This window comes from Oncorhynchus mykiss, chromosome 8, assembly GCF_057628025.1.
Source record: "Oncorhynchus mykiss isolate SJ-2025 chromosome 8, ASM5762802v1, whole genome shotgun sequence".
Lineage (NCBI taxonomy): Eukaryota > Metazoa > Chordata > Actinopteri > Salmoniformes > Salmonidae > Oncorhynchus > Oncorhynchus mykiss.
The window spans coordinates 29507174-29579262 of NC_143029.1; the positions used below are offsets into that span (position 1 = coordinate 29507174).

Sequence of the window (72089 nt, forward strand, 5' to 3'; positions counted from 1 at the left end):
GTAGAAAGTAAATAAGTGTTTAGAAGATTCCTGACATCCTGTCCCTGGGTCGTATTTATTAGTGATCACCGTAGCAAACATTTTGCAATGAAAATGAGCTTATTTTTGGACATGTTTAGGCAGGACAATGGCAGCTGTGAGGAGGAGGGTTTATTCTCCAGGTCTTTAACCGTTTTCCAGAACTTCTTGGGATTAGACCCACAAAGAGAGAACTGCTCCTTAAAGTAACTAACTTTGGCCTTCCGGATAGCCTGAGTGCACTTATTTCTCATTTGCCTGAACGATAGCCAGTCAGCCTGAGTATGCGTGTGCCCGGTTCATGAAGGAAGGCTTGCTCATTCAAGTTTTTTATCAAGCGTCTATGACAAATCAGGACAGGTCGTTTCACTGAACAGCCATTACAAACACAGGCTGTAAAACAGTGATCATTAAGGTCATTACAGAAAATACCAGACTGATACCTATCAGGATTATTTGTGGGGATAACATCAAGGAGAGTAACCTTTTCTGGGTGTTTGAAGTCATGCCTTGTGGAATTGGTAATAATCTGAGAAAGATTTAGGGAGTGCCATTGCTTTAGGACTTGGTCAGGTGGTTTAAGCATGTCCCAGTTTAGGTCACCTAGCAGGACAAATTCAGACTTAGTGTAAGGGGCCAGGAGAGTGGTTAAGGCAGGTAGGGTACAGGCCGGTGCTGATGGAGGACGATAGCATCGAGCAACAGTCAACAAAGACCTATTTGAAAGTTTAACGCTTACCAGAAAATCTAATTGTTTGGGGATAGACTTGGTGGAGACAACCGAGCACTGAAGGTGATCCTTGGTAAAGATTGCCTCCCCCAACTTTGGAAGGTCTGTCTTGCCGAAAAAGGTTATGACCAGGAAGGTTAACGTCAGTATTCAAAACACTCTTCCTTAACCACATCTCAGTAATGACCAACACAGAAGTCTTTCTTTCGCCTTTTATTCTTTCAGTTTCTCTAGAGTTTAGGTTTTGAAAACATGGCTCAGGGTGGTCTTGTTTTTGGCCACGTTTTGTGCCATTTTAGGTGGCTTTTGGCTCGGGAGTGGAGTAAATTCAGAACATCCCTAGCAGCTTTCCCACTAATCATTGCTATAGCATAAAGGCTATGGAATTACTCAATGTCATGGCCTTGGCTAAATGTTAGCATTGTTGCCAATTATGACTGTGCTGGCTTACTCATTGTATTCCCTTCTGTTTTTACACAGAAGACTTAGTAAATGAATCATCAACAGATAAAACATGTTTTAAGTATTTTTGTACATATATATATATATATATATATATATATATATATATATATATATATGTATATATGTATGTGTGTGTGTGTGTGTATAAAAACAATATCGTGCTCATGTGTGTCTTTTTCAAGAAGTCAGTGCAATATATTTTTTAAGGTGGTAAGAGTACACTGGAGCAATACATCAATGATTTGTCACTTGTGGTATTACTATATTCAAACCACGTGACATTTCAGAGCGGGATCTTCCCCTGCGCACGTACTACTATCGTAGCGGATGTTTAAACAGCACTTTAACAGTATGCTTATTAATGTAGAATGAATGACAAAGGTGGAAGAAGCATGCTCTCTTTCAGGCAGTAATGAATGAAGACTGTTTACGGATTTCGAGAGATGTTACAGCAAAACGGTGAGTTTCTCTGACAAATGTTGAAATGTGTGATTGAGATAATTGTAACTTTGAAGAAATGATTGATTTAGCTAGCATTTAGCTCTGGTCCAGGTCCTCAGTGCGCCTTCCTCCGTAGTGAAAGGATACGCACTAACCGCCCTGATCCAGAGCTATCATGCAGCGTGCACTTCTGGATATTACGTTCTGACTGATATTATTATTTGCAACTTAGTTATCAGTTCAGTTTTATGGTATATTGTGTCGTGATTAGAAGTGTCGTTTTATATTTTGGTGATCGACTAATGAGAAAAACTCTAAAAATGTTGTGATTTATTTTTTTTGTCTTCGAGGATCATGCGGGGAAATGTACCTACATTTATAGGTCACTTCAGTTACTGGTAGTTTGCTGTTATTGTAGCCTACATTTGCGTAAGGACATTAAATAAAATTGTGAGTTTATTGTTGGTTATTTGTTATTTATATTTTATTATAATAATATTTCAAAGCAACTGTGATTAATCATTCCAGACGGCTACGCATTATTAAGTGTTCAATAAGCAAAGCATAGCTGTTCGACTCGGTGGCTAGTTAAATGTTGTAAATAAATGTTTTTGTAAACAACGAGATGATCAATATTTAATGAATAGTTTAAATGGTGAAAATTGTAAAATATTTTAAATCCGTCAGGTTGTTGTAGGAACCATGCAGTGCATGTTGTTCATGTCAATTCATGTGATTAAATCTGTCGCATGAGCGCTCACGCACACTCAGCCGGTTATATCTCAACCTTATTCTCAGAATATTGTGTGTGCCATCAAGTAGGCTACGCTAGCCTAGACATAATAATAAGATAGTGTAGCACAACACGACCCACTTAGGTCTTCCATACAAACTGTCAAGTGAGTTGAAAGAGGCGCCTCCTCAAAAATCCCCTGAGCGCCGAGATTAACCGGGGTGAAATGAATGTGCGCTACCGTCACTAATGGCAGGCGACACATAGGGCAAATGTTTCATTTTCTCGTAAAGTCATCGTGTTCATCCTTAACATAAATGTGTGTCAGGAAAGAGGGCATGTGACACAATGAAGACAAAGCCTTACAGCAGGCGGAGGAGCCAGCCCCTCTTCCAATATCGATCAAAAGTGTCTAGTCGGGTGGTAGATTCCCTTTCAGCACACAAACTCAGTTTCAGAGAAAATGGTCCTATATATATATATATATATATATATATATATGTGTGTGTGTGTTTAGTCTATGCACTTACTGAACCAGTGTGCTGGTCCATGGTTCTGTAGAAGCTACAGCTTCTGGGCTATGATTTATACATTCTGAATTGTAAATGCCATGCTAAATGCGTATGTTACTTGCATTATGATTCAAATTTGCATTTGTTTTATATAGCCTATCTCCTAGTCTCGTTTGTTAGGCAGCAGTTCCCTGATGCCTATTTTCCCAACCTGGTTTCATAGACTAGACGAACATAGTAGACGTAACATGGTAAATGTAAATCTGAGATACTCAAATTAGGGAGTTTCGAGTTCCAATCTCATGACTGACAATTTTAGCATTTTAGCTAATAAGCAACTTTTCAACTGCTTACTGTTTTTGGGCTACTTTGCAACTACTTAGCATGTTAGCTAACCCTTCTCCTAACCCTAATTTGTTACACTATGATACAGCATTTAATTTGTAACATATCATACCAAATGGATGATGGACATCCAAAAGTAATACATACCATACGAAACATAACATATCATATTAAATGGAGTGTCTTGGATTTACGTACAGAATAATACGGAATGCTCTGAGACCAGGTTGATTTTACCAGTGCTCTAGTGATCCATTCATTCACCCCTCTCATCATAAATGTGACCGACCAGCTTGATTCGGTCTTATGTAGCAAAATGTGAAATTTTGTTTTTACAATGGATAAAAGTAGAGACTCTGAGCTAGAAAATTGTATATCATACACTACAGTTAAGGAACAATGGGAAAGTAATTATGCTTTGAAAGTTGATTAATTTGTAACCCCACTTTTGAGAAAATGGTCCTTAAATATTTTGGTGCACCTACTGGAGTGCTCTTCTTTGTCTACACACATTCAAATCAAAATCAAATCGAACTGTATTGGTCACATGCACCGAATACAACAGGTGACCTTACAGTGAAATGCTTACTTACGAGCCCCTAACCAACAATGCAGTTTAAAAAAGTATGGATAAGAATAAGAAATAAAAGTAGCAAGTAATTAAAGAGCAGTAGTAAAATAACAATAGTGAGACTATATACATGGGGGGGGGGGGGGTAGAGTTATTAAAGTGACTATGCATAGATAATAACAACAGAGTAGCAGCGGTGTAAAAGAGGGGGAGAGTGTGGGGGCCCAATGCAAATAGTCTGGGTAGCCATTTGATTAGGTGTTCAGGAGTCTTATGGCTTGGGGGTAGAAGCTGTTTACAAGCCTCTTGGACCTAGACTTGGCACTCCGGTACTGCTTGCCGTGCGGTGACAGAGAGAACTTTGACAATTTTTAGGGCCTTCCTCTGACACCACCTGGTATAGAGGTCCTGGATGGCAGGAAGCTTGGCCCCAGTGGTGTACTGGGCCGTTCACACTACCCTCTGTAGTGCCTTGTGGTCGGAGGCCGAGCAGTTGCCATACCAGGCAGTGATGTAACCAGTCAGGATGCTCTCGATGGTGCAGCTGTAGAACCTTTTGAGGATCTGAGAACCAATGCCAAATATTTTCAGTCTCCTGAGGGGGAATAGATTTTGTTGTGCCCTCTTCACAACTGTCTTGATGTGCTTGGACCATGTTAGTTTGTTGGTGATGTGGACACCAAGGTACTTGAAGCTCTCAACCTGCTCCACTACAGCCCCGTCGATGAGAATGGGGGCGTGCTCAGTCCTCTTTTTCCTGTAGTCTACAATCATCTCCTTTGTTTTGATCACGTTGAGGGAGAGGTTGTTGTCCTGGCACCACACGACCAGGTCTCTGACATCCTCCCTATAGGCTGCCTCGTCGTTGTCAATGATCAGGCCTACCACTGTTGTGTCATCTGCAAACTTAATGATGGTGTTGCAGTCATGAGTGAACAGTACAAGAGGGGACTGAACACGCACACCTGAGGGGCCCCAGTGTTGAGGATCAGCGCGGCGGATGTGTTGTTACCGACACTTACTACCTGGGGGCGGCCCGTCAGGAAGTCCAGGATCCAGTCGCAGAGGGAGGTGTTTAGTCCCAGGGTCCTTAGCTTATTGATGAGCTTTGAGGGCACTATGGTGTTGAACGCTGAGCTGTAGTCAATCAACAGCATTCTCACATAGGTGTTCCTTTTGTCCAGGTGGGAAAGGGCAGTGTGGAGTGCAATTGCATCATCTGTGGATCTGTTGGGGCGGTATGCAAATTGAGGTGGGTCTAGGTTTTCTGGGATAATGGTTTTGAGGTGAGCCATGACCAGCCTTTCAAAGCACTTCATGAGTACAGACATGAGTAGTCATTTAGGCAGGTTAACTTTGTGTTCTTGGGCACAGGCACTATGGTGGTCTGCTTGAAACATGTTGGTATTACAGACTCGGACAGGGAGAGGTTGAAAATGTCAGTGAAGACACCTGCCAGTTGTTCAGCGCATGCTCGCAGTACTCGTCCTGGTAATCCGTCTGGCCCTGCGGCCTTGTGAATGTTGACCTGTTTAAAGGTCTTACTCACATCGGTTGCGGAGAGCGTGATCACACAGTCTGCCAGAACAGCTGGTGCTCTCATGCATGTTTCAGTGTTATTTGCATCGAAGCGAGCATAGAAGTAGTTTAGCTCGTCTGGTAGGCTCGTGTCACTGGGCAGCTCTCGGCAATGCTTCCCTTTGTAGTCTGTAATGGTTTGCAAGCCCTGCCACATCCGACGAGCGTCAGAGCCGGTGTAGTACGATTCGATAATGCAAGAATGGCGCTGACAGAGATGGTTGCCTCGCTTCACGTTCTTAGGAAACTATGCAGTATTTTGTTTTTTTAATGTATTATTTCTTACATTGCTACCCCAGGAAATCTTATATCTTATTACATACAGCCGGGAAGAACTATTGGATATAAGAGCAACGTCAACTTACCAACATTACGACCAGGAATACGGCTTTCCCAAAATGGATCCTGTTTGGACCACCACCCAGGACAATGGATCGGATCCCAGTAGGCGACCCAAAACAACGACGCCGCAGAAGGGGCAGATGGAGCGGTCTTCTGGTCAAGCTCCATAGACGAGCTCATCACTCACCGCTCCCGAGTATACTACTTGCCAATATCCTGTCTCTTGACAACAAGGTAGACGAAATTCGAGCAAGGGTTGCCTTCCAGAGAGACATCAGAGATTGTAACATTCTCTGTTTCACAGAAATATGGCTCACTCCGGATATGTTATCAGAGTCGGTACAGCCACCCGGTTTCTTCATGCATCGCGCCGACAGAAACAAACATCTCTATGCTAAGAAGAAAGGCGAGGGAGTATGCCTTATGATTAACAAGTCGTGGTGTGATCATGACAACATACAGGAACTCAAGTCCTTTTGTTCACCTGACATATAATTATTTACAATCAAATGCTGACTGCATTATCTACCAAGAGAATTATCTTCGATTATAATCATAGCCGTATATATCCCCCCCAAGCAGACACCTTGACCGCCCTGAAATAACTTCATTGCACTCTATGTAAACTGGAAACCATATATCCTGAGGCTGCATATATTGTAGCTGGGGATTTTAACAAAGCTAATCTGAAAAAAAGGCTCCCTAAATTTTATCAGCATATCGAATGTGCGACACGGGCTGGCAATATTCTGGATCGTTGCTACTCTAACTTCAGCGACGCATACAAAGCCCTCCCTCACCCCCCTTTCGGCAAATCTGACCACGAATCCAATTTGTTGCTCCCAGCCTATAGACAGAAACTGTTCCGGATAGCCTCAGACAACAACATTGATGTATATGCTGATTCGATGAGCGAGTTTATTAGCGAGTGCATCGGTGATGTTGTACCCACAGTGACTATTAAAATGTTCCCCAACCAGAAACCGTGGATTGACGGCAGCATTCGAGCAAAACTGAAGCGCGAACCACTGCTTTTAATCATGGCAAGGCAACCGGAAACATGACCAAATACAAACAGTGTAGCTATTCCCTTCGCAAGGCAATCAAACAAGCTAAGCATCAGTATGGAGACAAAGTAGAGTTGCAATTCAATGGCGCAGACATGAGACGTATGTGGCAGGGTCTACAGACAATCACGGATTACAGAAAGAAAACCAGCCCCATCGCAGACACCGACGTCTTGCTCCCAGACAAATTAAACAACTTCTTTGCTCAATTTGAGGACAATACAGTGCCACTGACACGGCCCGCTACCAAAACCTGAGGGCTCTCCTTCACCGCTGCCAACATGAGTAAAATATTTAAACGTGTTAACCCTCGGAAGGCTGCCGGCCCAGACGGCATCCCTAGCCGCGTCCTCAGAGCATGCACAGACCAGCTGGCTGGTGTGTTTACGGACATATTCAGTCAATCCCTATCCCAGTCTGCTGTTCCCACATGCTTCAAGAGGGCCAACAACATCTCCACCCCACTGATCCTCAACACTGGGGCCCCACAAGGGTGCGTTCCTGTTCACCCATGACTGTGTGGCTATGCACACCTCCAACTCAGTCATCAAGTTTGCAGACGACACTACAGTGGTAGGCTTGATTACCAACAACGGCGAGACGGCCTACAGGGAGGAGGTGAGGGCCCTCGGAGTGTGGTATCAGGAAAATAACCTCACACTCAATGTCAACAAAACAAATGAAATGATCGTGGACTTCAGGAAACAGCAGAGGGAGCACCCCCGTATCCACATTGACGGGACAGTAGTGGAGAAGGTGGAAAGTTTTAAGTTCCTCGGTGTAAACATCACGGACAAACTGAAATGGTCCACCCACACAGACAGCGTGGTGAAGAAGGCGCAACAGTGCCCCTTCAACCTCAGGAGGCTGAGGAAATTTGGCTTGTCACCGAAAACACTCACAAACTTTTACAGATGAACAATCGAGAGCATCCTGTCGGGCTGTATCACCGCCTGGTACAGGAACTGCTCCGGCCACAACCGTAAGGCTCTCCAGAGGGTAGTCAGGTCTGCACATCGCATTACCGGGGGCAAACTACCTGCCCTCCAGGACACCTACACCACCGATGTCACAGAAAGGCCAAAACGATAATCAAGGACAACAACCACCCAAGCAACTACCTGTTCACCCCGCTATCATCCAGAAGGCGAGGTCAGTACAGGTGCATCAAAACTGGAACCGGGACTGAAAAACAGCTTCTATCTCAAGGACATCAGACTGTTAGACAGCCTTCACTAACATTGAGTGGCTGCTCCCAACATACTGACTCAAATCTCTAGCCACTTTAATAATTAAAATTATTAAAATTATACATAAATAAATGTATCACTAGTCACTTTTAACAATGTCACTTTATATAATGTTTACATACCCTACATTACTCATCTCATATGTGTATATACTGTACTCTATACCATCTACTGCATCTTGCCTATGCCGTTCAGCCATCGCTCATCCATATATTTATATATACATATTATTTTTCATTCCTTTACACTTGTGTGTATAAGGTAGTTATTGTGAAATTGTTAGATTACTTGTTAGATATTACTGCACGGTTGGAACTAGAAGCACAGGCATTTCGCTCCACTCGCATTAACATCTGCTAATCATGTGTATGTGATCAATAAAATTTGATTTGATTTAGTACTGTATTGACGCTTTGTCTGTTTGATGGTTCGTCAAAGGGCATAGTGGGATTTCTTATAAGCTTCCGGGTTAGAGTCCCGCTCCTTGAAAGCTGCAGCTCTCGCCTTTAGCTCAGTGCGAATGTTTCCTGTAATCCATGGCTTCTGTTTGGGGTATGTACGTATGGTCACTGTGGGGATGACATCATCGATGCACTTATTGATGAAGCCAAAGACTGATGTGGTGTACTCCTCAATGCCATCCAAGGAATCCCGGAACATATCCCAGTCTGTGCTAGCAAAACAGTCCTGTAGCTTAGTATCTCTTTCATCTGACCACGTTTTTATTGATCTAGTAACTGGTGCTTCCTGCTTTAATTTTGACTTGTAAGCAGGAATCAGGAGAATAGAATTATGATCAGATTTGCCAAATGGAGGGCGAGGGAGAGCTTTGTGTGCGTCTTTGTGTGTGGAGTAAAGGTGGTCCAGAGTTTTTTTTCCCCCTCTGGTTGTACATGTAACATGCTGATAGAAATTTGGTGGAACAGATTTAACTTTCCCTGCATTAAAGTCCCAAGCTACTAGGAGCGCCGCCTCTGGGTGAGTGTTTTCTTGTTTGCTTATGGCGGAATACAGCTCATTCAATGCTGTCTTAGTGCCAGCCTCTGACTGTGGTGGTATTTAAACAGCTACAAAAAATACAGATGAAAACTCTCTAGGTAGATAGTGTGGTCTACTGCTTATCATGAAATACTCAGGCGAGCAAAACCTTGAGACTTCCCTAGATATTGTGCACTAGCTGTTATTTACAAAAATACATAGTCTGCCACCCCTTGTCTTACCAGACACCGCTGTTCTATCCTGCCGGTGCAGCGTATAACCAGCCAGCTGTATGTTGATAGTGTCGTTGTTCAGCCACGGCTCTGTGAAGCATAAAATATTACAGTTTTGAATGTCCCGTTGGTAGTTTAATCTTCCGCGTAGATCGTCTATTTTATTGTCCAAAGATTGCACGTTTGCTAGCAGAATGGAAAGAAGTGGGGGTTTATTTGATCGCCTACAATTTCTCAGAAAGCAGCCCTCTAGCCCCTTTTTCTCCGCCTCCTCTTCACACAAATCACGGGGATCTGGGCCTGTTCCTAAGAAATCAGCATATTGTTTGCGTGCGTCAGGCTCGTCAAAGGAAAAAAAGGATTCTGACAGTCAGTGGTGAGTAATCGCGGTCCAGATATCCAGAAGTTATTTTCGGTCATTAGAGACGGTAGCGGCAACATTATGTACAAAATAAGTAAAAAATAAGTTACAAACAAAAAAACAATCAGTTGGGGGCACGTGAAACGTCTGCCTTCTTTTCTGGTGCCATTTTAGTGAAGGTAGCTATGATATGGTCATTCAGCATTGTTCACACCCTCTTAAACCTTAGCCCCAGCCATCTCTTTAAGGATTCACATGTGAGGCCATGTGCTAAACAGAGTGAGTACGGTAATGTACTAAACAACCAACGATGTCAAGACTAAAAGCTGGTTTATACTACGTCTATCGACATGTCTGTAGAGGGTTGTCGCAGTGACATCATGAACATTCTATTGTCATCTGACATCAAACTTGTTGTTATGAAAAAGTATTAACACAAAATGACAGGCAGTCTGTTGGTTCAAAACAGCATAATATAGTATAGTATAGAAAGTGAACACCCCCTTTTAAAAAGGTTTTGTTGCCTTACAACCTGAAATGGAAACACATAAAATCAGACTTTATTTACACACGGATAACCTACAATGTCCAAGTGAATTTTTTTTCTTCAAAAAAATAAACAGTAAAATACCCTATTTGGATAGGTGAACACCCCCCAGAGTTAATACTTGGTGGAACCACCTTTTGCTTGAATTATAGCCACGGGTCTCTTTGAATACGTCTCTACCAACTTTGCAGACCTAGACTGTGCAATATTTGCCCATTCTTCTTTGCAGAATTGTTTAAGCTCAGTCAAATTGCATGGTGACCGCTCATGGACTGCACCCTTCAAGTCCTTCCACAGATTCTCAATAGGATTTAGGTCGGGGCTCTGACTAGGCCACTCAAGGACTTTCGCCTTATTTTCCTTCAGCCACTGTACAATTGCTTTGGCAGTGTGCTTTGTTTCATTGTCATGTTGAAACGTGAACCATCTTCCCATTTTTAACTTCCTGGCAGAGGGCTGCAGGTTCTCCTCAAGAATCTGTCGGTATTTTGCACTGTCCATTTTCCTTTCTATCCTGACAAGTGCTCCAGTCCCTGCTGAAGAGAACCACCCCCACAACAGGATGCTGCCACTGCCGTGCTGTACTGTTGGCATGGTGTTATTTGAGTGGGAAGATTTATTGGGTTTTTACCAGACATATCATTTTGCTTTCTGACCACAGCACCTTTTGCCACTTAGCCTCGGAATCTACAATGTGCATTTTGGCAAAGCTCAAACAAGACTTGATGTGGCTTTTTTTGAGGACTGTTTTTTTTCTTGCCACCCTCCCATGGAGGCCAGATTTGTGGAGCGCTTGTGATATTGTGGTCACATACACACATTGACCAGTCGTTGCCATAAAGGCCTGAAGATCCTTCAAAGTCTCTATTGGGTTCTTGGTAGCCTCTGTGATCAGTCTCCTCCTTGCCGGTCATCCAGTTTGGAGGAACGGCCTGAACTATCCAGGGTCTGGGCGTCGCCATATGCCTTCCATTTCTTAATAATGGTCTTAACTGTGCTCCGAGGGATAGACAACGCCTTTTAAATCATTTTATTTCCATCCCCTGACTTGTGCCTTTCCACAACTTTATCTCGTAGATCTTTTGAAAGTACCTTTCCGCCCGTAGTGGATTCTTTGCTTTGAATTGCCCTACTAAGCAGTGGAGTCCTCTATGAACAACTGCTTTTATTCTGAACTAATCAAAGTCACTACAATTGATCACCGATGGAAGTAAATTAGCTTGATTTGTTATCTGGAAGGTTTTTGGTTATACCTCAGAAAATGTGAAATTGCAATTCTAATTCTTATTCAAGTAGGGTATTTTACTGTTTTACTTTTAATACATTTAAATATTTATTTTTCTCCGCTTGGATATTGTGGGTTACTGTGTGTAAATAAAGAAATGTCAAATGTTGTGTTTTCATTTCAGGCTCTAAGTTAACAAAACATTTTGAAAGGGGGTGGTGACTTTCTATACCCACTGTACATGGATGACCGCTTCTCCCTCTCTGTCACGGATGCCATGGTTGCCCTTCGTTTGAAGATGTAATCCGGAGACAGGTGTTTTATACAACAGCCTTCTGTGTGTTCTATTTTCAACTCCTTCCGCATATTTGCAATCAAACGGCAGAATTTTCTCCATCTCTTTAGCTGTCATGCTCTGCTTCCACTGGGCAGAGCTAGCAGGAAGGTTCTTGTCTTTTTCTGTGGTCAAACCAACAAGGCTCGTAATTTAACAATTTTATTCGTATTTACAGATGGCAATGAATGTTCACATGTTCCAGAAGGCATTTCTGCCAAAAAACACATTTTAATAAAAATAAAATTATGTTAAAGTGAAATGCCTGTCCTGTGAAGTAGTGACGTGCAACATACACCTAATTTCCTGAAACGAGTCACAAATGTAACTGGGAAATTAACCATTTTATAATTTAAGCATCCATCTTGAACAGCCATAGGGTAACAATTCTGCTCTGCCACACAGGAGAGTGTTGCTTTAGTGTTGCTCTTGTAATAATGTAATTGGTTTAACAAGGCTTCTTGACCCACACTCATTTCAGAATTATTTTTTGGTCAAGTAAAGACTGGGCTGTTCCAATTTGTTAATTTCTCCTCTGCACATCACAGGGACTGAGTCAACTCTGTAGCTGCAGGGTTAAATCTTTTTCAGTTAAAAAGACAAAGGCAAGATGTAACACACTCTTTGGCTGAGTCTTTGCCTTAAGAGTGCAGTTTAACTGCTTAGAGTGCAGTTTAATTATATAACTGCTTTGACACAATCACTCAACAATTCCACTGTATAGAATTACACAAGTCACTCTCTAATATTAAGGAAGTCTCGGTTCTGCTCACCTGAGTTAGAATATCTCATGATAAGCTGTAGGCCACACTATTTACCAAGATCATTTTTATGTATATGTTTTGTAGTATTTACCACCACAAACTGATGCTGGCACTAAGACCGCACTCAACGGGCTTTATAGGGCCATAAACAAAAAATAAAGAAATGCTCACCAAGAGGCAACGCTCCTAGTGGCCGGTGACTGATGAAGCGGATGCTAAACTACACGCCTGTTTCGCTAGACCAGACAGGAAAATGTTCTGAGATTCATCCGATGGCATTGAAGAGTTTAGCACATCAGTCACTGGTTTCATTAATAAGTGCATCAACGACGTTGTCCCCACATTGACCAAACATACATATCCCAACCAGTAGCCATGGATTACAGGCAACATCCGCACTGAGCTAAAGGCTAACGCTGCCGCTTTCAATGGGTGGGACACTAATCCAGACCCTTATAAGAAATCCTTCTACACCCTCCAACGAACCGTCAATACAGGACCAAGATCAAATCCTACTACACTGGCTCTGATGCTCGTCGGATGTGGCAGGGTTTGCAAACTATCACAGATTACAAAAGGAAAACTAGCCGCAAGCTATCCAATGGCACGAGCCTACCAGACAAGCAAAATATGTGTACCTTCTAAGCACGCTTCGAGGCTAGCAACACTGAACTATGCATGAGAGCACCGACTGTTCCGGATGACTGTGTGATCACGCTCTCCGTAGCCAATGTAAATAAGACCTTTAAACAGGTTAACATTCACAAGGCAGCAGGGCCAGACGGATTACCAGGACACATACTCAGAGCATACGCTGACCAGTTGGCAAGTGTCTTCACTGACATTTTCAACCTCTCCCTGACCCAGTCTGTAATACCTATATGTTTTAAGCAGACCACCATAATCCCTGTGCCCAAGAACGGCAAGGTAACTTATCTAAATGACTATCGCCCCGAAGCAATAATAGCCATGACATGTTTGAAAGTCTGGTCATGGCTCACATCAACACCATCATCCAAGACACCCTGGACCCACTCCAATTCGCATACCACCCCAACAGATCCACAGATAACACAATCTATATTGCACTCCACACTGCCCTTTCCCACCTGGACAATAGGATCACCTATGTGAGAATGCTGTTAATTGACTACAGCTCAGCGTTCAACACCATTGTGCGCCACAAGCTCATCATTGAGCTAAGGACCCTGGGATTAAACACCTCCCTCTACATCTGGATCTTGGACGTCCTGAAGGGCCGACACCAGGTGCTGAAGGTAGGCATCCACACATCCGCCACGCTGAACCTCAACACGGAGGCCCCTCAGGGGTGCATGCTTAGTCCCCTCCTGTACTACCTGTTCACCCACGCATGACTCCAACACATTAAGTTTGAAGACGACAAAACGGTGGTAGGCCTGATCACCAACAACGATGAGACAGTCTATAGGGAGGTGGTCAGAGACCTGGCAGTGTGGTGCCAGGACAACAACCTCTCCCTCAAATTCAGCAAGACATAGGAGCTGATTGTGGACTACAGGTTTTCGGTTCTGTTCCCTGTACTGGTTTTAACCCCTGATCTAATCAAATTTATTTGATGAGATTTTAGGCAACAACACAACAGGCACAATCTTACAGTTCACAGAATAGCCTACTTTAACCTACCTCACATGCATGTGTAGCCTAGTTTAAATACAACCAATGAAGACATAGGAATACAACCTAGCAGTCTTACAGCATTTATCTCTCAATATCAAAACAAAAATATAGAATGACACCCTGTGTTCATGGAGGGAGTCTGTACGAGGCCTGGCAGAGAATTATAAAAGTAGTTTGCGACGTCGTCACAGGAATCTTCTCCTTATTGTGGCTAATTAAATGTTCATTAACAGTATCAGTTCTTATCCTTGCCATATGTATTGTCAATCAACTAACTAGTTCACGACTTTAGATGTCCTCTTCTTTCAGGACATTAACAGAAGGTCCAATTACTTCCACAGGAAACTTTTGTAAGTCACTTCAACTCACAGCTCTCTTTTGATGTTGGTAACAACTGTTAGATCACTCCAGCGTGTAGCTAGCTAGCATCACTCTGGCTGGTAGCCAGCTTGTTCGATTGATCTTCACAGCAATCCAAATGGCGAAATGACAGTCAGTATGTGTGTGAGGTAGAACCTCCAGAATAAGAAAGCATGTGGTTTTACTGACGCCTATCTCCCATTAGAAAGACGAGACAACCTCTAGAGTATTCCAAACAGGACTTTATTGCCATATTATAGATGGGAATGGTCTAAAACAGAATGAAGGTATGAGAATACAATAAGTACAGTATAATGTAAGAAGACAATAGCAGTAGGCAGTAACAATAACAAGGAGAGCAAAGGGACTGAATAAATTCACTGCAACAGTGAATGGCAGGCTATTACATAGTAACAGGCAATAACAAAGGACAGTATGAAATGAATAACAAATAGATAATAGGAAATACTGGCTAATTGCTACTGACAATAATATAAGTAATAACACAATAGTAATCAGATGAAAAAACGAAGCAACACCGCTCTCTCACTTTTTCCTCCTGTTGCATTCACACCTGCGCACTCACTCGAGCCCTCTCTCTTTGGTCCTCGCACCAGAGCCGTGGCGTCACTGCTAATAGAATAAGTGAGTCACATCTCTCAACTCCACCACATTACCCTCTGCAAAACCCTGCCAAGTCTGAGTACCTAGGCAATGTACCCCTAGAGCTCCTCTGAGATCGCCAGGGACCCTCCCAATGCCGTCTCTTTATGCCTGCAGCCTTTCCCCTCTGGGCTAGTTGCCTTTTCCCCCCGACCTCAACAGATTTGTCTACTGCAGCTTGCAGCACTCTTGCTGGGCCATCCTGCTGACTGTCCGACTGCAAGACCCACACGGAATTGTGAGGGTCGACCAAATAAAAAAATTTGTGCACAATCTTCTCACTCTACAGAGGGACGGTGATTTTTGGTGTAGTGAGGCAAAAAAGTATTTAGTCAGCCACCAATTGTGCAAGTTCTCCCACTTAAAAAGATGACAGAGGCCTGTAATTTTCATCATAGGTACACTTCTACTATGACAGACAAAATTAGAAAAGAAATCCAGAAAATCACATTGTAGGATTTTTTATGAATTTATTTGCAAATTATGGTGGGAAATAAGTATTTGGTCAACTACAAACAAGCAAGATTTCTGGCTCTCACAGACCTGTAACTTCTTCTTTAAGAGGCTCCTCTGTCCTCCACTCGTTACCTGTATTAATGGCACCTGTTTGAACTTGTTATCAGTATAAAAGACACCTGTCCACAACCTCAAACAGTCACACTCTAAACTCCACTATGGCCAAGACCAAAGAGCTGTCAAAGGACACCAGAAACAAAATTGTAGACCTGCACCAGGCTGGGAAGACTGAATCTGCAATAGGTAAGCAGCTTGGTTTGAAGAAATCAACTGTGGGAGCAATTATTAGGAAATGGAAGACATACAAGACTACTGATAATCTCCCTTGATCTGGGGCTCCACGCAAGATCTCACTCCGTGGGGTCAAAATGATCACAAGAACGGTGAGCAAAAATCAGAGAACCACACGGGGGGACCTAGTGAATGACCTGCAGAGAGCTGGGACCAAAGTAACAAAGCCTACCATCAGTAACACACTACGCCGCCAGGGACTCAAATCCTGCAGTGCCAGACGTGTCCCCCTGCTTAAGCCAGTACATATCCAGGCCCGTCTGAAGTTTGCTAGAGAGCATTTGGATGATCCAGAAGAAGATTGGGAGAATGTCATATGGTCAGATGAAACCAAAATATTACTTTTTGGTAAAAACTCAACTCGTCGTGTTTGGAGGACAAAGAATGCTGAGTTGCATCCAAAGAACACCATACCTACTGTGAAGCATGGGGGTGGAAACATCATGCTTTGGGGCTGTTTTTCTGCAAAGGGACCAGGATGACTGATCCGTGTTAAGGAAAGAATGAATGGGGCCATGTATCGTGAGATTTTGAGTGAAAACCTCCTTCCATCAGCAAGGGCATTGAAGATGAAACATGGCTGGGTCTTTCAGCATGACAATGATCCCAAACACACTGCCCGGGCAACGAAGGAGTGGCTTCGTAAGAAGCATTTCAAGGTCCTGGAGTGGCCTAGCCAGTCTCCAGATCTCAACCCCATAGAAAATCTTTGGAGGGAGTTGAAGGTCCGTGTTGCCCAGCAACAGCCCCAAAACATCACTGCTCTAGAGGAGATCTGCATTTTGCAATAAACTTTTGTTATCTCAATACTTTGTTATATACCCTTTGTTGGCAATGACAGAGGTCAAACGTTTTCTGTAGGTCTTCACAAGGTTTTCGCACACTGTTGCTGGTATTTTGGCCCATTCCTCCATGCAGATCTCCTCTAGAGCAGTGATGTTTTGGGGCTGTTGCTGGGAAACACGGACAGAGCTTTTGAAAGAATTTCAGTGTAGTGGTTTTCTGATGAAATAGGTCTGAAAAGGTCCTGATTCCTAGAGTATGCCAAAGATTAAAGTTGGCATCCCTCAGGGCATTTGGCAAGTCTGGGTTGCCTACTATAGGCGAGTGTGAACATATTTGGGAGGAAATGCCCAGGTATTTCTTACAGTCCCTCCACGCTAGTAGGGTGCTGTAAATCCCAAAGGTTTTGGCTATGTTGCCCACTTCACTAAAGTTATTAATGAATATAATTGAGCTTAAGGGCAATGAACCACAGGATTGGGCTTCTATCTGAATCCACGTTGACTCTTGTCTGTTTGTGATCCATGTTAGCATGTTGCGGATTTGGGCAGACCAGTAGTACAATTGAAGAGAGGGAAGGGCAAGACCACCCTTAGATTCAGGTTTCGATAAAGTGGAAAACTTGATCCTAGGTTTTTTATTGCCCCATATACATTTGTTGATGCTTTGGTTAGTTGTTTTGAAAAAGGAAACTGGGAGATAGCATGGGAGCATCTGAAATGAGTAGTTCAGTCTAGGGAGGACGTTCATACGGATGAAATTCATTCTTCCTACTAAGCTAATTGGGAGGGAGATCCAGGTTTGGAGATCGTTCTTGATTCGATCCAGGAGTGGAAGATAATTTTCCTTGAAAAGGCTATTCAGATCTGGTGTTATGAAGATCCCGAGGTATTGAAACCCCTGTGTTTTCCATTGGAAAGGACATAGTGTCTTCATAGAGCTGGTGAGTGTAATATTGAGAGGGCAGACAGTGGATTTGTTAAAATTGATCTTATAACCTGAAAACTTGCCATACTGAGCAATTGTGTCTAAAATGAGAGGGAGGGATTTCTCAGGGTTGGATATGTAGAGCAAGACATCATCCGCGTAAAGCGAAATCTTGTGCTGCAGGCCGCCTGCAGAAACACCCATAATACTGCCAGAGGCTCCTCCCCCAACAAGTAGAGCAGGGGGGACAGCGAGCGCCCTTGTCTTGTGAAGGACGAGCAGGATAGGGGGTCCTTGTCCTTTTTGAGCAACACTGTAATGCGAGCTGTGTGCATTGAGTCTGGGAGAACTCCGTTTTTGCAAAAATCCTCCAGCATTGGCATGAAGATAGGGCTGAGCTGGGGCCAAAAAGCTTTGTAGAACTCTCTGGGGAATCCATCTGGGCCTGAGGACTTATTAGGTGGCATGGAGGTAATTGCCTCCAGGATCTCCTCAGGAGTGAAGGGGAGTTGAGATCTTCTTAGTCGGTCTCTGATAGTTTCGGTAGCGAGATTCCCTCTAGGAAAGAGTGGAGTTCTGCCTCTGTGTGTTTTCTCTCAGAGGTATATAGTTTGCAGTAAAAATCATGAAAAGTTAAATTGATATTTTTTCGGTCATATGCGACCTCGTCCTCTGCTGTTCGGATAGCCATGATTGTACGCTCTAACTGCTCCTTTTTTAATTGGTAAGCAAGCAATCTACTGGGCCTATTGCTATACTCGTGGTATTTCTGTTTAGTAAAGAAAACGTTTTTTTTTATCTCCCGAGTGTAGTCCAAATTCAGTTTGGCTTTGGCTGCTTTAAGATGACTCCAGTTGGTGCTGTCTGGGGATTGTTTATGTATTTTTTCACAGCATTCCAGCTCCCTCTCAAGATCTAGCCTGTGTGCTTCCATTGCTTTTTTCTTAGAGGAAGCATATGTAATTAGATGACCTCTTAGTGTGGCTTTAGCAGCGTCCCACATTGTGGCCGGAGAAACAGGATAATCTTTGTTGTCTTGTGTGTAGTTGTCTATCCATGTAGTTACCAATGTATGGAACGCTTCGTTTGATAGCATGGAGGTGTTGAATATCCAGCTCTATGACCTCGGGATGTTTTTGCAGAGATCAAAGCGGAGGTGGACAAAGGCGTGATCTGAAAGTGCTATGGGTCCGATTGTACACGTGGCTGAATTTATGAAACTCTTTGGGATACAAATGTAATCTATACGGGAGTAGGTGTTATGGACATTAGAGTAGTATGTATCGTCCATAGTTGAGCTATTAGTCTCTCTCCAGATATCTATCAGTACCATCTCTTTAGTAAGAGAGTTCAACATCTTCGCAGATCTAGGATTTGTGGTGGGGACTTGAGATGATTTGTCTAGGGTTGGGTTAAGGATACAATTAAAATCTCCAGCCACCACGCCAAAGGAAACACAATGCTCGTTGAACAGAGTTATCATTTTTGACATGAAAGCAGGAGTATCTGTGTTAGGAGCGTATATGTTTAAGATAGTAATTGGTTGACCATATAGTGACCCAGTTATCAAAATAAATCTCCCCTCCGGATCAGATATGTTTTTGTCAATTATGAATGGAACATTGTTATGGATAAGTATGGCTGTGCCTCTACTGTTTGATTTGAAAAATGAGAAATACACCTGTCCCACCCAAGCTCTGCGGAGTTTGGCATGTTCGGCATCACAGATGTGTGTCTCTTGTAATAGAGCGATCTCTGCTTTTTTCTTTTTTAGAGCACATAGTATATTTTTCGGTTTTATTGCATGCCCTAGACCATGGCAGTTCCATGTCAATAGATTTAAGGTACTAGTCATCGTCATCGAACAGTAATCCAAATTTTGTGCAAGCCATCGCTGGGTAAAAGTGGATAGTAGTTACAGCTGCGTTCACATAAAAGGAAAATAAATGGTGTACATAAAATAATAATCTCTGAACACCCCAGCCGAGTTCCCAAACAACTCGACACATCCCGTTGGATCTATTACCCCCCCGCTCAGTCTCAATTCTGTGTTCTGAAAAAAACTAAAAACCGGGAACAGTTAGCAACGCACAACGTCTCCCCCTCCTCACCAAAGAAATGCCTCCTTCTCTCCTCTCCACCCCGCATTGAGTAAATGACACAGTTGCCCTCGTCCAGACTACACTAAAAGAGGGAGAAAATAAAATCAATAGCCCAGCCTACATATACAGTACCTCCCCCAAGGGACATAGGGAACCCCAAGTAATAATAGCAACAAAAAAAACAGGGAAATAAAAGTAGGTTGAAACATTAGTAGGCCTAGGTTAGGCTGTAGAGCCTATCCCTCTCAGCTAAAGGAAAATAAATATAAATTGGACGGCTATAATGACATTTAGCAGGGCGGGTGGGTCTTTGGATATCAGCTATATGTTGTCTTACCTCCTTTAGTAATAGCATTTAGGCATTGGTCCATTTCTCATTGACCAGGATTATCTTTCAAAAAACGTTTCTCAGGAAACGTATGGTAATTGGGCGCGGTGGTTGTCTGGCTGCTGGTGGGGGCCTCAGTGCTCGGTGAACTCTGTCGAGTTCTATGGGCCTGTCGGTGGACAGGTGGAGCCACTCAGGAAGTTTGTCTTGCAGGTGGCATGGATCAGTGGCATGTTTTCCTCTTCTTTTTCGCCCAGATTTAATAGAACACAATTATTCCTTCGCCCCCTGTTTTCCAGGTCCTCTGTTTTCTCTTCCAGATGATCTATTTTCTTTTTAGCCCATGCTATTGTTTCCATGGCATCTGTCAATAAGTTTTCCATGGATAGGATTCACCCCTCTGCCTCGTCCAGGCGCCCCGCGTTTATGGTTATCTTGTTGTTGATGTCAGGCAAAGCGTTTTCCAGGATTGTCACCTTGCCCCCTATCGCACTGAGCTGAGAATTAATGGCATCTAATTTAGTGTTGAGTTCTTTTTTTTTTTTTTATCATCATTAGTCACATCATGCAGCATGAGAATGAATGAAAAATCAAAACATATGGCCAAACGTTTGTATCACAACTAAAGTTACATAAACAAGTCTAAATTAAGCATGTAGGAGGACCTGTTTCTTTGTGAACCCCTCAACACAGAATAGAAACACGTGCGCAATCCGTCGGAAATCGTGTAGAGAAAATATCCTTTCTATTTTATTCAGCTATGTTCAATTGTATTTTTAATAATATAAAATAATTTAATATCTTACCTTTATTTACCTAGGCAAGTCAGTTAAGAACACATTCTTATTTACAATGAGGGCCTACCCTGGCCAATTGTGCACCGCCTTATGGGTCTCCCAATCCCAGCCAGATGTGATGCAGCCTGGATTAGAACCAGGGACTGCAGTGATGCCTCTTGCACTGAGATGCAATGCCTTAGACCACTGCACCACCTGGGGGCATCATCATCATCATCATAATAATAATGCCATGGAATTCTCCAAAAATCTTGTCTGCTAAATTAATTAGCATTACCCACAGCCATATGGAATAGCCAGATCAGGGCCTAACATAAGGACAACTCAGAGTGTGCTATTCTGTTCTTCTGAAATAGACTACATTTTCTTCATATCATGTTTCTTTAGACCTGTCTAAAATAAATCATGGATTAATTGTGATGGTGTAGGCTATATTACAGTGATTTATTATCATTTTTAAATGCAGATGTTCGAAAGGTCTACATCAGTGGCTTGTAGGCGATGCGTGGAAGCCAGGAGATGCTAAATGTGTTTCTGTTAATTAACAGTCATGAGACCGGCAGTTATTTGCTTGACAATCACCCACCGGCTGACAACATTTCATGACAGCCACATCATCCATCTCCATCTTAGACTGGGACCCCTTTTTAGTTTGGTTTATCTAAAATGGGTCACAGAATAGTTCACAAAATAGCATACTGTAACCCACCTCACGTGTAGCCTAGTTTAAAGCCAGCCAATGAAAACATACCAATACAACCTAGAAGTCTTAGAGCATTTATATCAGATAGCTCAATATCAAAACAAACAAGTAATAGGGAAAGCCACATCTCTCAACTCCGCCACACATATCTATAGACGCCTTTACAGGGTGGGTTCCAACGTGTTTTCCCATTGAGAGACTTCAGAGTTGTTGCAGGTAAATTATATTCATTACTCACAAAGAACTGTCTGGGTTGTCACACAGTTCCAGGCTGATAAATGGAAAAACAAAACAATATAGTCCGGTTGTTCTAACAGGATTCCAAAATGGTAATGATATCAAGAAAAGGTAAACCCATGAATGTCAGAAAATAATGCAAGATAAATTCAATGGTTTACACGGTTGAAAGCAGGTTTCTCTTTGGCATCTTCCATACAGGCCTCCTACACTTCCAATTATACTGAAGCCATCTTTACCCATAATCCTTTTATGCTGTCCAACTAGGTGTCACAATAGTCATAAAGTTGGGTTTCTGTACATACAATTTTATATTCAATGACAAATCAACCAAAATATATTTTATACTGTACATTTTCTTTATGTACCAAAATGGGTCTAACAATGACCGTCAAGGTTGATGACTAGATGAGTCGTCAAGGTTAGTCAACAGAAAGTCGTTTTCAGTTGAGATGCACCAACTAGGAGTTGTGGTATTACTTGTCTATTGTGTGGCTTTTGGTTGCTTGCTAATTGATTCTCAGCAAAGAAGCACTTAAACCTGCAAATGACTCAACATGCTAAGGGCCTTGACAAATCAGATGTACATTTCCATAAAGCCGAGGGCTGACATTAAACCATGTTGCCGCTTTTGGACAGTCGCACATAGTCATGTATGTGTGACTCACTATGCACATAACTCAGCTTCTGTGTCCTTCCAGCAACTCACTCACTCATTCTTCCTTTAGTGGCCCCTAAGGGTTTTTCTGTGAATTATGTAATTATGTTTCTGTCTCTGTATGTGTGTGTCAGTAAGGTAAAGTCTATCACATTAGACTACAGTGGCTGTAGAGTAGACAAACCACGAGAAGGAATGGATGTGGCTTACATATTAGGGGACTACTGTAGGTCTAGAATTTTGTAAAACAGAAAACTGTGAAACAAGCCAGAAAAACACCTTTTGCGATCAAAATTAAAAAGCTATTGTTAGTTTGCTTACTAGGCCAAATAGGCCATCTTCAAGCTTGATTTGTTCCAGAGATATCCAACCAATATGAATGACATGGGGCGCAGGGTAGACCTGTGGTTAGAGTGTTCGACTAGTAACCGGAAGGTTGCAAGTTCAAACCCCCGCGCTGACAAGGTACAAATCTGTCGTTCTGCCCCTGAACAGGCAGTTAACCCACTGTTCGTTCCTAGGCCGTCATTGAAAATAAGAATTTGTTCTTAACTGACTTGCCTAGTTAAATAAAGGTTAAAAAAAACATTGCTCTGCAAATAGTGATTTAGAGTTAATCTTGTGATTTCCTCATTTGTGTTTGCATACCATCAAAGGTTTTATATATACAGTGCCTTGCGAAAGTATTCGGCCCCCTTGAACTTTGCGACCTTTTGCCACATTTCAGGCTTCAAACATAAAGATATAAAACTGTATTTTTTGTATTTTTGTGAAGAATCATCAACAAGTGGGACACAATCATGAAGTGGAACGACATTTATTGGATATTTCAAACTTTTTTAACAAATCAAAAACTGAAAAATTGGGCGTGCAAAATTATTCAGCCCCCTTAAGTTAATACGTTGTAGCGCCACCTTTTGCTGCGATTACAGCTGTAAGTCGCTTGGGGTATGTCTCTATCAGTTTTGCACATTGAGAGATTGAAATGTTTTCCCATTCCTCCTTGCAAAACAGCTCGAGCTCAGTGAGGTTGGATGGAGAGCATTTGTGAACAGCAGTTTTCAGTTCTTTCCACAGATTCTCGATTGGATTCAGGTCTGGACTTTGACTTGGCCATTCTAACACCTGGATATGTTTATTTTTGAACCATTCCATTGTAGATTTTGCTTTATGTTTTGGATCATTGTCTTGTTGGAAGACAAATCTCCGTCCCAGTCTCAGGTCTTTTGCAGACTCCATCAGGTTTTCTTCCAGAATGGTCCTGTATTTGGCTCCATCCATCTTCCCATCAATTTTAACCATCTTCACTGTCCCTGCTGAAGAAAAGCAGGCCCAAACCATGATGCTGCCACCACCATGTTTGACAGTGGGGATGGTGTGTTCAGGGTGATGAGCTGTGTTGCTTTTACGCCAAACATAACGTTTTGCATTGTTGCCAAAAAGTTAAATTTTGGTTTCATCTGACCAGAGCACCTTCTTCCACATGTTTGGTGTGTCTCCCAGGTGGCTTGTGGCAAACTTTAAACAACACTTTTTATGGATATCTTTAAGAAATGGCTTTCTTCTTGCCACTCTTCCATAAAGGCCAGATTTGTGCAATATACGACTGATTGTTGTCCTATGGACAGAGTCTCCCACCTCAGCTGTAGATCTCTGCAGTTCATCCAGAGTGATCATGGGCCTCTTGGCTGCATCTCTGATCAGTCTTCTCCTTGTATGAGCTGAAAGTTTAGAGGGACGGCCAGGTCTTGGTAGAATTGCAGTGGTCTGATACTCCTTCCCTTTCAATATTATCGCTTGCACAGTGCTCCTTGGGATGTTTAAAGCTTGGGAAATCTTTTTGTATCCAAATCCGGCTTTAAACTTCTTCACAACAGTATCTCGGACCTGCCTGGTTTGTTCCTTGTTCTTCATGATGCTCTCTGCGCTTTTAACGGACCTCTGAGACTATCACAGTGCAGGTGCATTTATACGGAGACTTGATTACACACAGGTGGATTGTATTTATCATCATTAGTAATTTAGGTCAACATTGGATCATTCAGAGATCCTCACTGAACTTCTGGAGAGAGTTTGCTGCACTGAAAGTAAAGGGGCTGAATAATTTTGCACGCCCAATTTTTCAGTTTTTGATTTGTTAAAAAAGTTTGAAATATCCAATAAATGTCGTTCCACTTCATGATTGTGTCCCACTTGTTGTTGATTCTTCACAAAAAAATACAGTTTTATATCTTTATGTTTGAAGCCTGAAATGTGGCAAAAGGTTGCAAAGTTCAAGGGGGCCGAATACTTTCGCAAGGCACTGTACCTGCATACCAAAATAGGAAATGTGACCTCGCTTCATCTATCTTTCCCTCTCTCTCTCTACCCTCCAGATACTATGCATGAGACGACCATGATCAGCGTGGCGGCCACCAACTGCAACCTGACCTACTTTGATGACCGCGTGCCCCTGGTCGTGCTTTACAGTGTGGTACTGATTATCGGGCTGCCCGCCAATATCGTTACTGTCTACCTGACCTTCCTCCAGGTGCGCCGCAAAAACGTCCTGGGCATCTATCTGTTGAGCCTGTCCATGTGCGACCTCATCTACCTCTGCACCCTGCCCATGTGGGCCGACTACGCGAACATGGGCCACCAGTGGCGCTGGAGCTCCATGGCCTGCAAGGTGACGGGCTACTTCTTCTTCAACAACATGTACATCAGCATCTTCCTGCTGTGCTGTGTCTCCAGCGACCGATATGTGGCCGTGGTCTATGCCGTGGAGTCGCGCGGCCTTCGCCAGCAGAGGTTGGCAGTTGCGGTTACCATGGTAATCGTCTTGGTGGTGTTCATGGGCCACGTGCCAGTTTTTACCATGATGGAGGGCAACGTGGTAGAGAAGAAATGCTTCGAGCCGGGCCAGAGCACGCTCACAGTGACGGGTTTCAACTACGCACGCTTCGTCCTTGGCTTCTTGGCCCCGCTGGTCGTGCTGGTGGTCACCAACCGTGCCATCCTGGCCAGCGTGCAGGCCAGCACGGGGCTGCAGCCGTGCCAGAAGGAGCGGGTGCGCTACTTGGCGATTGCCGTGGTTATCCTCTTCCTGGTGTGCTTTGCGCCGTACCACATCATCCTGCTGCTGCGCGCAGTCACCTTCCACATCCCCAAGCTGCAGAAGACATGTGACTTTGAGGAAAGAATCTACACCCCTTACACTATCTCTTTGGGCCTGTCCACCTTAAACAGCGCCATCAACCCCATCCTCTACGTGCTCTCCAGCGACAACATTCGCAAGGAGCTGCGTCGCGGCCTGAAATACCTCCGGGGGCGGGCCACCCTGCAGCCGCGTTCCACCGACAGTAGCCAGCACAAGATGCACAACTCCAAGAACTCGTCAGAAGTGGCGGCCGCCATACTGGATGTGGCGAAGCATGACAGAGGAAGGGTAGGGGTTTGATATGTGAGCCAGAGTGGAATGCAGATATGACTGCTGAAGGAACTCTGGGATGGTGACTTGCAGGTACTCTGGGATGGTGACTTGCAGGTACTCTGGAATATTAAACAAACTCAGCATAGAGCCAGGTGGAACCCCAAACATAGCAAGAGCAATGGGAGACAATGTATTCCAGCCATCCCAGAAACCGACTGGAATGTATATGATTGAAATGTGTCAAGTAGGACTTCAACCCCGCTTTAAGTTAATTTCTGCCTAATATTTTGCTGTTCGTCTCCGGTTGAAGAAATTGGGTCATTCCTGCTATGCGGTACCTTTTGGACCTCATAACTTTTGTATTCTATTTGTAGTATTCTATTAAATTTTTTTTAGGTGCATAATCATAACAGGGTGGAACATAAGGTGGAAATGTGGAGCCTATATTAGTCATAGCGCTGGGAGTGAGCAAGATTGAGCTAGCATAATGGTGAACCATTGAACAGGATTTTAAATTCTCTTATCAAACATATTTTAACATTTGTAAATGTTTTGATTTGCTCTAATTTAGCCTAACCGGGTGGAAATGTATGAGTGGGACATGCAGACTATGAATATTTATTTAGCCGTGCACCATTGTTTTCCCACCAAAGAAATTATGACTCTTCCTAAATATGGTGTCATTGTAGGGACAGGTTGTTTTCTTAATTGGAGAATTACGACAAACTAACAGGATGGAAAGTGATATCAGGGACACACAGAAATAAATAAAATGATAATAAATAAAGTAATCATGAAAAAAACGTTATTTTATGAGAGAATTTAACTAGGACTATAAAATAATGAAAACATTTTTTAAATAGTGTATTTTATGGCTAATATTTCTCATGGAAGTTGATGAATAACAACCGGGGACAAAAAATACCTACATCTACTGAAGAAAAGTGTTCAAAATGCATAGAATTCCCTTTCAATATCCTTATGTTTGTGTTTTTAAGGTAAAGGACACCTGACTTTATATTTAAAGCCTTTTAGAATCCACATTTTACACTGAATAAGAAGTAATATACTGAATCCTGGGGACAGAAAAGGCACCACATACGGATGTAGGAATTACCCAATTGTCAATGTTTGCCAAATTCAGCATTTATTTGTGTCCATGTGAAAGAAAAGTTTGAAACTTGACTGCTCTGGTGCTAATGTAGAAGTGAGAAACAGATTTTCTCTTAATGGGAAAATGGTGTTTTCCTTTGGACAAACAGTAGTTGTTAAAGAAATTGTGCAAAATGTGATACGCTGCCATACATATTATACATATATTGTGTTTGTCTCTAGAAACATAGGTGGTTTCACAGTAGATGAGACATAGATCAACAGCATGCTCTTACAGTTTGTTATTTTGAAAACTAAAATGTTTAGTGTTCGTCGTGTTTTTGGTGTTGTGTTTTTGCAACATGAAGATATTACCTTTTATATACGTTGGGTGTTTTTCATCCTATGTTGCAGACCTTTTTAAAAGTTTGTGAAAAGCAAAGGCTTGTTCTTGTTATTGAAACATTTCATCTCGATGAGTATTATTTATACAGTTTTTACTGTACATTTTTAAATAAACATTTGAAGTAAAATGTGACGTTTCAGTTTCATTATTGAAGTGGAAGTCTGTCCAGATGTATCTGGCTCCTACAGGTGAGATGTGAGTTTCACCCTATAACGGGAACAAACAAAGAGTGAGAATGCCTAGGCACTTCGAAGTATTGACACAAAAAGAAAGCATAATAAAAGCTTTATTTCACTAAATACACTGTCGGCTTTTTTTTTAGTTTGCACGCATAGCCTACATTACGTGTGGTTCCAGCGTTGTGACATAGAAAAAAAACAGCATTTGATGTTAAAAGAATCTGAACATGCAGATGAAGGTGTGCTCAGGAACGGTCTCAATAGAAAGAGCATCCGGTAAGCTTGTGGTTTGGAACATTGTTTTTTTTTTCGCCGCCAAAAACATGCATAAAAGTGTCACGTCTAGCTGTTCTTGGGCATTGGTTGACACGGTCATGGGTGAAAAGTGCACGAGGTGGAGAGATTGCACAGAAACATGAGAGATGTGGGCCATATAAAGTTGCAGGAATTCTTACCATTCTTAACCCATTGAATGTTTTCTCTTGTGATGCTCTTGTGTGTATGAACATGGTTGCTATTTGACAAACGTGGGTAGCGACACCTGCAAAAACATCTTCTAAATATGTGTATGTGACCAATTTGATTTGATTTAGTTCATCAAAGGCAAATGCACACAAAGTGGTGACTCCCATTGAAGAAATCCCAGCATAGATGGTTCCACATGTAGTCTAAACCAGAGCAAGTTATTATCAATCAATCACATTTATTTATAAAGCCCTTTTTACATCAGTCGATGTCACAAAGTGCTGTACAGAAACCCAGCCTAAAACCCCAAACAGCAAGCAATGCAGATGTAGAAGCACAGTGGCTAGGAAAAACTCCCTAGAAAGGCCGGATCTTAGGAAGAAACCTAGAGAGGAACCAGGCTCTGAGGGGTGGCCAGTCCTCTTCTGGCTGTGCCGGGTGGAGATTATAACAGAACATGGCCAAGATCTTCAAATGTTCATAGATGACCAGCAGGGTCAGATAATAATAATCACAGTGGTTGTAGAGGATGCAACAGGTCAGCACCTCAGGAGTCAATGTCAGTTGGCTTTTCATAGCCGATCATTCAGAGTTAGAGACAGCAGGTACGGTAGAGAGAGAGTCCAAAACAGCAGGTCTGGGACAGGTAGCACGTCCAGTGAACAGGTCAGGGTTCCATAGCCACAGGCAGAACAGTTGAAACTGGAGCAGCAGCATGATCAGGTGGACTGGGGACAGCAAGGAGTCATCATGCCAGGTAGTCCTAATACAGCGTTGTATATCAATCAATTTCTTTTTTACCTTGATATATGTATAGGGACATGAAAGGTGTTATGAAAACAGACTGCTATATTCAAACAGACACAGGATGTAGGTGTCTGATGGTGCTGTATACTGTGGCTCTATATAGTCTGTTGCAAATAGAAAAAAGTCATTTGCTAATGTTTTTTTATATAAAAACAATTTAATAGAGTAATATAACAGAGTAATATAATAGAACAGTTAACAACAGGGTCTGTTTCCTGTACGTCTACGACATGCCAGGGTCAGATTTTATGTCACATGAGTTCACACTTTGCTGACGTGGAAGAGACAAGCTCGGTGAATACATGGTGTGTGTGTAACTAGAGCTTGTAGTCTCAGTTTTTTACGAGTAGCTATCTAGTCAGTATACAGGATGTAAGAAAGTACCTGATTTGCATTGAAGACACAACTTCCTGACATCTAAAGTTTTTTTTCTAAGGTCTTAAAATACATTTGTGAGGTACTTCAAATTAAATCATTTTAGGCTACTTTACATGAAATATCGAGAGAGAGAAAAAATACATCTACAGAGGAAATAGCAACAAACAAAAAAATCTATCTTTTCATTTTGTCAACCAAGATTTCACTGCAACTGCATTTCTCATGGGAAACATGTCTATATTAAATAATGGCGAAATTAACTTCCATTGTGAAAGAAAACTATGCAGCTCTGTGTACTATCCTCCAAAAAGGATAAGCACACGCATCAAAATGAATTAAATATATCTGTTTAAGAGACATCTTTCTCACTTGCATCCTTGTGCCCTGCTTGTGTTGTTGAGCATACATAACACAAGCGCAGTCACTCTGTGAGATTTCAGACCCTCGCCACATGCCTCACCTCTTTCACTAGCATAACACCCGTTTATACCAGTTATAGCTCAGCCCTTTTGATATAACAGCCAATCCATCCAGGCTAAAAATACATAATTTGTATATGATATGATTTTGACTGACGTTTTTTCTTCGGTTTGCTGATGTTGTTTTATGACCGGCAGTTTAGTTTATTTGTTAGACGGACTGCTTTTCTCTGTGGTTTAGTAGATGCACAGTGTGAACTTGTGAGCTGTGTTTTTCGGCGTTTTCTATTTGTGCCAATTTCCTCCCACAGAAACACAAACACTGTCCAAGCAGTATTAACATGACATTTTAAGTTATTTTGCTGTGAGGTTGATGGACTGACTACTCTCACCAAACAGCCTTTCCACCTCGTCAGGCTGATTCCAGTAATAAGCCCTGAATATCCCGTACAGTGCTCATAAATAATAGCTTTTAAAATGGAAACCTTGGGGATTCGTTTTTACTGTATCAAACACAATAGGACAAGGAGGCAAAAGGGCAACTCTTATGTATAGCATCTTGCCAACGGGTAAGATCACACAAATGGCTTCGGGTAATGCCATGACACACGTATTCTGGAGAGAGTATTACATAAAAAGACGGATATGACAATAACGATATTCAGAGGGTTGATATCTTTATTTCATGAAGACACATAGTAATCACTGATAGAGCGTGGTCACATATCAGACGATAGAGAATGGCCAATGGGATACAAAAGACCATACCCACCATCACACGAGGGCATATTCAACCTCCCTGTCCTAGTCTGTAATCCCCTCATGCTTCAAGATGTCCACCATTGTCCCTGTACCCAAGCAAGCAAAGGTAACCTGCCTAAATGACTATCGCCCTCCATGTCATCAAATCAAATGTAATTTGTCACATGCGCCGAATACAACAGGTGTATCCTTACTGTGAAATGCTTACTTACAAGCCCTTAATTAACCATCAATGCAGTTTTAAAAAAATAGAGTCAAGAAAATATATACTAAATAAAAAAGTAACAATTAAATAACAATAATGAGGCTATGTTCAGGGGGTACCGGTACCAAGTCAGTACGGGGGTACAGGTTAGAGGTCATTTGTACATGTAGGTAGGGGTAAAGTGACTATGCATATATAATAACAGAGAGAAGCAGCAGTGTAAAAACAAAGGAGGGGGGGGGGGTCAATGTAATATAGTCCAGGTGGCCATTTGATGCATTGTTCAGCAGTCTTATAGCTTGAGGGTAGAAGCTGTTAAGGAGCCTTTTGGACCTAGACTTGGTGCTCCGGTACCGCTTGCCGTACGGTATCAGAGAGAACAGTCTATGACTTAGGTGACTGGAGTCATTTTTTGGGCCTTCCTCTGACACCGCCTAGTAAATACGCTACCGTTCAAAAGTTTGGGGTCACATAGAAATGTCTTGTTTTTGAAATAAAAGCACATTTTTTGTCCATTAAAATAAAATACAGTGTAGACATTGTTAATGTTGTAAATGACTATTGTAGCTGGAAACGGTTGAATTTTAATGGTATATCTACATAGGCATACAGAGGCCCATTATCAGCAACCATCACTCCTGTGTTCCAATGGCACGTTGTGTTAGCTAATCCAAGTTTATCATTTTAAAAGGCTAATTAATCATTAGAAAACCCTTTTGCAATTATGTTAGCACAGCTGAAAATTGTTGTCCTGATTAAAGAAGCAATAAAACTGGCCTTCTTTAGACCAGTTGAGTATCTGGAGCATCAGCATTTGTGTTTTCGATTACAGGCTCAAAATGGCCAGAAACAAATAACTTTCTTCTAAAACTCATCAGTCCATTATTGTTCTGAGAAATGAAGGCTATTCCATGCGAGAAATTCCCAAGAAATTGAAAATCTCGTACAATGCTGTGTACTACTCCCTTCACAGAATAGCGCAAACTGGCTCTAACCAGAATAGAAAGAGGAGTGGGAGGCCCGGGTGCACAACTGAGCAAGAGGACAAGTACATTAGAGTGTCTAGTTTGAGAAACAGACGCCTCACAAGTCCTGAACTGGCAGCTTCATTAAAGAGTACCCGCAAAACACCAGTCTCAACGTCAACAGTAAAGAGGCAACTCCGGGATGCTGGCCTTCTAGGCAGAGTGCCTCTGTCCAGTGTCTGTGTTATTTTGCCCATCTTAATTGTTTATTTTTATTGGCCAGCGTGAGATATTTCTTTCTTCTCCTAGAAGGCCAGCATCCCGGAGTCGCCTCTTCACTGTTGACGTTGAGACTGGTGTTTTGTGGGTACTATTTAATGAAGTTGCGTGGCAGATGTGTTGTTGCCTACCCTTACCACCTAGGGGCGGCCCATCAGGAAATCCAGGATTCAGTTGCAGAGGGAGGTGTTTAGTCCCAGGTGTTCTTAGCTTAGTGCTGATTAAGCTCCACCTTACCTGACATCCTGGACCCATTACAATTTGCATACCAACCCAACAGATCCACAGACGACACAATCGCCATTGCTCTGCACACTGCCCTATCCCACCTGGACAAGAGATATACCTATATGAGAATGCTGTTCACTAACTACAGATAAGCTTTCAACACCATAGTCCATAGCTCATCATTAAGCTTTGAGGCCTGAGTATGAATATTTCCCTCTGCAACTGGATCCTGGACTTCCTGAAGGGCAGACCACAGGCAGTGGGGGTAGGCAACAACATCTCTGCCACGCTGACTGTCAACACGGGATCCCCCCAGGGGTGTGTGTTCAGCCCCCTCCTGTACTCCCTGTACAATCACGAATCTGTGGCCACTCATGACTTCAACACCATTATTAAGTTGGCCAAAGAAATGACGGTGGTGGGCCTTATCGCCGACAGTGACAAGACAGCCTACCGGGAGGAGGTTAGAGCCCTGGCAGAGTGATGCCAGGAAAACACAACGTCAGCAAAAACAAGGAGCTGATCGTGGACTACAGGAAACGGGGGTGAGCATGCCTCCATCTGCATCGACAGGGCTGTAGTGGAGAGGGTCAAAATCTTCATGTTCCTCAGCGTGCACGTACATGTAGGAGGATCTGACATGGACCAATCACACCAACACTGTAGTGAAGAATGAGCAACAGCGCATCTCCAACCACAGGCAACTGAAGAAATTGATCCTCAAGAAATTCTACAGCTGCACCATCGAGAGCATCTTGACCGGCTATATCAACGCCTGGTATGGCAACTGCACGGCCCTCAACTGCAAGACTCTACAGAGGGTGGTGTGGACTGCCTAATACATCACTGGGGTTGAGCTCCCTGCCCTCCAGGACATTTATGCCAGGCGGTGTCTGAGGAAGGCCCGGAAGATTGACAAGGACTCCAGTCACCTGAACTACGGACCAACAGGCCCCCGAGATGGCTTCTCCCACCAGGCCATCAGACTGCTGAACAGCAAAAGCACTCTACCTGCGCAGACCTACACCGTAAAAACTATTTGCACCTTAAAGACTATCTGCACCTAGAGACATATCCAAACCTTACACAAAAGCACACACATACATTACACAAACACACATACAAATATGCACACGCACACGCATACTCACACAAACACACACACAGTCAACGCTGCTGTTCTATCATATACTATTTATTGAACTGTGCGGCCAAGTCACTATTTGCTTTACATTTGTAAATACAATCATACTTGACATAGCACATTCATAATCTATACTGCATATCCTACTGTTTACATATCCGTTTATTACTTTGCATACTTCCATGGCGTCTTCTAATTACTTCATATTTTTTATTTGACTTTTCATTATTGATATTGATTATTGTACTGCGATGTTGAGGGAGCTACCAGGCAAGCATTTCACTGCACCTTTCATACATGCTGTAAACTGTGTACGTTTTATTTAATGCTGTAAACAAATCATTTTATTTCATTTGACCACCACAGCACCCGAATAAATTGCAGCAAGATGGGATCCATTTTGGAATAACGACAGAGGTCATACGGCGTGACAGGGACAGTGAGACAGTCATCTGGTGCATCGGCCCTCTCCTTCCTCATTAATAATTAATCCACTCAATGACCAAGGCAGCCTGCTTAATTGGACCTTGATGAATCATTAAGTACCCAGCACCTGGCAAGAGCCAATAGGGCCCTCCTCTGCCCAAGGGCACCACAGCCCCTCCCCTTTGCCACCATTGTCCTTGGCCTGGTTGGTGTTTGTTAATGTACCCGTCTGTCTGAGTCTGAGAGCTAGGTGTCGGCAGCAGTGGCACGGCAAAACTGTCGGGACAGCCTAACGGCCCACGGGGCTTTGGGGGTCCTGTCTGTCTGTGGGGCTGATAGGTGACCAGGGCCCCAATCACGGAAGGTGGCCATTTACGCATCATTCCCCTGACTACACCGTTCAGCCCTGCCCCTCTCTGAACCCTTGTCGGCAGGCTAGGATAGATCTGAGAGAGTGAGATAAACAGAGCAGAGAGGGCTGGAAAAGGTGGTGGCGTGTGGGTGGGTTGGGGAAGAGTGGGGAGGGAGCAGTTGTTGACAAGGTTCCCCTGTCCTGTTTCTAATTTGTTTTAAGAGCTTGTCTGGGTCACGTTCAGTGAGGGTACAACATTATAGAGTTCAGAAGGGTCAGTATGGGCCCTGGTAAAAAGTAGTACACTAAAAGTAGTGCACTCTATAGGGAATAGGGTGCCATTTGGGACACAGACAGCATCTCATCAGACAGTATATGATTCCAAGTATCCCAATCTGAAAGTTGGCCCCATGCCATTGTCTCATCACTTACACCCAATCACAAATCAAGCCCAAATCCACTACCTGGAGCCAGGTTCATAAACCTAGTCCTAGGGATCCACAGGGGTTCACATTTGAGCCTTTTCCCAGCAATAACTCACCTGATTCAGCTAATCAAATGCTTGAAGAGACTTGTGTAGATCTTAGATTATTTGATAGGTATAGGCAATATTGTCAGAGGCCCTCTAGTTATCTATCAAATTTGTTCAGATGTACACAACAGCCCAGGGCGTGGCTAGGGGTTGTTTCTGGAAAGGACCATAGACTAATTCCATTCTGTCTGCTACTGATTTGGCATTACAGCTCTATGTTTAATAAAACAGGGAATCTATGTAACTAATTTTTGAGGTCTGTGTTGTGAAATAGTCTGGCTGTGTCAGTGAGAAAAATATTGGTGGGAGTTCTAGGTAAAAAAGAAAAGAAAAAATAATAAATGAATTGAGGCAGAACAAGTTCTTTTGATTCATTGTATGGAATTGTTACCAAATAGACAGAAGCAAACCAATACTTCAGAACTTGGTTCTGGAAATTCAAAGTCAAACAAAACGTGTTAATAAGAGGAAGAAGTCTCAACCTGACCGCATGTGAGATACTTAACACCAGACATGTCTCTTCATTGGTTAACCATAAATATTCAACCTCACACTCTTGCATGCCAATGTCTTATAACGGGGCCCAGTAATGTCAATCATGACCACATTTCCATTTTAGTGATTCAGCAGACGTTATTTTCCAGTGCGATTTACAGTAGTGAGTGAATATATTTTCATCCATACTGGTACCCTGTGGGAATCAAACTCACAACCCTGGTATTGCAAGTGCCATGCTCTACCAACAGATCCACACTGGACCACTTGTGAGTGAATTGTCACCAAACACGTAATTTTGTTGCATTTAGGGTCTCACACATTATGCAAAGGTCCGCACGTCATTCACCATGTCCCCACATGGGGGAAAACACAGAGTTATCATAGACCGCCAATAAAAAAAAACATTCATTTACATGTTCATTTCACACTACTTTTTCAATATATTTTTTATTTTAAGGCTTGTATGAATGTCTTGCTTAATATAATGTTTTGTGTCACTGTCGCAAATGAACTGCATTATACTTTTAAACAAAACACTTACATTTCAACCAGTAACATGGCTCTTTGGCTAGCTTTGCTTCGAGCCTATGTTAATGAGCGTTAGCGTTCTACCTATCAACTGCTGCATCCAAAATAGGTATTTTGTAACTATCACAACCAAATATAAGCTTAGTGACTCTTGAAGCAATAATCAAAACAACATTGTAAACATATGAGAACCCCTAAATAGTTTTCTGTTTAGAAGTAATAACTATGTAAATCTAAGCTATGTTTAATGGGCAGTTGTTTTCCCCCACGGTGACTGTTGTACTTGTTTATGATGTGAATAGTGACTCAAAATATTGGTACATCCAACCTGAAACAACAGGGGCAGGTTGACTGTTTTGTTGTTGTCTGAACTGCAGATTGCCCATTTAAAGCCAATTCTGGAAGACTCCAAGCCAAACCCGGGAGGATTAGCAACCCTAGTTCCCTGTTCAGAAGGAATATCCTATAGATCATGTAGGGCCATACATTTCCCATGAAGAACTACAGGTCAAACTGTATAACCTGGCTTCTTATTTTGAGACTTGTAATTCAAAGGGAACAATTTTCTTAATCGTGACCTGTTTCAACTTCTCACATAACAGTCCATGATGAAGAGTCCAATCTTGGCTTGATCATATCATAATGCATGAATGGTGGAATTCTTAAAGCTGGGTTTCTCTATAGGGACCCACGGGAATGCACGTCTTCCAATACAGCACTTCGACAGGTCAAGGGCTTGCTTGATGATGGTTCAATAGAATGAAAGTTCATTGACTGATCTGTATGATACAGATGGAAAACATTCAAAAACTCAAAAAATAACCAGTTTCTAAAGTAGCTTTGTATAGCATGTGGTGTGTTGGGAGGGGTCTTTTTAAGGACCTACCTTGGTATGAAACTCACTTTAACTCTTCCTCTTCCCACAGAAGGCATCTGCTTGCTTTGCATAGTGGTGACATCTCTCACACGGACCCACTTCTCTGCTGTTTGAGGTCAAGTTTGTCAGTTTACCAAGGTGTTTGTTTTACACACTCTCTCTTCCCTACTCCTACTGATCTCTCTTGTCTCTGAGGCTCTTTTGTTCTTTCTGCTGCTTCTCTCTCTCTTTCATGGCACCCTCCATTATGTCTTCCTTTTTCCTGAAAGGCATGCATTTTTAATGCACAAACAAGCGTGGGCTCCCACTGACTTTAGCCCCGGGAAACACAATCTCACTCTCGGATCCTCTGTTATTCCTTGGAAAAAGCTTCCTCCTTTCCCAAAGGATGATTCCCCAAATGCACAGGATCTCAGGCAAGCATGAACAACTGTGAAATGAGCATGCAAATGCTACAGCTACTATCTGTATGTAAAGATTATGCTTCAGGTACAGTATATCATAGACAGACTATTCAGTCATTGCATAAGGAAACAAGATATTTCAATAATGTCTTTATACTTCTGCTGTTTAACATAAAATAAATAGCTAAAAAAGCTCACAAAAACAGGTGTGCTCGATAGAAAGTTTAATAATATAGGTGAAGGAAGGATAGATTGTCAATTGGGGACCGCCGGGACCAACTTGATGTTCTTACTCAGTTTTGCATTTTACGTCCAAGATGTTACAGCAAACATCCGCCAACCCAACCCAAATCCCAGATGTGTGCCTATGGGTAAACCTTTATGTATTGGCTGCATTGTAATGAGAAACAAAGATCACAATAGTCTTTAGGAAGAGAAAATTGGGTCAAACATATTTCTACATTTTGCTATCTTATGGACCTGTTTCTCCCCCTACTGGCTAACCCGAGGTACAAGCAGTACCAGTATGTGTTGACAATGACATGTGGTGGTGGTAGTCCATCGTTCTTCAGCCTGAACCTGGGGAACAATAACAAGGTGTGCAGGTTTTTGTTGCAACCAAGTACTAACACACCTGATTAAACAAATGGACTAATCATCAACCCCTTAATTAGCTGGTGTGTTAATACTTCTTGACTGGAACAAAAGCGCGCACAACCTACGGGTGACAGGATTGAGGTTGGAGACAGTTACCTCATGAAACGAGAAAAAAAATCCTTGGCAAAAGAACACACACCGATAAATAAATGGGTGGGTAGATGGACAGATGGATGAGTGGACTGATGGAAAATGGGTAAATTAATAGGTATATATTGTTATTGTATTTATTATCACAGACCTATCATTAGAAAGTACATACAATACAAACCAATACCTCTGTCCAGCTGGGGTAACGGTTTGTCCTTCATCTGTTCTGAGGAGTTTTGGCTAACAGTATCTGAGTTGTAGAATGTACATGAAGTTGTTATCATGCCACTAGATGGAGACAGAAAACTAATTGGTAACTCATAACTAAGTGGCTTGCCCTCATTTCAGGGCTGGTGTGGTTGCTCTTAACTTGTTCTCCTAGTCCAATACAGGTATAGACAGAATATATGAGAACAATGAAGTTGGGCTCCTCAAAACATTATCTATTCAACATTGTCTACCTCAAATAGGCTTAGTTCCTGCTCAAAACTGTCACATTTTCCCTAATGTTTCAAACCCGATAAGGATTGAGAAGGCCGTTTGGTGCCATTCAGACATTCCATAGAGTCTAATCATTGGGCTACTAAGGTGGTACTAAAAGAGAGATATAGCACGTCCTGTCTTAAACGCTGTGTAGTGTGAGTAGCGCAAATGCTTCCTCTAGTCTGCAGGTTGGATGATGAGTGAGTCTGAAGTAGACAGGCAGCTAGCGCATAATAATCATGCAAAATAACCAAGTCAGGCAAATACAAAGACTTAGAAAACTTGTTCAGCCAGCTCCCAACCTGCATCCATTCAGTTAGACTGATATTTTTCAGAAACGCTGTCAACAACTTGGGGCAGAAGTCTTTTTTTGTCTATTTATTAGACATTTAGCAGGATAAAATCTCTTGAGAAGTCCCCTGTCTTTTTCAAGTCCCCAAATGAAAAAACTCAAAACACACAAACAATACTTAGTAACAAGAATACAGTGTATTCGGAAAATATTCAGACCCTTTCACTTTTTACACATTTAGTTACGTTACAGCCTTATTCTAAACTGGATTCAATTGTACCCCCCTTCCCTCCTCAATCTACACACAATACCCCATAATGACAAAGCAAAAACTGATATTTTTTTTATTTAAATTTGAAAATGTATTTAATTAAAAAAAAATTAAATATCATATTTGCATAAGTATTCAGACCCTTTACTCACTACTTTGTTGAAGCACCTTTGGCAGCGATTACAGCCTCAAGTCTTCTTGGGTATGACACTACAAGCTTGCCACACCTGTGTTTGGGAAGTTTCTCCCATTCTTCTCTGCAGATCCTCTCAATCTATGTCAAGTTGGATGGGGAAGTTCCCCGCATAGCTATTTTCAGGTCTCTCCAGAGATGTTCGATCAGGTGCAAGTCTGGGATCTGGATGGGCCACTCAATGACATTCAGAGACTTGTCCCGAAGTCACTCCTGCGTTGTCTTGGCTGTGTGTGCTTAGGGTCGTTGTCCTGTTGGAAGGTGAACCTCCTCCTCAGTCTGAGGTCCTGAGTGCTCTGGAGCAGGTTTTCGTCAAAGATCTCTCTGTACTTTGCTACATTCATCTAACCCCTGGCCTCCTTGTCGTGCCGCTGAAAAACATCCTCATGCTGCCACCACCACGCATCACCGTAAGGATGGTATTGGCCAGGTGATGAGTGGTGCCTAGTTTCCTCCAGACATGACACTTGCCATTCAGGCCAAAGAGTTCAATTTTGGTTTCATCAGACCAGGAATCTTGTTTCTCATGTTCTGAGAATCCTTTAGGTGCCTTTTGGCATGTGCCTTTTACTGAGGAGGGGTTTCTGTCTGGCCACTCTACCATAAAGGCCTGATTGGTGGAGGGCTGCAGAGATGGTTGTCCTTCTGTAGGGTTCTCCCATCTCCACAGAAGAACTCTGGAGCTCTGTCAGAGTGACCATCGGATTCATGGTCACCTCCCTGACCAAGGCCCTTCTTCCCAATTGCTATTTTTGGCCGTGCGGCCAGCTCTAGGAAGAGTCTTGGTGGTTCCAAACTTCTTCTATTTAAGAATGATGGAGGCCAATGTGTTCTTGGGGACCTTCAATGCTGCAGAAATTTGTTGGTACCCTTCCCCAGATCTGTGCCTCAACATAATCCTGACTATGAGCTGTTTTTGCTTTGTCGGGTATTGTGTGTAGATGGATTAAATACACATTTTTCTCATCAATTTTAGAATGAGGCTGTAGTGTGACAAAATGTGGAATAAGTGAAAGGGGTCTGAATACTTTTTGAATGCACTATAATATGGGAACTACTGTCTAATAACAATGAATAAATAAAAAAAATTAAAGACAAGTTGTAAAACTAGGCCTAGGTCTATTGTAACCATTGTTGATCCACTTCTGAGCTCAAGTTAAGATTCTCTTTAAATAGGTGCCTTGTGTTTTTTTTCTGTATTAGCAGTTGCACACAGAGTTAAAAAAATGTTTTTATATCAACCAGGGGTACTAGGACTGGGTACTTGAGGGGTGGGTACTTGAGAAGATTCATGAGACCATAGGCCTACTGGTAAAATGCAAATGAGGGGGTACTTTAGGAGTACTCCAGGCAGAGCAAAATTCAATTGGTGGTACAGTAACGGGAAAAGGTTGGGAACCACTGCCTTAGACCAATCGTCATACAGTACATACAACGCTAGACTTTCTACATGGTCCTTGCAATCCGACATCCTTGGGACGTACAACTCTGACGTCACCCCATAGAAGTAGAAATGTAAAATCATTAAGGTTAGGTAATTGTTATGGCTAGGGTAGGGTAGGGATGTCTCAAGGATTCCGGGTAGCACTAACCCTTTCTTCACGTCTTTCTCTATGATCCATTTCAAATATTATCCTTATGGCCACTGACAATACTTGTATAACCAATTAGGTTCAGTAATGTTGGGTAGTCGAGGGATTTTAGAAGAATGTCTAAAGGCTCATATGAAATAAGTAGACAACATAATAGGCACAATATTTTGTTTCAAATCAGCATAAGATTAAATTGAATACACAAACTGACGTGTCAATTTTGTCGAATTTCCTGGGCCACTTTTATGGATGTGCACTGTTAAATTTACTGTATGCTTCCCAGTAGAAGCAGGTTTTTTTCCCGGATTTTCCTGCACCATTTCTTTCTTGAGGCAAATCGAAGTTCAGTCGCCGAAGTCTACACCCCTTTGCCGGGGATTGGTCAGCAATATGTAGTGTTTGTTGTCATTCCACTAGAGATTACTAGTTTTCATGCAAATGTTTTCACTTGAGAAATACTGCATCAAACATAGTTAGACGCAAAATGGCAAGACTAAAGACCTCTACAAACACATTAAAATGAATGGCAAATGTCTTGATTTATCTTAGATTCATTCTGACTATTTTAAGGAAGTGTTTCTTTATGTGTTGTTGGAATGGTGTTGCAAGAGGGACAAACAGTAATATTGCCACTTTTTTTCTAGTTTTTCAACCAAAGGCCTTTTTAATGGAGTATGTGAGGCACAGACGTTCGCTTCGCCTAGTTGAGTTCTGCTAGGTGCAATCTTAACCTCGTTTGCGGACGCCTTTATGCTAATAAAAAAAAGGTGTTAATAATGTTCTTTATTACTGTCAGGAGCATCCCACACAAGCTCTCTCTTGCTTTACAGACAATTTATGCTGGGCTACTCCGCGAAGCGCAAAAAGTATGTTTGGTCTGACTTCTGCGGAGGCCGCATCGCAGTATGGCAAATGCAGAAGTCGGATTGACAATGAAGCGCCTTTTAGTGTCGCCTTTGTTGTCGCACCTCAGTCTTGTCCGTGGTTCTGCTGTCATTGCCCTTTCTGTGTGCTGACAGGCAAAGATGGGACATATGTTGGGGGGTGTAATCACTACTCACACAATAAGAATAGCTTAATATGCATTTTTAAGCAAATACAGTCCTGAACAGAGTAATGGAAACCCCGTTTTTGGAGGATTTACAAATTACACAGTGGTCATTTTCTGATATACTATCTGGTCAGACCCGTTGGGTTGGACAGTGGCCTAGAATGCAGCCTAGTTTCATCACATTTTTCTTATGTTTTGAAATATGTATGTGTTTATTGATGTGTTGAAATAACAACATTGTTTTATTTTGTTCACTGTTGAATTTCTTGATACTTTTGTAAAGGTCTGATGATGGCTCCATTCCGTCTCCTATATTTAGGCTATGTAGCCTGGCCCTGAGTTAAAATAGTTTATTTACCTATTACTTGGCTGATAAATATTTCTACCTTAATGTTCAATCTCTTCCTTCATTTCCATCCAAGCTAGTTGTGTTTAATTTTAGATTCAGTAAGCCTCAAATGTTTCCCAAACAGAGCGGGTATTGTGTCAGATGTCTGTGGACCCGTGGTGCAATCTGTTTATTCAGTGTGGCTTTTGTTCATGTTTTCCCCAGTTCAAGCGACGGCCTGTCGATCAAGATCCATGTGTCCGCCCACTTCACCCTTCCCTCTGCTGCATCTGGCTGCCTGGCAGCAGTGCCTCGAATACAGTCTGTATCCAGGGAAGCTGAGAGAGCTGCGCCTTTAATTCGTTTATTCACGAAGAGCACATGAACCCTCGGCTAAAAAAGCTGATTCTGTAAAGGTAAGACAAAGGAATAGAAATATGAATTAAGTAATGTGTGTTGAGTGTAACCAGTTAATGGTATTTTTTTTAACATGTATTTTTATAAATAAAATACCGTTCGAATGTGTTACAAATGCGCGGTCGATTTCGAACGCAAGTGCTCAATGCGGAAGTTCACGAGCGGTATTTCTCGCTCAACGTTCCACAGATATGTGTTACATTGTTACCTCTTGTCGCCAGTAGCCTGGTAATCAGCACTTTGATGTGCTTCATCCAGACGTGGTCTAGCGGGATACATCTTAACTGGTGTTTAACGAGCGAAGTTAACAAAAGTAGCTGGTACATTCAAAATGGCTTCCTCTCTGTCGCTTCCCATTCCCTCTTAAGTTCCTATGTTTGCTTCTGAAAAGTAAGTTAAGGGGACAACACACAAACCATTATTAAGTATACTGTCGTGTTGGACCAGGTTTTGTTGTTTCATAATATTGCTCAGTTAAGGCGCCCGCATACTAGCTTAAGCGTGCTTATAGCACAACTCAGCTAGGTGTCACGAACGTCTGTACCTCGTATACTCTCTTAAAATACCTTTGCTTGACAAATATTACATTGTTTGCCTCTTGAGACGCCGTAGCAACAACATAACCAGCCACCTCCTCAAACTAGTAAAAATTAACTAGTAAAAATTAATTGAAGACAAAATCAAGAAATCTGTAATTCATTTTGACCTTTTTTTTAAGGGTCTTAAGGCTTCTTTCTGCATGCTTCGGTTTGGCTGGCGCCTAGTCAAACAGAAACGAGTGTGCTTGCATACTCCCTTAAGACTTTTGCTTGAAAAATGAGAAAAGCAGCAATAATACTGTTTATCCATCTTGGAACGCTGTATGTAGCCAGTATTCGCTTCCTCAAAATAGTCAGAATTCATCTAAGATAACCTTAAATATGTATGACCGATTTGTTGAGTTATGCCAAGGAGATCTTAGTTGCTCAATTTTACATCTAACCAGTTGCAGTGCATGGGTAAAATCACTGGAGAAGCCCCCCCCAAAAGCCATATAAAAACTTACACTGTTTGTTTAATTGCAGTGTTTGCTGTTAATTCATATGCCTTGTGAATGTGATATATATTAGGCCTAAAGGCAGTGACCATAAGACAGTGGCAGAATAAATTCAACCACACCTTTGTTTAATAACAAAACCGGATAACCTATGTCCGGTGAAGTCGACCACACATATTTCATGTAACAGTCGGTTACATTAACTCGCTTAACAATACTGTAGGTAATGTTTCCAAAATTTTTGGACCACTAAACTACTGATTTAGAACCTCGGTGTTACCACAAGTCACAAAGAAAACAGGAGCTGCCTCCACTATTCCAGCACCATTTCAACTTCAACATCATCAAATCACCTCTGCTTAGTCTAATGCAGTGACAACTAAAAGATACCAAAAAACGATTTAGTCCAATCAACATCAGCTAAATATGATGTGGCTGTCCATAGTTCTGATTTCTGTTTGCGCACGCGTCTGTGCATTGTGCAAGTAGAAAAACATGTTGACTCACCCTACTTGTAGAGAAACGCCAATGTCGTCCTCTCATGTTGATGAAACGGTATATCACTGTCATACAGTACACGCTTGTATTTTTTGTTGTCCTAGGCAAGCCTTCTACATCTAGCTACTGTACATATTGAACTTCCATCCTCTCAGGCCAGGTGCACAACAATGTATGAATTAAAGGTTGGATCACAATCGCCATTATAATCATTGGCGAGTACGGAGTATTAAGTAAAACCACAAGTCCAAATCCCTATAAAGGTTAAATAATAATAAAAACCATTAAAAAAATCTCAATCCATGGCTAATTTAGGGAAGGGTCAATTTTAGCTAGCTAGCCCCCGGAGGACAACAACACAATGAGATGCAACAATTCAAGTTGTTTCTGTTAATGACGTATGCTCAAAGGGATTTGATAGGAAAGAAGCCAAATCCAAGCTGGCTTCCCTTGACACTTAATATTTTTCGCCAGGACCATTCACAGTTGAGCTTGCATAGTTTAGCTCAACGCTGATTGGCTAATCTGTTTCGCTCATTCGGATGCTTTCTCCTGTGCGAATTGAAGGAAAATTATGAAACTCAGAGAGACGAAAGATAAATAATTTGATGTTATATTTCTGAGGGGGGGGGGTACATTTTTAGGGGAAGCCTGGCTTCCATTGGCATCAATGAATACATGCCACTGCATCTAACTAAGATGTTTAATGCAGTATTTCTCATCTATCGAGAAAAGACAAACACTTAATTGAATAATCCCTACTGTTGACCAATGACCGACGAAAGGGTGTAGACTTCAGCTACCGAAGTTCAGCTTGCCTGGAGAATTGTTTTTTGTGCACGAACAGCCAAAAAACCCTTGCCGAAGAACAAAACTAACAAAATGTCATAATCCAGTGCATTCGGAAAGTACGTTACAGCCTTATTCTAAAATATTACGTTACAGCCTTATTCTAAAATGGATTAAATAAAATTTTAAAAAATCCTCAATCTACACACAATACCCTATGACAAAGCAAAAACAGTTTTTTAGAAAAGTTTGCAAATGTATTAAAAATAAAAAACATACCTTATTTATATAAGTATTCACACCCTTTGCTATGAGACTCGAAATTGAGCTCAGATGAATCCTGTTTCCATTGATCTACTAACTTGATTGGAGTCTACCTGTGGTAAATTTAATTGATTGGACATTATTTGGAAAGGCACACACCTGTCTATATAAGGTCCCAAGGTTGACCAGTGCATGTCAGAGCAAAAACCAAGCCATGGGGTTGAAGGAATGGTCCGTAGAGCTCCGAGACAGGATTGAGTCGAGGCACAGATCTGGTGAAGGGTACCAAAACATGTCTGCAGCATTGAAGGTCCCCAAGAACATAGTGGCCTTCATCATTCTTAAATGGAATAAGTTTTGAACCGCCAAGACTCTTCCTAGACCTGGCCCCTGGTCAAACTGAGCAATCGGGGGAGAAGGGCCTTGGTCAGGGAGTACCTAAGGACTCTGATGGTCTGATGAAACTAAGATTGAACTCTTTGGCCTGAATGCCAAACGTCACATATGGAGGAAACCTGGCACCAACCCTACGGTGAAGCATGGTGGTTGCAGCACCATGCTGGGGGAATGTTTTTCGGCAGGGACTGGGAGGCTAGTCAGGATTGAGCGAAAGATGAATTAAGCAAAGTAAAGCGAGATCCTTGATGATAACCTGCTCCAGACCTCAGACTGGGGCGAAAGTTCAACTTCCAAGTAGAACAACGACCCTAAGCACACATCCAAGACAGCGCAGGAGTGGCTTCGGGACAAGTCTCTGAATGTCCTTGAGTGACCAAGCCAGTGCCTGGACTTGAACCCAGAGAGACCTGAAAATAGCTGTGCAGGGACACTCCCCATCCAACCTGACAGAGCTTGAGAGCATCTGCAGAGAAGAATGGGGAAAAACTCACCAAATACAGGTGTGGCAAGCTTGTAGTGTGATACCCAAGAAGACTTTAGGCTGTAATTGCTGCCGAATGTGCTTCAACAAAGTACTGAGTAAATGGTCTGAATACTTATGTAAATGTGATATTTCTGGGGATTTAAACAAATATAAATTTACTAACATGTCTAAAAAAGTGTTTTTATGTCATAGGTTATTGTGGGTAGATTGATGGAAAAAATATTCAAGCCATTTTAGAATGAGACAAGGTCTTAATACTTTCCTAATGCACTCTGATGGGAAGCATGCGGGCAATTAAACATTTTACTAACGTTTTTGTGCAGTATTTCTCAAGTGAAAAAAAAAATGCATAAACTAAAAACTAGTAGTCTCTCGTTGAATGACAAACAATTCAAAAATCCCGTCCTTAGTTCCCACTCCTGCTAGGAGTAGTACTGTTGACCAATAACCGACGAAGGGGCGTAGAATTCGGCTACAGAAGTTCAAACTGCAGCAATAATTTGTGTGCACGAACACCAAAACGAAGAAAACTGTCATATATATATATATATGCAAACTGTTTAGACAGGGAAGCATGCGACATTTACCCCGCTTCTAGTCTCACGTCGATTCATTTTTTTTTTTTACTGCTATTTTACTATGTTCGCGTTCCCCTGTTCAAACATTGCGTCCATCAACCACGGGTTGTGTGCCATATTATCGACTGACAGATTGCTATAACATATGTGGTTAGCTGATAAGTCAAATACCGATCCAGGCGTTGTACGATCTGGCAGGCGTCAGCAACGCCTGGGCAGAGGAATGCGCTGATTGTAGCCAGAGTAGGTAGGTAGGCCTATTCCGATGAATCAGCATTGTGACTGTAAGTAAGGTGGGGGGAAGGGAGAAGTAACTTTAGCTGGGTTGATCTTCCACAGGAGGGAGGCATGTTTGTTTGTGCTATCTGGGGTCCTTGGGACATCTCTACCCTAAACCATAACCCAACCCACAATAACCCGTTTACATTTCAATGGGATGATGCCAGAGTTGGACGTCACAAGGATCCCGGATAGCAAGTACCATTTTGATAGAAATATCGGTATTTGTATGCGTCAGACACTGTATGTTATTCACCACTCTGCCAATGTAACGGGCCTGGAGGATGGCATGCTGGAATTGATTTTTTTTTTTACTTTTCAAGACAACTGAAGATACTGGGTTTAATTTGTGCAAGTGTAGGCCGTCATTTGTAAATAAGAATTAGTTCTTTACTGACTTTCCTAGTTAAATAAAACAAAAAGTTGAATTTACATCCACTCGTGTAGAGGTCAAATTATCATATGGGGCCAGAAGACTAGTTGCTTATTGAAATTTGTTTTTCTATAACTACTACAGTACAAGGTTGATTTCAAACGAATGGTTATACTTATTTATTTTTTAATCGCGATACAAGCAATAATTTTTCAAGCCTATCAATCCTTTATGGCCCTCTTGGAGTTTAATGTCACTGTCAAAGCAAACTCAAGAGGAAACTCTGCTGTCCTAATTTACAATAAACATTTTTACTTAAAAAAAAAACAGTATGTTACAAACAAATTCCAATCCACTTCAGGCAATTTGAAAATCATTCATGGTAATCATGTTTTTGTTGTGATTTGCCATACACGAGGTAGCTGGGAGTTTACTTACCATGGAAAATGCTCATCATTTGCAGACTTCACCATTTCAGAAGTGTGGCAAAAATGGGGTCATATTTGTCAGGTAGGCTGATCTCCCATGCCTTATTTTCAACCGTGACTGACCCCTCTCCCTCAATGTGTTATCCTTATAGCGAACAAGATTTTCTCCTGTGATCTTTGTGACTATCAAACAAATCAGCTCCATCTGCATACAAATTCCACCCTTCAATATGAAAATATTTTTTTTGCATTACAGTGTGTGATTCTTCGTTTTTGCCTGCAACTAACATTTTGTTGGTTTGGTCTACAAAACAATGCATACTGCTCCTTGTCCTTCCATCGTCCTGAAGCTCGAGCAACCTTCAGGTTCTCACCCAATGCAATGTGACACAAACAATTTGCATTGAGGAGGTAAAAGCGGGCGTTGTTATTTGTAGCTGCTCATAGCCTTTTACAGTTCCACAGCACCTGGTCCCAGTAGCCGAGTTCTAGTGTATCACCCTCTCCCCCCTTCTGCACACACACAAGTCACCCAGTGACTTTGTATGTAATGTGCATTGACGTGCTGGTGACTATCATGTGTTCTCCCTGCTCTAGCTGGATGTTTGTCACTTTTAGGCTCCCGCCGCCCTGGTTGGCAGGCCGCCGTGGCTGGAGGCAAGTGTCCAACACTCGTCTCAGCACTGGATGTATGTACAAAGTGCTGTTTAGCCATTAGCCATTTTCAGTGTGTGTGTCTGCCATTTTATCTTTACTCAGCTGAATTTTTTGGGGTTAATATTACAAAATGCTTGCATCAGGAGTGGGATCTCTTTTTCTGTTTAAGGCACTATGTTAGAATTGATAAAGGTCCAATTTCCACTTCTTCATGTTTCGCTTTTCTTGCAAATGGCTCCAGCAAGTCTGTGTTCATATTTGTTTTAGGGATATGTACTTATGATAATGATTTACAAATACTGACATTGGTCGGAATATGCTCTTGATACATTAACTAGGAAGTTTTTTTTTAAATAATCCTGGTTTGAAGTTGATGTCACTCTGTTTTGTCTGTAAACAGAAATGTATTTTTGAATCCCTTTGTCTTAACAGGCATTTACTAAAATGTCATATTGCAAGATGTGCTCAATGGATGTTGGATAATCAACAAAGATCCTATCACTTCAGACAAATGCCTTACTGGCATTGTTCCTCTTTCTTTCTCTCTACTGTAGCACACAAACAAGCTTTGAGTTTGCTTCCCGTTTCAAGACTGGAGAGCTAGAGTGTTCTCCAATCCCGAGAATAATGGTAGCAAACTGTACCATCTTATCAGTGTGGCGATCTAAGTTGGATGTTCCACTCAGCAGGCACCTTGCAGGTCTGTCTGAAAAGACCTGAAGGAGAGTTAAGAACCGAAGCAGTTTTTCAGTAACATGCGGAAGCAATGAGAAAAAGAGGAAGCCGCTCCATATATATGCCTGTGCATCGCCGTAGGAAAGGTAGAGAAAAGTAAATGAACACACAAGTACATTATTCATAATATCTTAGATTTTCAGGTGCACTCAAGTTGAACATTTCAATTCTAGCATTAGCAAATTGTCAAAACCTTTTGAAATCCTAATCCTGATATTCTAGTGTGTTTTATTAAGAAATCTTATTACTGTAAGTAAATAGGACGTGCACTTTTGGCATCTTTACCAAACAATATAAAACACTGAAATAACTAAGCATAACTTGCAAAACAACTGAATGGAAAAGGTTACTTCTTAAAAAGCTTTATATGTTCTAACCAAAGTGCTACTTGGCTCCCTCTACAGGGCTAACATGTACTCCAAAGGCACCAAACGCAAGTTCTCTGATGGTGTGGACAACAAGGCGGTGGCGGCATCCTATAGCCTGCAGCGCCAGTCCCTGCTGGACATGTCCCTGCTCAAGCTGCAGCTGTGCCACATGCTGGCGGAGCCCAACCTGTGTCGCTCGGTGCTCATCGCCAACACGGTGCGCCAGATCCAGGAGGAGATGGCCCACGACGGCAGCTGGCAGGTGGTCACAGAGGCCTTAGGTGGCTCTGGCCATGGCCCATCTGACCGCTTGGTGGACACCGAGGTTCTGTGCCAGTCGCTGGAGCAGCAGGACGGTGGGCCTAGGCTATACTCAGTGATGGGCTACGACGGCTGCCGTGAGGAGGAAGTGGTGACGGACAAGGCACTGTGTTCTGTGGTGGTTGGCGACAGGTCCCCGGCCCTCCTGTTGGGGACCATTGGCCACTGCTGGGACAGGGGGGAACTGAGAGTGGAGGATGGGGTCAGCAAAGACTCAGGTACGGGGGACGAGGAGGGGACGAGGTCTGGGGAGGGGGCTAAAATGGCAACGGGGCAGGTGTTTGGGACTTTTGAGATCAAGAACGGTGCCCCCGGGTCAGACCCGGCACTAGAGGAGCTGTTCTCTGACGTTGATGCCTCATATTATGATTTGGACACCATGCTGACAGGCATGCAGAGTGCCCCCAAGATGGGGCCTTACGACTTTCTGGACAGCTTGGCCTCCTCACACGGCTCTGTGTCCAACTCCAGCTGTAGAGCCGATCTCAATGAACTTGACCACATTATGGAGATCATTGTGGGCTCATAGCTTACAGACTTAAAACTCCAATACTGTTTCATTGATCTTGTGCCACTGCCTTTTTGTCTTGTATGTGCGGACATACAGTATTTACACACTTTCCTCTATGGAAACTGAGTGAAATCCATCTCCGTGCAATGAAATGTTCATCTGAAAAGGTTCACGCTTTCAAGTTCACCATCCTTTTTCTTATGTATACTTTCTTTATGTTTGTATTTGAGTGTGTTCTCTCTTCTGTTTTTTTATGTTGTTTCTGGTTTAATTTATTGTACTTATTACACTACATCAATTCAGAGCAGCACAACATATTTACATGAACTATACATATTTTCTTTATAAATATATATAAGAAAAATATTGTTAAAACGTTTCTGTATAAATATACACATATATATTTTTTTACTAAAGAGACAGTCTGGGAATTGTTCTTTTTTTTTTCTATATTTCTATATCCAGAACAATTGCACAAAAGCTCTAATTTACCTGTTGTCTTCCAAAGGTTTAACTTTGGTTGTGTCTTTGAGCTACAAGAGTAAAGATGCATTGTCGAAAACATGAATTGCGTTCAGTATGCTCACAATGTGACGCCTTGTCTTGGTCTATGGTTTGGTTCTACAGTATATGCACCATGTACAGTATTCCTTATGAACACATTGCCTTCTTGAGCCATACAGTTTGTTTTTGCACCACAGCTAGCTTAACCTCACAGCCTAGCATGTGGTGCCATTTGTTTTCTATTAGAAATAACATATGTTCTTATATTTGTCTCATTACAAATGAAGAATTGTAATGGGTATATTTCTCATGTTATGTTAGGACTTTTAGCCTATTTTATTTATTAAGTGTAAACATATGGTGGCGTTAAACCTTGGTAATACTTAAGGTTGTAGAAGCTTTTCAGCTTTCTGACATGAATTGATATTTTGAAATCGTAATGAGTTTCCGGACTTTCATGCATACTTTTAGTGAAGTAATTACTTTCTTATTCAAAACAAACTGAGAACATGTAAAGAATTGTGCTATTCAGCTGACCTATTCCAACAATTTTTTATTTTTTTTAATCGCGTTCAAAGCCTGCACTCAGGCACAAGTTAATATTGTGAGAATACAACTGATTGCTGATTAAACAGACATGAGGTGGGAGATCTCACATTTCTTTTTGATAAATAAGTACTGTACATTTGACATTTGTGACCATGAGCTAGAGTAAATTTAGCTTTTTTTAAATACAAGTAAACTGTAGCAGTTTTTACAATTTTTAATAAAGGTTACAACATTATCGTAATATGAATGAATTGTGTAGTTCTGTTTTCTGAGGACATATGAAGTATTAAATGATGTCGGATTGTCATTCCAAATTAGTGTCGTAAATAAAACACTCACATCTCTGATTCAAAGTACAGTGGGGCAAAAAAGTATTTAGTCAGCCACCAATTGTGCAAGTTCTCCCACTTAAAAAGATGAGAGAGGCCTGTAATTTTCATCATAGGTACACTTCAACTATGACAGACAAAATGAGAAGAAAAAAATCCAGAAAATCACATTGTATGATTTTTTATGAATTGATTTGCAAATTATGGTGGAAAATAAGTATTTGGTCAATAATAATAACAAATAACAAAATAATAACAAAAGTTTATCTCAATACTTTGTTATATACCCTTATATATCTTATATATCTCAATACTTTGTTATATACCCTTTGTTGGCAATGACAGAGGTCAAACGGTTTCTGTAAGTCTTCACAAGGTTTTCACACACTGTTGCTGGTATTTTGGCCCATTCCTCCATGCAGATCTCCTCTAGAGCAGTGATATTTTGGGGCTGTTGCTGGGCAACACGGACTTTCAACTCCCTCCAAAGATTTTCTATGGGGTTGAGATCTGGAGTATGGCTAGGCCACTCCAGGACCTTGAACTGCTTCTTACAAAGCCACTCCTTCGTTGCCCGGGCGGTGTGTTTGGGATCATTGTCATGCTGAAAGACCCAGCCACGTTTCATCTTCAATGCCCTTGCTTATGGAAGGAGGTTTTCACTCAAAATCTCACGATCCATGGCCCCATTCATTCTTTCCTTTACACGGATCAGTCGTCCTGGTCCCTTTGCAGAAAAACAGTCCTAAAGCATGATGTTTCCACCCCCATGCTTCACAGTAGGTATGGTGTTCTTTGGATGCAACTCAGCATTCTTTGTCCTCCAAACACGACGAGTTGAGTTTTTACCAAAAAGTTATATTTTGGTTTCACCTGACCATATGACATTCTCCCAATCTTCTTCTGGATCATCCAAATGCTCTCTAGCAAACTTCAGACGGGCCTGGACATGTACTGGCTTAAGCAGGGGGACATGTCTGGCACTGCAAGATTTGAGTCCCTGGCGGCGTAGTGTGTTACTGATGGTAGGCTTTGTTACTTTGGTCCCAGCTCTCTGCAGGTCATTCACTAGGTCCCCCGTGTGGTTCTCTGATTTTTGCTCACCGTTCTTGTGATCATTTTGACCCCACGGGGTGAGATCTTGCGTGGAGCCCCAGATCGAGGGAGATTATCAGTGGTCTTGTATGTCTTCCATTTCCTAATAATTGCTCCCACAGTTGATTTCTTCAAACCATGCTGCTTACCTATTGCAGATTCAGTCTTCCCAGCCTGGAGCAGGTCTAAAATGTTGTTTCTGGTGTCCTTTGACAGCTCTTTGGTCTTGGCCATAGTGGAGTTTAGAGTGTGACTGTTTGAGGTTGTGGACAGGTGTCTTTTATACTGATAACAAGTTCAAACAGGTGCCATTAATACAGGTAACGAGTGGAGGACAGAGGAGTCTCTTAAAGAAGAAGTTACAGTTCTGTGTGAGCCAGAAATCTTGCTTGTTTGTACACTGCTCAAAAAAATAAAGGGAACACTAAAATAACACATCCTAGATCTGAATGAATGAAATATTCTTATTAAATACTTTTTTCTTTACATAGTTGAATGTGCTGACAACAAAATCACACAAAAATTATCAATGGAAATCAAATTTATCAACCCATGGAGGTCTGGATTTGGAGTCACACTCAATTAAAGTGGAAAACCACTACAGGCTGATCCAACTTTGATGTAATGTCCTTAAAACAAGTCAAAATGAGGCTCAGTAGTGTGTGTGTGGCCTCCACGTGCCTGTATGACCTCCCTACAACGCCTGGGCATGCTCCTGATGAGGTGGCGGATGGTCTCCTGAGGGATCTCCTCCAAGACCTGGACTAAAGCATCCTCTAAATCCTGGACAGTCTGATGGAGCGAGACATGATGTCCCAGATGTGCTCAATTGGATTCAGGTCTGGGGAACGGGCGGGCCAGTCCATAGCATCAATGCCTTCCTCTTGCAGGAACTGCTGACACATTCCAGCCACATGAGGTCTAGCATTGTCTTGCATTAGGAGGAACCCAGGGCCAACCGCACCAGCATATGGTCTCACAAGGGGTCTGAGGATCTCATCTCGGTACCTAATGGCAGTCAGGCTACCTCTGGCGAGCACATGGAGGGCTGTGCGGCCCCCCAAAGAAATGCCACCCCACACCATGACTGACCCACCGCCAAACCTCATGCTGGAGGATGTTGCAGGCAGCAGAACGTTCTCCACTGCGTCTCCAGACTGTCATGTCTGTCACATATGCTCAGTGTGAACCTGCTTTCATCTGAGAAGAGCACAGGGCGCCAGTGGCGAATTTGGTGTTCTCTGGCAAATGACAAACGTCTTGCATGGTGTTGGGCTGTAAGCACAACCCCCACCTGTGGACATCGGGCCCTCATACCACCCTCATGGAGTCTATTTCTGACCGTTTGAGCAGACACATGCACATTTGTGGCCTGCTGGAGGTCATTTTGCAGGGCTCTGGCAGTGCTCCTCCTTGCACAAAGGCGGAGGTAGCGGTCCTGCTGCTGGGTTGTTGCCCTCCTACGGCCTCCTCCACGTCTCCTGATGTACTGGCCTGTCTCCTGGTAGCGCTCTGGACACTACGCTGACAGACACAGCAAACCTTCTTGCCACAGCTTGCATTGATGTGCCACCCTGGATGAGCTGCACTACCTGAGCCACTTGTGTGGATTGTAGACTCCGTCTCATGCTACCACTAGAGTGAAAGCACCGGCAGCATTCAAAAGTGACCAAAACATCAGCCAGGAAGCATAGGAACTGAGAAGTGGTCTGTGGTTATCACCTGCAGAACCACTCCTTTATTGGGGGATGTCTTGCTAATTGCCTATAATTTCCACCTGTTGTCTATTCCATTTGCACAACAGCATGTGAAATTAATTGTCAATCAGTGTTGCTTCCTAAGTGGACAGTTTGATTTCACAGAAGTGTGATTGACTTGGAGTTACATTGTGTTGTTTAAGTGTTCCCTTTATTTTTTTGAGCAGTGTAGGTGACCAAATACTTATTTTCCACCATAATTTTCAAATAAATTCATTGAAAATCCTACAATGTGATTTTCTGGAATTGTTTTTCTCATTTTGTCTGAAGTGTACCTATGATGAAAATTACAGGCCTCTCTCATCTTTTTAAGTGGGAGAACTTGCACAATTGGTGGCTGACTAAATACTTTTTTGCCCCACTGTATGTTAAAGAGAAAGCTATAGAGTGAAAATAGTGCAATTAAGCTAAAACTACTTTGACTCAATCAAAACATAGCTGCTAGACCTAAATGTGTAATCTGTAAGATTTCCTGCTGATGTACCCATAGATCTTTAAAGAATATGACTTCAAAGACACTGCAGTGAATTCAGGGAAGCCCTAACCGACTGAATCCCGGTCCAATGTCAACCCGATACCTTAGCCATTATGCTAAGTTCCTGATTAAGGTTGCTCATCTGAAGCCATTCAGCAAATGTGTGGGGTAAACCCTTTTACACCGTTAAACCAGTAGATCTGAACCTCTAAAAGTTGCTACAATCAAATAGTCACCTCCAAAATTATTGGCACAATTGCTAAAGATGGGCAAAAAAATACTATAAAATAGATAATACAAATACTGAGCTATATTGTATGATTTAAAAAAATTAAGTATAATTATTTTACACTAATACAATTGCTCAAAGTGCGTTTTGTAAACAATTGTCTAAAAGATATGCATCAATGATTTGCACCCCTAATGATTCTTATAAATGAATAAAACAAAATAGAATCTGTGTTATGTTTTACTTTTTTAAGTTAATCTAATTTTAAGGAACTGCATTGTGGCCTTTCATGGCTTCCTGTTTCACACCGGGTTATAAAAATCTGGTAAGACGCATGTACAATCCATTTGTCATCCATCACCATTGAGAAAGGCAAAGAACTCACAAATGAAAAGAGACATGGTTGTTGACATTCATAAATCAGGCAATGGGTACAAAAAACTACTGAAGAGCAAATGTACCACTTTTTGGGCAACAATTTAAGAAGTTTAAAAACCACTGGGACAGTGGTAAACTTGCCTGGTAGAGGACGAAAGTGTATCTTGTCTCTACACAAAGTGAGGAAGATGGTTTGGGAGGCAAAGAAAAGACCAAGGGCCACAGTGGGAGAATGACAGAACTTGGTCGTATCTTAGGGTCTACAGTTAGACGCCACCTTCATGCCAATAGGCCATTTGGAAGGGTTGCCATAAAAAAGCCATAATTGAGAGCAACCAACAAATGTAAATGCTATGGGCACTTGGATTGGAACCGGGTGCTGTGGTCAGATGAGATGAAAATATAGCTCTTTGGCCACTTACACCAGTGGTGGGTATGGCCTCGAAATAAGGATTCATATGCAGAAAATAACCTAATACCTACTGTAAAATATAGTGGTGGATCTTTGATGTTGTGAGACTGGTTCTGGGGCCCTTGTTAAGGTCAACGACATCATGAACTCTACCAGGACATTTTAGCCAAAACCCTGGTTGCCTCTGCCAGGAGGCTGAAAGTTGGCCGCAAGTGGATTTTCCAGCAAGACAATGTCCCCAAGAACACAATCCACAAAGAAATGGTTCATTGACCAGAAAATCAACATTTTGCAATGGCCGTCTCAGTCTCCGGACTTGAACCCAATTGAAAACCTGTGGTTTGAATTGAAGAGGGTAGTCCATAAACCCAATGTGTTCTCCAATCTCATTAAACATAGAAAAAAGCTAAGTGGTGTTATCCACGTAAGGTGGATAGGTGCACATGCAAGGGTGCACATACAATTTCATAAGACAAAATAAAAAATTACAATACAGAACAACACAAATATTAAAGAAAAACTATTGCATTTCTTAATAAGAAGATCCCAAATCAATATTTTTAATTGCTCGAGCCGCACAAGAACATCCAACTGTCATTTGTAGTTGGTTCCAGAAATTAGGTGCTTTAAAACTAAAAGCGGATTTACCTGGTTCGGTGGAGACCCGAGGAATCTCAAGAGTTAACCACCCTTGTGAACGGGTTTGGTATCTCGTGTTTTTATATTTTAACAGCGACCTTAGGTAAGTCATAAGCTTTTGTAGTAGAGTTTTGTAAACAAAAAGGGAACAATTAAGTGATCTACGGGACTTTAATGAGGACCAGCCAACCTTTTGATACAGGATGCAGTGGTGAGTATTAAAACTGTCCCCTGTGATAAAGCGAAGGGTGCTATGGTAGATGGCATCCAAAGGTTTAAAAGTAGTGGCTGCTGCAAACTGGTAAATGGTGTCAACATAGTCAAGAACCGGCAGGAAAGTTGACTGTACAATCTGCTTCCTGCTATTTACGGAAGGGCCAGATCTATTTCTTTTTTTAAAAGCCCACTTTAAATCATAGCTTTTCAACTAGCTCATCCGTATGTTTTTTTTAAACATTACATCTTTGTCAATCAAAATGCCCAGATATTTAAAGGCGGAAACTCGATCAATGGGAGAACCATCTAATGGATAAATATGTAGACCATCTGAAACATTTTTGTGAGAATTAGTGAACAACAGATGTTGAGTCTTGCCCGCATTAAGTAAATCCTGTGTGGCTCAGTTGGTAGAGCATGATACTTGCAATGCCAGGGTTGTGGTTTCGATTCCCATGGGGGACCAGTATGAATGAAAATATATGGGCTCACTACTGTATATCACTCTGGATAAGAGTGTCTGTTAAATGACAAAGAATGTACCTGTTTTAAACCAACCAGGGCTTTCTGTAAGCAAAGTCACATTGCAGCACATCAAACAAGTAACATTGCAGCACTAACATAGCCTGGTCAACAGTTGGGGCAATGGAATAAACACCAGTGTCGTCTGCATACAGATGAATATTACAAGTTAGCAGATGTATAGCTGAGGTGCTATGTCAACGTCTAAAACCAGACTGGTGCACATTTAGAATAGAATGAGAAATTAAAAAATGATTAGCTGAGAGTTGGCCAGGGATTCTGAAACTTTGAAAAGGCAAGATGACTTGGAAAATGGACAGTAGCTATCTAAGTCAGAAGGATTTCCTCGTTTGTGTAGCGGGAGGACGAGCCACTTTCCAGATCTTGGGGATAACACCAGAAACAATTGTCAAGTAAAAAATATAGGTTAATGATTCTGCAATAAGTAGGGCAGAGAGGTGCTGCATTAGAAGGTATCAAGAGAATCAGCCCATGTGAGGGGGCACTTAGTACGTCATAGATATAAAATTGTTGAAATCAAAGTAGATAATGTGTATCTGGGAGTGCATCATTCTCTGAAGTCTGTTTCGCGGTGAATATAAAAGGGGGAGCGTTTTGCTTCAGAATTTGGACTACTTTCCAGAAGTTCACTGGATTCCCACCATTCTCAGATACAGTTCAAGAAGTATATTGATTTTGCTTTTCTAACCAGAGATAAACATCTACAGTATTTCTCAAATGTCTGAAAGACTGCTAGTCAGACATAGTATCAGTCAATCTAACCTTAGCCCAAGCAAAATTACGTTTAGCATCTCTTATGCAGTCAATGGGACAGTGGTCACTGAGCTCATTAGCAAAAATTCCATTGGCAGTATACCTATGAGGGGCATTTGTTAGAATAATATCTAAATTAGTAGATTTTTCAGGGTGTTTAAAGTTGAGGCGAGTTAGATTTAGCTGTACAAATACCTTTCAGCCAATCTAATCCTGGCATTAACCAATCCAGATTAAGATCACCCAATATTAATAATTCATACATAGCATGGTCAGACAGTAATTCAAACAATTTGTTTTGAGAACAAGCTGGAGCAGAGGGAGGGCCATAAATTCCCACTAGTGTCAATGGGGCATAATTACCAAGACCCACATTTAGGATTAGGCATTCAAATTGCTTAGGGACAGAGGTGGAGAGGGACACAGAACATTTAAATTGCTCTTTACAAATAAGGCGACACCCCCACCTCTGTCAGATCGAAATACTGTATATTATAACCAGTCAGAGAGACACATCAGAATTCGGCATAGACTTCTATTTGCTAAGATTCAGCAATAATCGAAAGATCTGCGTTGGTTTGAGAAGCCAGAGGTACAATACAATAACATTTCTAAATCTTACTTCTGACATTTACATGAATCAGTCCAAGATTATTCATGACTGTGCCGTTAGGTCTATGCCTCGAACGAGGACGTGACTTAAAACAAGAGTCAGTGAGGATAAGGACCGGCTCCAGGCATATAATGTTACTAGCTACAGTGACCAGATAGCTAGTTTGGTAAAGCATTTCGTGTTGTGTGCATTGTGCTGCACTTACCACCCCATTCATTTTATATTAAGTGCATGTGTCACTGCCTTGCTCAGTTAGCAAGCTAACATTAGCTAACTAATAAGCTATAATGAGCATTATCAAAGCTAATCATTCTTCAAGCACAAAACTCCTTAGCTAGAGGTAAAACATTTAAAGACTTGCTCTAGAAAAAAATGTTTAGTTAGAACAATTCTGATGATGAGGGTGGATTAGCCTTCTTGTTTCCTTTTCCTTGTCACTCCTGTCAGCTTCCCCAAGGGGAGGTTCATGCTCTCTTATTGTCTCAAAGTCAAGTTGTTGGCCACTTCTTCTACTATGGTATATTGGCGATTGCACAATTTCATGTATTATAGGGAGTATTATAATACTTTATTTTTAAATCATAATACTCCCTACTCATTTCTACCAAACACTTCCAAGACCCCCAGTCCATTCAACTTTATCTACTGTATATCATGCGGAAACAATCTACCTTTAGGATTATTCAGCATGTCAACAACCATTTGAACAGTAACATCTGTTACCACTATAACCTATAACCTTTAACCTGGCATTTCCTCTTTCCACAACCTGAGTCATGTGGATAATCTTACCAATGAAAGCCATGAAGTTAACTTTATTCACTATCAGTATCCTTTGACACAGCACATTCATGATCACAAGATTTCTGAACAGGTCTCTAAACCATGCCAGGATCAGCAGAAGGACCAGCCCCGGCAGTAGGTCCACTTAGTACAGGAGCAGTAGAAGCACCAGCTCCGGCTGTAGGTCCACTTAGTACAGGAGCAGCAGAAGCACCAGCCCCAGCAGTAGGTCCACTTAGTACAGGAGCAGCAGAAGCACCAGCCCTGGCAGTAGGTCCACTTAGTACAGGAGCAGCAGAAGCACCAGCCCCGGCAGTAGGTCCACTTAGTACAGGAGCAGCAGAAGCACCAGCCCCGGCAGTAGGTCCACTTAGTACAGGAGCAGCAGAAGCACCAGCCCTGGCAGTAGGTCCACTTAGTACAGGAGCAGCAGAAGCACCAGCCCCGGCAGTAGGTCCACTTAGTACAGGAGCAGCAGAAGCACCAGCCCCCGCTGGACAGCTACATGTCCCATTCTTTGGCATTTAAAACACTGTAATGGGGAAGGGACAAATGCTATGACATTGAAACTAAGGAATACCATCTGTACTTTCACAGGCAAAACCTTCTCAACCCTCAGCAGCACTGATAAGCTTTCACTTTTTTGACCCTCTTTCCTACTGATCATCATTTTGGCCTCAATCCCTCTGCCTCCCTTCACATTTTCTTTAATATCATCTATGGACATAGATATTGGGACCCCAGTAATGACTCCCCTCAACCTAGCATAAGCACCAGGGCTTTTAATCTTCTTCCCGTTAAGCTTTTCCATTTGAAGAATCTTCCCTTGCTGAACCTGGCTACCACAAAATATTTACCTTTTCCAATGACCCGGGCTAGTTTGACTTCACCTATGTCTTTCTCCAACCTTTTCTCCATTTCCTCCATTTTGTCCACACTACTCGCTGCCATTTCCAACCAGAGCGTGTTGTCAAGTCCTCTCTCCGTTGTTGATCACTGCCCACTGTGATTTTACAAGTAGAAACGGCCTCCATCTGTGATAAGTACCTATCAGCAGTCAGATTATTGATGTGCTTTTCTTTGGTCAATAATATAAACGCAACATGTAAGAATTTCAATGATTTTACCGAGTTCATGTTCATTTAAGGAAATCAGTCAATTGAAATATATTCATTAAGCCCTAATCTATGGATTTCACATGACTGTGAATACAGATACGCATCTGTTGGTCTCAGATACAGTACCTTAAAGAAAAGGTAGGGTCATTTTTCAGAAAACCAGTCAGTATTTGGTGTCCACCATTTGCCTCATGCAGTGTGACACATCTCCTTCGCATAGAGTTGATCAGGCTGTTGATTGTGTCCTGTGGAATGTTGTCCCACTCCTCTTCAATGGCTGTGCAAGTTTCAGGACATTGGCGGGACCTGGAACACGCTGTCGTACACGTCAATCCAGAGCATCTCAAACATGCTCAAAAACATATCTGTAAGTATGCAGACCATGGAAGAACTGGGACATTTTCAGCTTCCATGAATTATATACAGATCCCTTTAACATGGGGCCGAGCATTATCATGAGGTGAGGCAGGATGGACGTGCTGCTAACATCTCTAAAACGATGTTGGAGGCGGCTTATGGTAGAGAAATAAATTCTCTGGCAACAGCTCTGGTGGACATTCCTGCTGTTAGCATGCCAATTGCATGCTACCTCAAAACTTTAGACATCTGTGGCATTGTGTTGTGTGACAAAACTGCACATTTTTGAGTGGGCTTTTATTGTCCCAAGCAAAAGGTGCACCTGTGTAATGATCATGCTGTTAAATCAGCTTCTTGATATGTTACACCTGTCAGGTTAATTAATTATCTTGGCAACGGATAAATGCTCACTAATAGGGATGTAGACAAATATGTTCACAACATTTGAGAGAAATAAGCTTTTTGTGGTTATGGAACATTTCTGGGATGTTTTATTTAAGCTCATGAAATATAGGACCAACACTTTACATGTTGCGTTTATATTTTTGATCAGTGTATAATTGGTTTCATGCTTTAGAGCTTGATCGTCCCGGACCGTAAGACCGGACCCCCTACGCCTAAAGGCACTTCTTCTTTCTCCTTGACATAGGTTGGCTATATTTTTGTTTGTACCTACAATGCCCTCCACTAATATTGGCACCCTTGGTAAATATGAGCAAAACAGGCTGTGGAAAAATAAAATATTGTTTATCCTCTTGGTCTTTCATTCAAAATATTTACAAAACTCTAACCTTCAATTAAAGTAAAATAATTGAAAGAAAAAATGTATTCTTATCATAAAACAAATATTATTCTCAAATATATGTGTGCCACAATTATTCGCACCCCTTTACAACCTCCCTTTGCCAAGATAACAGGTCTGAATCTTCTCCTATAATGCGTAATGAGGTTGGAGAACACATGGCAAGGGATCTGAGACCATTCCTCCATACAGAATCTCTCCAGATCCTTCAGATTCCGAGGTCCACACTTGTGAACTCTCCTCTTCAGCTCATCCCACAGGTTTCTTATGGGGTTTATGTCAGGGGACTGGGATGGCAATGGCAAAACCTTGATATTGTGGTCAGGGAACCATTTTTTGTGTTGATTTTGGAGTGTATTTGGATCATTGTCATGCTGGAAGATCCAACCACGGCCCAGTTTAAGCTTCCTAGCTGAGGCAGTCAGGTTTTGATTTAATATCTGCTGGTACTTGATGGAGTCCATGATACCATGTATCCTAAAAAGTTGTCCAGGGCCTTTGGAAGAAAAACACAGCCACAACTTCAAATATCCACCACTATACTTCAGTTGGGTTGAGGGACTTTTCTGCATGGCTATCTTTCTATCTACGTCAAACCCACCTCTGATGTTTGTTTCCAAAAAGCTCTATTTTGGTCTAATCTGACCATAGAACCCGGTCCCATTAAAAATTCCAGTAACGTTTGGCAAACTGTAGGAGCTTGAGTTTGTTGTTTGATGACAGCAAAGGCTTTTTTTATGGCAACCCTCCCAAACAACTTGTGGTTATGTTGGTGGCATCTGATCGTAGTTTTGGAGACTTTCTGACCCCAAGACCCAACTAATGTCTGCAATTCTCCGGTTGTGATCCCTGGAGATGTTTTGGCCACTCGAACCATCCTCCTCACTGTGCATGGGGTCAATATAGACACACGTCCTCTTCCAGGCCGATTGTTAACATCTCCAGTTGCTTTAAACTTCTTAATTATTGTCCTGATAGTGGAAATGTGCATTTTCAACCGTTGAGCTATTTTCTTAAGGCCATTTCCTGATTTGCGCAGCTCAGCAACCTTTTGTCAAACATCATTACTGTATTCTGTATTCATAGTGATGGATTACTTTGGGAACTTGGCCTGTGTGTCACCTCATATTTATACCCCAGTGAAACAGGAAATCATTGCTTACCGCTAATCACTCAGGTGAACTTAAAAACATAAAATATGAATGGGAATATACTTCAGTTAGATTTTACTCATAATAATTTATGGGGGTGCCAATAATTGTGGCACACGTTTCAAGGAGAAAAATATTTATTTCACATGTATTTTTTCCAATCATTTTACTTCAATTAAAGATGAAATTGTTGTGAATATTTTGAATGAAAGACCAAGAGGATAAACAAAAAAGACATGTTTTTCACAGCCCTTGTTGCTCATATTTACCAAGGGTGACAATAAATATTATTGGAGGGCACCGTAGGTCAGGTTTTTGATGCTGAACAACGCTTTACACGATGTACTCATTACCCATCCCCGTACCTTTTCCCTGGCCACTACTGGTTATGTGAGCATGCATTTCTTGTGGATTGCACCTGGCTAGGCTGCAGGATACTGTATTCTGGAAAAGTGAAAATGATTCAAAACCTTAGATTGGCAAATACATTACACATTTGTCCTCAATCTTGCTCATCGCTACTATTTTGTGCCAAAAACGTAAATGACATTTGAATCGTCTTCTTCAGCTAGTACAGTACTTTCGTTCGGTCACGTTTCCAGTATGTGAGAGCAAGGCGGCTAATTAGAACGAGAAGGTTGTGGCAGGAGTGGGGGGAAGTGTACTCTGCCAATCAGACGTAGTTACTAGGTGGGCCTGAAATTTCATTCGACCAATCAAGGTTCTCCCACCTGACGACCGTCAATCAGCTGAGCCTCTTTCGGGTAGGTTCTACAATGTTGTAGCCAAAGTTTTGAACGGTAGTTCTTCAGTTAGCTAATAGCTAGTTCGATGCTTGCAATAGAGTAGTTTGTCCAGGAATGGCCATACTTTTGGCAAGCATATTTCGACTTTCAAAGTCAGAGGATTTTATAATAAGGCCTGTTAGCATAGCTAACAGTATATTTCTTGCTAGCTAGATGTATTTTTAGTTCTTAGCAGTCTGTCACAGTTTTCCTACTTTGCTGTGGCGAGAAATTGAACTAGATAGTTAGTACAACACAACATGATATGGGCCAACGGGATATTGTATCCTACGAGACGTCGGTGAGAAGAAAAAGCAGAATTCGAACTGCCTCAACAATGTGTCGTTTGGATGTGGACTGTGCCGTGAAAGGACCTGAACAACATGGAAATGCCCTCCCTTCGTCAAGGTAATATACTTTATCCAATCAATACAATTGACTTGGTTTAGTACACCATTTGTTAATGTTCGTAAATGTAAAAAAAAAACTCAGTTTAGCTCTGCCACAAACTTCATAACTAACCTAGCTAATGTTAGCATAGTTAGCTAGCCACTTGTCTTTAGCCAAGTTAGCCTGCTACTGTGCACTTCCTCTCATTTTCCTCCACAAGACAACTTTAAACATATGATTTAGACATGCCAATGCCAAGTAAATATCCTATCTATACCTGAAACATTGATCGAATAACTAAACCTAGCTAAATTCACTAACAGTAGCTAGGTAACTAACCACATCTCGTCGACCATAGGTAACTAACATTAGCGCGAGCTGTATCGTGAACCAAAACGAACATTGTTTGAATCGATAATTTGCAACAAAATTGCTAGCCTCTGTTACTATAATTTGAGCGAATTCTTAGTTATGTTAATCGGTTCTTAATGTATTTGCCATTTATGAAACGGACAAGGCGATTGTTGCGTTTTCACAACTAACGTTGACGTTAGTTCACGGAGTTCGTGTGCGCTGCTGCTGTGTAATGTGGGATCAACTTGACTAGCTAGTCAACTGGGGTAGCGCCAGCAAGCAACGTTGGCCGACACATCTGAAATGTGGAGTTATCTAGCTAGATCGAGCCACTTCAACATAATGGTTTTGCATTTCTGCCTGCTGGTGCGTTATGTCTGACACGTGCAAATAATCATAGCCAATATGTTTTATTAGTCATCCAATTTTGATTTGGCGAAATGGAATTTAGGTTTCTTCTCTACACTATGTTGTCTCTGACTTGACGCAAGAGGTGTTATACAGGACCCGCACAGAATATATCTTATTTAGCAAAGATGCAGCATTATGCAAAAAAGCCTCTACAGTTATTCACACATGACTTGTGCGTGTCAGTAATAAGAGGTCTCTGTACTAGTGAAGTGGCCTTTCTGAAAGGAGACTACAATTAATGGGTATGGTTTTGCTCTATTTCGACACTCAGAATCTGTGAGCATCATGTGTCATGAGTGTCCTTAATGATGTATAAAACCAAGCAATTATCAACGACTTTTGACAATTATATGTTACATCTTCTCCAGGTTATTTACAAGGAGGAGAGTGGTCATGCCACAAATGTGTGTGATTTCCTCAGACACTTCAGAATGTAGGTAGGATGTTGCAGTGTCAGTTCCCCCTCGACTGGATCTACATGCTCAACCCCAATGAAATCAGTAGGTGAGGACTTCTCCGTGTCTGGAAGAGTGACTAATCTGTTATCTAATGAACATGACTCATTTCGTCAGGGTGGTTCCGCCACCCAGTGACAAATCTGTCCATATAAAGACTTCCGCCAGAGCGGTCTGTCCGCTTAACTGTTCATTACTCTGATCCTACTCTGCTTATCAATAGTTGTCTCCGCCTCTTCCCTTCCTCTCCCCGGCCATTATCCGCACTGCACTTCCTCGTTTCTACTCTTTCTCCTCCCACTTTTGCCCACAGCCTACCCCTCCTCGCTCTCTCTGTTGCCTCCAGGGCTGAGAGGGGGAGTGCGTGTGTAGAATCGTGACTTCACTCATGTGCCACCGACGCAGGGAAATCCATAGAGTGGGCAGAAAAGAGGCAAGAGACGCTGTTCTCCGTTTTCAATTGGCTGACTGGTCCGTTGTTGCGTCAAGTTACAACCATTCCACATTTTCTGACGAAATTCCACATTTTAACTCAATCTTATGTCCTCCCAATTTATTAGCTTATTGAAAACTATTGAGTTGACTCGCTTGGCTGGGTTTTCCCACTCCATAATTCTTTCTTGTTTGGAAGTACCATAAAGCTTGGGACAGTCGTGCCCTTTAGCGCACATGATTCCCCTGCCTGGGTAGCATTCCGGCCTCTACAGCCCCTACTCGTCCCCCCCGCAGTTCACAAATTTACCTCAATGAAAATCAAAGTATTTAAGGAGAGTGGAACTGTCAGTCGTGTATCAACTCCCTGGCAAAAACTATTATCAAATCTTTAGTCACTGTTACTAGCCGACTACCACCCAGTACTCAACCTATACCTTAGGGAAGCAGTCTATGTACATAGTCATTGAACAATGGTCACTTTAATAATGTTTACATACTGTGTTTTACTCACTTCATATATGTGTATACTGTATTCTAGTCATGGCTCATCTGATATAACTACTGCTATACACACCTTTTCTATTCATATAATGTCTGTACACACCATTATATACATATTTATATTCCTGACTGACGTTGCTTGTTCTAATATTTCTGTTTGTTCATTTGTTTTTCTTTTGGGGATTTACATGTTAGGTATTACTGGAGCTAGGAACTTAAGCATTTCTCTGCACCTGCGATAACTGAAAAATACACTGTCTACGAGACCAATAAAATTGGATTTGATTTACTATATTTAGTTGCTAGTTTACCTGTCCACACTGAATCCTTTGAATCTTTTCTTCAACAGCCAGGGTCTACAACATGGTTTCCCATTCTCGTCCTGGGGACCACAGGGGCTGCTTGTTTTGGTTTTTGCACTGGCACTTTACAGCTGACTCAACTAATCATCAAGCTTTGATAACTTGAATCAGCTGTGTGCTGCTAGGGCAACAACCATACATGCACCCCTTGGGGTCCCCAGGACAGAGTTTGGGGAAACGCTGGTCTACAAGGTCCTAGTTTCTGCCGAGTCCCCAACAACCGGAACATCCGGTTTTCAGGGGAAATGGAAAGAGCCTGTGATGCTACTTCCTCTTTTGGATGATAAACAAGGCGAAACTCCATCTTAACTCCTCCTCCACATTTACTGGATTGGTTGAACCGTGCAGAAGAGAACCTCCCTGGATGTTTTTATTTTCTTGTCAATACAAGTATGTAGGGGATCTACACTGAACACAAGTATAAATGTCACATGTAAAGTGTTGGTCCTGTGTTTCATGAGCTGAAATGAAATATCCCAGAAATGTTTAATGTGCACAAAAAGCTTATTTCTCTAAAATTTTGTGCACAAATTTGTTTACTTCCCTGTTCGTCAGCATATCTGCTTTGACATGCTGACTGTAGGAATGTCCATTGGAATTGTTGCCAGAGAATCAAATGTTCATTTCTCTATCATAAGCCGCCTCCAATGTTTTAGATAATTTGGCAGTATATCCAACTGGCTTCACAACCACAGACCACGTGTGGGCGAGCGGTTTGCTGATATCAAAGTTGTGAACAGTGCCCCGTGGTGGGGTTATGGTATGGGCATGCATAAGCTACGGATGACAAACAATTTGTTTTATCAATGTCAATTTGAGTACACAGAGATACCGTGACAAGACCTTGAGGCCCATTGTCGTGCCATTAATCTGCCGCCATCCCCTCATATTTCAGCATAATAATGCACGGGCCCGTCTCATGGATTTGTACACAATTTCTGGAAGCTGAAAATGTCAGTTCTTCCATGACCTGCACACTTACAGACATGTCACCCATTGAGCATGTTTGGGGTGCTCTGGATCGACGTGTACGACAAGTGTTCCAGTTCCCGCCAATATCCAGCAACTTCTTACAGCCATTGAAGAGGAGTGGAACAACATTCCACAGGCCACAATCAACTGCCTGGTCAACTCTATGCGAAGGAAATGTTGCGCTGCATGAGGGAAATGGTGGTCACGTCAGATACTGATGGGTTTTCTGATCCATGCCCCTACCTTTTTTAAGGTACTGTATCTGTGACCAACAGATTAATTTTTGTATTCTCAGTCGTGAAATCCATAGATTAGGACCTAATGAATTTATTTAAATTAACCAATTTCCTTATATGAACTGTAACTCAGTAAAATCATTGAAATTGTTCCATGTTGTGTTTTTATTTTTGTTCAGTGTAGTTTCAGGTTTTTACGACTGCTACGTTAGGTTAACACCGTCCAGAACACAGTCAGCACAGGAGCAAAAAATTATAATAAGAAAGAAGCATTTCGTCATTTGGCCAAAGTCTGCAACGGAATAAAATGAAGGGCTCAGAGTAGGGGTGTCAAACTCATTCCATGGAGGGCGTAGTGTCTGATGCTTTTTAGTTTTCCCTTTCAATTAGGACTTAGACAACCAGGTGAGGGGAGTTCCTTACTGATTCATCAATCAAGTACAAGGGAGGAGTAAACCTGCGGACATTTGTCCCTCTGTGGTATGAGTTTACAAATGGTTTAGAGGATATCCTTATGTCCCGTTATATTTTCAGAACGCTGAACTGTGATGGGTTTACTTAAAATTCCCTGATGCTGCACTGCCAATATCTCCGCTCCAAAAGTCCTCTCTCTGAATCTAGGCCTATGCATCATTTGTGCACAATCCAGTGTAGTCTCGGTCTCTAGCTCTGGCCTCTCATCCGGCACTGTTGCCATGGTAAGTAGGCTGTGGTGAAACTGGCTTTATACAGAGGCCCTGTATAAAGAATAGCTCACTGCCTCAACTGCTTACATATGAGAGGCACAGCTAGCTATTGCTTTGCTCGGAATCCAAGCCACAGGTTTTTATCTGCAAATGAAAATCCACGTTACAACAGTGTAGTGCTAGGGAATTTTTTTTTGCTTTTCAAATTTGATACATATGTTGGAACAAGTTAGCGGTCCAGTTAACATCGCATTTATCACCCAGGAGTTTGGGTGTAATCCACACTGGGATGCTGCCTTTCTCCGGCTTGTTTTCACTGCATAAATTACAGGTTTTAATTAATTGGGCAGACGACATTGATAGGATTTGATGGACTCGTTCCATTTATATACTTTTTTGCTGCCAGACACAGGCTGCAGACTTCAGTTTCACCACCCATGTTTACAGTGTAGCCTATGTCTTTCAGATACCTCAAAAGCACAGAGCTATAATCCATTCTTCAGCCTATGACTGTTTTGTGAACACCTAGCATATAGGGCAGGTTTGTAAGGAGCACTGCTCTTTGTGGTGGCGTATGCAGTTATGTAACCACCGACCTCAGACGTGGAATTAGACCACTGCCTCCACACACAAGTTGAAGCAACACTGCACAGTACAGCAACCTGAAGGTGGAAAATTATACGTTTAGATTAGAAGACGGCAGTACATAACATGTATTTGAATACCAGCTATTCTTCATTTGTTATTCATCTTTTAAGTTCACTATAACTTGACTTTATTAAAAAGAGCATACTTATGTTGCGCAATGGCATTCCTTGCCACACTATCCTCAGTCATTCATTCCCATTGCTGCTGCCTCTGCTGTAGAAGTGACCAGTGTGCACTGGGACCTGCGGAGTCTGCATGCAACCAGACATCCAAGTGATGGATCAGTTGTGAATGCAGAACCGCCTACAGCACGGAGTAGGCTGCTGCAGCCCGGCTTCCTGTCGACACCCACTCAGCGCCAACACCACACACTGATTGGAAGAGAGGCGGTGCTCTAGGAACAGAGAGAGCGGAGAGCTCATCATATTGGCTACATGCTGTGATTACGGAATCACTGCAGAGGTAGCTCCTGTAATAGTTAATGTAATTATTATACAGTGTACAGACAGTAGGATATCCTATGTTTTACTTCTGCCATTTACCCAACCTATGTATGGTGTGTGGTGATTCTGCTCATTGTGCAAATGGAGTGAAAGGAGATGTGATGATGTGGACAGCGCAGTCATCCAGTGCTCTGTCCTCAGACATGCTCTTGGGCTGACACTCGGACAGGATAGATGGATATGGATTGCCATGGTGACTAGCAAGTCTCTAGCACCGTACTCCCAACACTGCCTCATTCCCCTGAGAGGAGCGGGCCATGTGACCTACGTGCAGCGCTAGCTAGCGCCACAGCTCTCCCGTTCATGCTGCAGCAACCACTGACAGCCAACAGGGTTTTTCCCTCTACCCTGTGGAATGGACAGGATTTCAACAAATATACATTTGTAAAGTAGTGCATTCGTAAAGTATTCAGACCTCCTTTTCCACATTTGGTTCCTTTACAGCCGTATTCTAAAATACACTGCTCAAAAAAATAAAGGGAACACTAAAATAACACATCCTAGATCTGAATGAAATATATTCTTATTAATTACTTTTTTCTTTACATAGTTGAATGTGCTGACAACAATCACACATTATCAATGGAAATCAAATTTATCAACCCATGGAGGTCTGGATTTGGAGTCACACTCAAAATTAAAGTGGAAAACCACACTACAGGCTGATCCAACTTTGATGTAATGTCCTTAAAACAAGTCAACATGAGGCTCAGTAGTGTGTGGCCTCCACATGCCTGTATGACCTCCCTACAACACCTGATGAGGTGAGGGATCTCTTCCCAGACCTGGCCTAAAGCATCCGCCAACTCCTGGACAGTCTGTGGTGCAACGCCACGTTGGTGGATGGAGCGAGACATGATGTCCCAGATGTGCTCAATTGGATTCAGGTCTGGGGAACGGGCGGGCCAGTCCCTAGCATCAATGCCTTCCTCTTGCAGGAACTGCTGACACACTCCAGCCACATGGGGTCTAGCATTGTCTTGCATTAGGAGGAATCCAGGGCCAACCGCACCAGCATATGGTCTCACAAGGGGTCTGAGGATCTCATCTTGGTACCTAATGGCATTCAGACTACCTCTGGCAAGCACATGGAGGGCTGTGCGGCCCCCCAAAGAAATGCCACCCCACACCATGACTGACCCACCGCCAAACCGGTCTTGCTGGAGGATGTTGCAGGCAGCAGAACGTTCTCCACGGCGTCTCCAGACTCTGTCACGTCTGTCACGTGCTCAGTGTGAACCTGCTTTCATCTGTGAAGAGCACAGGGCGCCAGTGGCGAATTTGCCAAACTTGGTGTTCTCTGGCAAATGCCAAACGTCTTGCACGGTGTTGGGCTGTAAGCACAACCTCCACCTGTGGACGTCAGGCCCTCATACCACCCTCATGTAAGTCTGTTTCTGACCGTTTGAGCAGACACATGCACATTTGTGGCTTGCTGGAGGTCATTTTGCAGGGCTCTGGCAGTGCTCCTCCTGCTCCTCCTTGCACAAAGGCGGAGGTGGCGGTCCTGCTGTTGGGTTGTTGCCCTCCTACAGCCTCCTCCATGTCTCCTGATGTACTGGCCTGTCTCCTGGTAGCGCCTCCATGCTCTGGAAACTACGCTGACAGACACAGCAAACCTTCTTGCCACAGCTCGCATTGATGTGCCATCCTGGATGAGCTGCACTACCTGAGCCACTTGTGTGGGTTGTAGACTCCGTCTCATGCTACCACTAGAGTGAAAGCACCACCAGCATTCAAAAGTGACCAAAACATCAGCCAGGAAGCATAGGAACTGAGAAGTGGTTATCACCTGCAGAACCACTCCTTTATTGGGGGATGTCTTGCTAATTGCCTATAATTTCCACCTGTTGTCTATTCCATTTGCACAACCGCATGTGAAATCTATTGTCAATCAGTGTTGCTTCCTAAGTGGACAGTTTGATTTCACAGAAGTGTGATTGACTTGGAGTTACATTGTGTTGTTTAAGTGTTCCCTTAATTTAACATGCACTGCTCAAAAAAATAATCTACACACAATACCTTATGATGACAGTTAGGAAAGCCAAGGCTAGCTTTTTCAAGCAGAAATGTGCATCCTGTAGCACAAACGTAAAGTTCTAGGACACTAAAGTCCATGGAGAATAAGAGCGTCTCCCAGCTGCCCACTGCACTGAGGTTAGGAAACACTGTCACCACCTATAAATCCACTATAATAGAGAATTTTAATAAGCATTTTTCTACGGCTGGCCATGCTTTCCACCTGCCTACCCCTACCCCAGTCAACAGCCATGCACTCCCCACAGCAACTCGCCCAAGCCACCCCCATTTCTCCTTCACCCAAATCCAGATTACCGACCATTTCGAATCCCACCGTACCTTCTCCGCTATGCAATCTGGTTTCAGAGCTGGTCATGGGTGCACCTCCGCCATGCTCAAGGTCCTAAATGATATCATAACCGCCATCGATAAGAGACATTACTGTGCAGCCGTATTCATTGACTCTGTCAATCACCATATTCTTATTGGCAGGCTCAACAGTCTTGGTGTCTCAAATGATTGCCTCTCCTGGTTCACCAACTACTTCTCTGATAGAGTTCAGTGTGTCAAATTGGAGGGCCTGTTGTCCGGACCTCTGGCAGTCTCTATGGGGGTGCCACAGGGTTCAATTCTCGGGCCGACTCTTTTCTCTGTATACA

At 42.3% G+C, this 72089-nt stretch overlaps 3 protein-coding genes across 12 annotated transcripts in view; all 3 read left to right on the forward strand.

The window, feature by feature from the left end:
* The first annotated feature begins 1431 nt into the window (after positions 1-1431).
* On the forward strand, positions 1432-27555 carry LOC110529754 (putative G protein-coupled receptor 132). Its single transcript, XM_021612236.3, has 2 exons — positions 1432-1672; positions 24894-27555. The coding sequence occupies exons 1-2, from the start codon at positions 1630-1632 to the stop codon at positions 25955-25957; spliced, it is 1107 nt and encodes a 368-aa protein (XP_021467911.2). The 5' UTR covers positions 1432-1629; the 3' UTR covers positions 25958-27555.
* Positions 27556-42058: 14503 nt separating this feature from the next.
* On the forward strand, positions 42059-51264 carry cdca4 (cell division cycle associated 4). 9 transcript variants are annotated; one of them, XM_090243115.1, is made up of 4 exons: positions 42140-42249; positions 47976-48067; positions 48590-48856; positions 49175-51264. In XM_090243115.1, exon 4 carries the CDS (start codon positions 49182-49184, stop codon positions 49986-49988), a length of 807 nt encoding a protein of 268 aa, XP_090099241.1. In that variant the 5' UTR covers positions 42140-42249; positions 47976-48067; positions 48590-48856; positions 49175-49181; the 3' UTR covers positions 49989-51264. The 9 variants fall into 9 exon arrangements, with proteins under 9 accessions (XP_021467917.3, XP_021467920.3, XP_090099241.1 ...); XM_021612239.3 differs by having other exon boundaries at positions 42152-42249; positions 48590-48866; XM_090243116.1 differs by having other exon boundaries at positions 42163-42249; positions 47997-48067.
* Positions 51265-63251: 11987 nt separating this feature from the next.
* The window catches only part of si:dkey-177p2.6 (SERTA domain-containing protein), a 16098-nt gene continuing 7260 nt past the window's right edge, over positions 63252-72089 (forward strand). The window contains exons 1-2 of one of the 2 annotated variants that reach the window (XM_021612247.3): positions 63296-63866; positions 64982-65117. In XM_021612247.3, the coding sequence (XP_021467922.1) occupies positions 65056-65117 (62 nt within the window). In that variant the 5' untranslated portion in view covers positions 63296-63866; positions 64982-65055. Of the gene's footprint in view, positions 63867-64981; positions 65118-72089 lie in introns of both variants that reach the window. The other variant, XM_021612246.3, reaches the window with a different exon arrangement.

Excerpts from the sequence above, each read along its gene's own strand:
- LOC110529754 (XM_021612236.3), top strand. The coding sequence starts at position 1,630 with ATGAAGACTGTTTACGGATTTCGAGAGATGTTACAGCAAAACG. Across the intron at positions 1,673-24,893 it reads AGAGATGTTACAGCAAAACG|ATACTATGCATGAGACGACC; the intron begins GTGAGTTTCTCT and ends TCTACCCTCCAG.
- cdca4 (XM_021612242.3), top strand. The coding sequence starts at position 48,802 with ATGAGAAAAAGAGGAAGCCGCTCCATATATATGCCTGTGCATCGCCGT. Across the intron at positions 48,867-49,174 it reads CGTAGGAAAGGTAGAGAAAA|GGCTAACATGTACTCCAAAG; the intron begins GTAAATGAACAC and ends CTCCCTCTACAG.